Genomic DNA, 60407 nt, shown 5'->3' with positions numbered 1-60407 from the left:
AGTTAAAAGTCCATTTAAGATGGACAATGCCTGTTACAAGTTCTTATTTTTGTGTGTAAAGGCTACAGTTTTTATGTTCATGTCTATTTACTGTTGTTTGAATATATCAGTGCAGACAATTTCTTAAAGAATTAAAATGTATATTATACAAACGTGCTGTAAAGTTTGAAGACTCCTTTACAAGCATCGCCATAAAAACACTAATGTCCAGTGCAGTATTGGTTAAGTATGTTATCTCATGAATGTGTGTGGGAAAATGTTAATTATATCACCTTGTTGAATTCTGTTTTTAATTCTTGGAAATGTAGTTATATGGAATTTATTGATACTTAGCACTTTGTTAGCATGGGAGACTATCATGGGGTGAAGTTAGAAGCTAAAGCTGAAACATTTTGGATCTTGTATTGCTTGGTTAGTGTTATTCAAAGGAACAACTTACTCATCAAGTGACATGCAATATAAATTATGGATAGTTGTGAGTTAGTCGAAGTTTAAAATCATATCATAAACTGCAAAATCAAGCCTTTTGTGCTTAAATTAGTCCCATGTTTAGCAATGTATACCATTGTATCAGTAAATTAAAATGATTATGCTACATTGCATTGAAGGATGCATGGTCATTGCAATTGCATCATTACAGAATAATGGTTGGAATAATTGACAGGAAGGTTCATAAGAAATCCATTTTGCAATTAGGACACAAAGTTATGATGTCATTGAGACCACATCATGTATTAATTGTAAATAATATTTTTTTTATCACTGTATTCGTTATCATTGTCATTTTATTTACTTATATTGTTTGCAATGTTAAAATATTCAAACTTGTAAGAAGCTGCCAAATATGCCAAATAAATGCTCTGAAAATGTAATTATCAGGCATTAAATCTAAACCATATTTATGTAATACTTATTTGCTTAAGAACAATATATGAAGGAAATTAATAGGAGTGATAAATAAAACACCGGCAAATACATCACAAATAGGTTCTGTTCAATACATATTTCACAGTTTTTAAGCATAAATCAGAAACATGAAACCATAGCAATAATACATATTATGGTTTTGCTAACTTGTGTCTGTTTGATAAAATATTTTTAAATTATCATGTATTCCAATATATTTTTCTAAGGTGTTAGCATTGAGGCCATTCTGCTTTCTTAAAGCCGTTATCTTACCACTCCATGACACTGTCACTGAAGCTCCAATACATTACAGCCAACAAATAGAATTCTTAACTAACCCAATTTAAAACTGAAACATCATTCTTATTTTAGCCGAAAAAGCTAATAAAAATATATTAGTTGAGACTTAATTACTGGACAATCAATACAACATCTGCTTAAATAATCTGTTTTCTAACGTATCCGGCTGCAGGCAGACTCTTATTGTATTTGTGGAACAGTGCAGTAAAAGTTTATCTTTCTAGTTTATACATTATCAGGCATTAACTAAATTTCACACAACTGCTTCTGCTACCCGAAATTCTGCCATGCTTCTATTCAAGATAATGAAGAATTCAAGTTGATGGATCCTCTTTTATAAGTTCTTCTCCACTGCGCACTGTACAAGATAAAGAAATATACTGTTGGAAATTATATTTATTAGATGTCTTAAAATAATAACTAATGCTACAAATATAATTGACGTGAAACTGTTTGCACCAGCTCACGGTGCAGTTAGCAACTAGACTACCAGAGAGTCAGAGGAACACAGCCAACCAGAGAAAAACTGGGACACAGAGAGACCAAGTTAGCCCATGAAGATAATTTATCAATTTAAAAATTCAAAAAAAATTCAATGTTTCCCCAGAAACTATTAGTAATTGTGCAGTTATGTTTATCTCTCAATTCCTGTTCAAGCACGTTTTATATTTAGAGATTTTAGCAAACTTGTGCAGCATTGCCAATAAACTCACTCAAGGTTTCAAAACCAGTGTTATCTGCTGACCAAGGACAAAGAGAAAACATCTCTCTTATCTGTACCGTGTTATCCGTCAGTGTGTTGCTGCAATCCATGTACTTCCATGCATTATCAAATAAAGGAACAGCCAGAAAGAACGACTCTGCTGAGCTTGTCAACGGGGAATCCAGTACAAAGGAGCATGATCTTAACATTGGAGCTACGTCATTTAGGAGTGAAATTAGGAGGCAATTTTTCATCCATACAGTAGTGGAAATCTGGAACTCTCTCCCCCAAAAGGCTGTGGTTGCTGGATCCATTCACATTTTCAAGATGGAGCTAGATAAATACTTGTTAGGTCAGGGTATTAAGATATATGGGGCAAGGGCAGGTAACTGGACTTGAGGTACAGATCAGCCATGAATTTATAAAATGGCGGAACAGGCTCGAGGGGCTGAATAGCATACTCCTATTCCTATGTTTCTAATAATAAAGTATGGCCAAATAGAACCAGCCTATTCTGCTTAGCTAAAGTATGGAGCTGGGAACACAAGAGAGGAACCCAAATCACTACTATGCTTAACAACTTATTTATTACTGAACCATTTATATAGTATCACATTAACACAACAGGGAATGTTATACTTAAAGAGTACATCACCATGGTGACAATATCAAAGTTCGTAGGGAGCTAACCACGACTCTCTTGGTTTGAGAGTGTCGGCAGAGAGAGTTGAATCTACAGTACTTTAAAAGCATGGTAGTGAGTGTTGAATCGTGTGACCTTTTATACCCGAGTTGGTTCCTTTAACTCATGAAACGTGACGGTGACAATGTAGTTTCCCTAATCCCAACACCTGTGCCGAGCTTCCTAGTTTACATCCCATATTGACTTGTATTTCAACAACTTGTATTTATATAGTGCCCTACTCGCGGGGTAGCATCCCTGAGCACTTCATGGTGGCGCAGTCTGCACACACGCCAAGGGGAGAGCGAGCGGGAAGATAACCGTAAGCACGATCAAAAAAGGACTTTAGGCAGCATTTGAAGGCGGAGAGGGAGGGGGCAAGGTGGAGGGATTGAGGGAGAGAGTTCCAGAGTTTCGGGACTGAAGGCACATCCACAGATGGTGGAGCGGAGGGGTGAGGGACATTTGGGAGGCTGGAGTCAGCCGGAAATAGGAAATATATGTCCCTATTTCAGAACGTTATTTGCATATGAGCACATTTTACTTCTTTATCACATATTACATATCTTAGTCCTGTAGCTCAGTGGTTAGAGCACTCGCTTTGCAAACGAGAGACCGGAGTTCAATCCCAGGCAGAGGGCGAAACCTTGGGCAAGTTTCCTTACTCCACACGCCTAATAATAATCCCTCCAAAAACCAAAAACAATAATAAATTGGTCATTTTCAATCTACGACTGTTTGTGGGACATTGCTGTGCGCATTTGGCTGCCGCGTTCACCCACAAATATACAGCCAATTCACTTTACAGTTTGTTCTGTGAAGCGCTTTGGGACGTCCTCCCGACGTGAAAAGCGCTATATCAAATGCAAGGATCATTATTATTATTATTAGTCAAAATAGCAATGCTCCAAGCTAACAACTGCAGATAATTTGAACAGACCTTGTACCCTTATGTTCTGAACACCAACGGTTCTACTTTGCAGCAACAAGCAGATTATATTTCAACAGTCAGCAAATTATATTTGACAACAGTGAAATTAATCACATAATTGAGTATTCATGATTGAGACGTTAGTAGCAAAGTGTATCATTCCTCAGTAACAAGTTGCCTTACCCTTTGTGTCCTCAAAAATCCACATTCCTCCACTTGTCCTTATGTTAATCTTTATATATTACCTTGGGTAATTTAAAGCTACAACTTGCACAGTAAGATAGAATTTGAAGTTAAGCAACATTATTGTAACTGATTTTCTCCCAACAGTTTCACAAACTAACAAACTTTGTTAATGTACTTGAATAACTTGGGATAAATATTTATTTTCAGATGTTATAAGTCCCTATTTTTTAAATGTTACTGCAATACATTTTACAATTCAAAAATAGAAACAGAATTAATGTAATACCTTGTACATCAAAACAATTCTCAGGCCATTATAATATTAATAACACAGAGTTGTTGTTCAAACTAGACACGTTAGTATTATTCACTATAAGACATTAGCTTCATGAAAATCTTCCAGAGCTTGGAATGACTTGACTGTTCCCATGACTGTTAATTTATATTTTTCAGCTGCTTTATTATGGGAAAAAAAATCTTTACAAACTTAAATATATTTACAAATCATAACTAAGACGACTTAACTATTGTTTCCCATACTTCAAACTTATACTGACAAAAATGTAGAAGAAAGGAAAGAACTTGCATTTTGATAACAATTTGTCATTTGAAAAAGCCTCAAAGATGCAAGGTCCCACAAACAGCCATGAGGTGAATAAGCAATTAATCCGTATCTTTGTTGGCCAGAACACTGGGAATCAATGCGTGGGATTTTTAACATGCACCTGAAGGATTGGTAGACCCAATTAAGGTGTATCATCTCATCCATCCATTTTCCAATGAAATACTAATATTGAACAAATGTACATAGTCGAAGAGGAAGGTCTTCAGACGGGACTTGAAGGAAGCAAGAGGGGGTGTGAGGTGGAGGGATTGCGGGATAGAGTTCCAGATTGTAGGGGCATAGATGTTGAATACCCGACTGGCAATGGTGGGCCGGGAAGTGCGGGGGACCTGAAGCAGGCCGGTGTCTGCCGAGCAGTGGGCATGGACAGGCTGGTGTGGGGTTATGAGGTCAGAGAGGTAGCGGGGAGCAAGACAGTGGAGGGTCTTGAAGGTAAGAACAAGGGTTTTGTACACAATTCTCTGAGGAATGAGGAGCCAATAAAGCTGGACAAGAACGGGGGCGATAGGTTCCTGGAGTCTGGTGCGGGAGAGGACATGAGCAGCAGAGTTCTGAATAATCTGCAGTTTGTGGAGGGAAAAGTTGGGAAGTCCATTGAGCAGGTTGTTGTCGTAGTCAAGCCAGGACATAATGAAAGCATGGGTCAAGGTCTCGGTGGCCTGTGGTGAGAGGCAGTGGTGGTGGAGGGCAATGTTGTGGAGATGGGCAAAGGCGCAAATGTGGGGTTTGAAGGATAGCTGAGGGTCAAAAAGGACACTGAGGTTTAGGATTGGTGAGGTGGACAGTGCAGCCATGAATGGTGACAGTGTCAGCGGCTGAAGTGAGGAGACTCTGCAGGGAGCCAAGCAGGAGGGTCTCTGTCTTGCCAACATTGAGATGGAGGAAGTTTGTTCTCATCCCGACTTGATTTAAGACAGACAATTAGCCAGGACATCAATGGCCCTGGAGTCGAGGGTGGAGGTGGCGAGGTAAGAGTTGGGTGTCATCCGCATACATGTGGGAATTAACCCCATATCTGCGGATGACATCGCTGCGCGGGAGCATGTGTAGATTGAAGAGGGGACCGAGGACAGAGCCCTGAGGGACGCCACACATGACAGTGTGAGGGCTAGAAGGTAGGATTGGAATCAGGCAAGAAAAAAAACACCATTGAGAGGAAACGAGAGGCTGTGGAGAAGAAGTGTGGTCAACCGTATTGTAAGCCGCCAAGAGGTCGAGAAGGACGAGGAGACAGAGAGAGTCCTGGTCTCAAGTGGGCAAAATGTCATTTGTTACTTTGACCAGGGTTGTCTCATAATAAGACAGCATAATAAGGGTGTTTGTTTAATTCAGCAAGACTCACTATTTAATGAAGATCACCATCTCTGTCAATTTGCTTGAGGGCCACACGCTCCAGCAATGTAACACACTGTAGCATGGACAGATAGGATTTGGGTCTGTACTTGAGTTTGAGCTCCTGGTTCCTCAAAATCTCCTGCTTTCAATGATGATGTCACTGTAGCCAGTTGCAAATGCGGACTGGGCACTTTCCCATAGGAAGAAGGATTTATGGAGACATGATGGCTTTGCCTTCCAAAAGCATTAATTCTCTTGCCTATTTTGCTGGAGAGGAAGCAGTGCTTACACAGCCTGCAGGATAGAAAATATATGCCTGGTCTTGTTTTCATCCAGTTTTACACCTTAAATGATGGTATAGGAGCTTTTAGATCAGTCTGTTGTAGTCCGTGCATTGTGCCCAACCCATCAAAAAATATTGAAGTCTGATTTTGTGTGATGGAATTCATAGTAATGTATATTTAACAAGGTTTACCAGGGCAAGTGTTGGGACAAACTTCCTTAATCCACATGCTTCTGTATACCTAGCAGTAAGTAGGAACTTGGTTGTTAAGATGATTGGCAGATCACTTTTCCGGGGATAATAATCCTTAAAAAAAATTTGGTCACTCAATCCATGACTTTTTATGGAAAACTGATGTGCACAATTGGCTGCCATATTTCACCCACAAATATACAGTCAATTCATTTTACAGTAATTATATGATTAGTATGCATGAAATCTACTCTAAAGCTATATTCCTTGCATTTGATACCTCACCTTCCGTCGAGATGTCTCAAAGCACTACAGATATACTGTAAACTGGATTCACTGTATTTTGTGGGTGAAAGGCTACATTTTGTAAGGTTATTATTGTGCTTTCACTTACTATAAATAGGTATAATACAAAATCCCAGTATTTATTCAAGCTCCTGGCTTTTAAAAAATATTTTATAGATATTATTCATAGGTAGGGTCACTGTTTTACCTTGACAATATCAAATATTCCATTTGTGTTTCATGGATCCTAAAATTTATCCTGGTATTTGGGGAAATGACACAAGTTTTACCAATTCTTAAGCAGTTTTAGTTAGTCTAATATTATTGTTGTACTTTTGTTGTTTTGTCTCTCAGACAAAAATCCTTAGAATTTATTGATCCTCTCTGTGAAGCATTAATTTACAAGATTGTTAGCTTAAAAGGAAATAACATGTGACAGGGATGAAATGCCTCTACCATGGAAGCCTGGTTTTAGTACTTATCAAGGCATATGGATGGTCAAGGATGCTGTTAAAAGAACACACTAAACAATTCCTCTTTCAAACATTCAATGAAAGACTGTGTTGAAGTCTTTGGGAGTTTTCTTCATGCCCAATCATGGTGTAGGTGACCTGCTCATTGAAGTCAAATGTTTGACTGGTAGCTCTGCCCAGATCACTCAGTGGTAGAATCACCAATAAGTTGTGTTTCAAGTCAGGCATGTAGTTAGTCATCGTTTTGCTCAGGAGTTCATTTGTATGCAACATAGACATAGAAATTTCCCGATCGAGATTGCAGTTTCCTGGAGGGTTCACATCCTGCTTATCAAATTCAGGAGCTATGACTTGGAAACCCCAGTGCGCATTAAAGTACTTCTAGAATTTAACACACTAAAACTGCAAAGCTTGCCATTGAAAGCACCGTCTGGCAAGATTCCCACTGCTTATCTAACTGAGGACCCATTAGGGCCTTGCAGAGTGGGAAAAATCCCTGCCCCCAGTCTGTCCATCCAAATTGTGCCGACAACCTTCGCTGGTTAACTTAGAATATTGCAGACTCGAGGGGCTCTGGAACTAGATTACGAAGACCAGCAAAGAGGACTGACACAGTTTGCATTTTGATGGGTTTTATTAGAACTTCCATTACCACAAATTAAATTCACTTGGAAACCTTCATTGTACATTATTATGTATGCATTCATACATTTTATAGCCACTTTTGTAACTAAGTAATGTAAAAATAAGAAAAATATTTTCATTGGGACATGGAAACAGGATGTTTATTTTGAGATTGATTTTATTGTACCAAAGCAAAGCTCCAAAAATGGGACAAATTAGTATTTACAGATTTAAACAATATGAAAGACATCTGCACTCTGGAATGGTCAGTCTCATGAACTGATTGCAGCAATCAATGTTTATTCTATATATTTTCCAAGAATATCTCCATCTCTAAACAAGTAGTATTCCTAAACAAGAAAGAGGGAAAAAAAAATTAGCATGAAACCAAAATACATCAGGTTGGTTATTTCAGTCAATGTTTTGGTTTGAAAATGTGAGCTGTACCAACCTTCTCTTCCAAGATGACTTTAGTGCCTCCATATTCTGGCAGTAGAACTTTTTCACCAACTGTTACCATCATTGGCTGGATGTCACCATTCTGGAAAAAATAAGCAAGTCAAGCAAAGGAATATTTTAAATTTAGAAAATAATGTAACTTCCCAAACCCTAACATTGCAATTTTGTGGAACGTTATACAAAACCAACAAAGTATGTTTTCCACATTGAGATTTACTATACCTTCATAACAAAAAAACTCTCCCTCCCCCCATCCGTGCTACTCTTTTTGAATGTACTGACTTATGCTGAGGTACAGTTCCACAGTCACCGACTGCCCACTACTTAAGCAGTACATGTAAACTTTTTGTAGCTTTCCATCTGTAACATGTCTATTCCCCAATAAAAGGAAAAAAGACAGCAAGTTACTTTCAAGAGTTTTTTTCAGGAAAAGGACAGTATTTTGCAAACAAACTCGCTGAATTTTCTTTATATTTGTTTTAATGTTGCAGAAAAACACATATTGTCTTCTTAGGTTAGAAAGCATAAGCAGGATGCACCAGATGGGAATTTGTCAATTTATTAAATTCACAAGCATTAATGTACAATGGTACTTTTGGTGGAGGAGATTTCACTGTGCAATCAAACTGACCTTTGATCTGCCGCCAGGTCCAGTTGCTACAATGGTTGCTTGAACGACTTTTCCTTGGGACTTTTCGGGTAGCATGATTCCACCTTTTGACACCAGTTCTGCTGCATATCTTTCCACCAAAACCCGATCAAAGAGAGGCAGAAACTTCTTGAATGCCTTTCCTGCCTATGGAAATTAGGAAAGATTCATGGCATTCAGCATATGCTGAAAGGCTTCAAACACAGACTCGAGGATCAACTGAACAACCATTTCATTTAACACAGTGGTAAAAATGATCAAATCTGAGTTTTTAAAAACATAATCTTGGCCAATACAAGTAGTATAAGGGGCGGATGGGGTGGGAAGGCCTGTAAAGGCTTAGTGTCACATTTGTGATCACCTTCAACTGGTATCATTCTTAGCAACTGTCCACTTAATTTCCCGAGAGAGAGATCCTTGAAATGTAGGCATTGGACCATTGTTAGAAATAAGTGCAACTTTGGAAACGTTTAAATCGGTTTGCAATACGTACACGTTTCAAAATCCCAACACGGGAACATTACTAGTTACTAGTCTGAAAATCCTCAACACCACCTCGGGCTCGTGTGAAGCCATGTAGATTGTTGCGTGTGTCATTTTGTATATTTAAAAAAAGAAAACGATTCATGAGGGAGGTTAGCATTGCTCTGCATTTTGGGCTGACCTTGCAGACTCGGTGCCTCGGAACAAGGTCATTATCCTAATAACAGCAGCAAATTCCACTGCAACAGAACATCGAGTGATACAACGTAGCACATCTATCGTTCGTTGTGTCCCACTTCCTTCCCCGCAGCGATTGCTCGGTTTCAAAGTGGCATTTTGTCCCCAAAAAAAAAGAGACGCGAAAACGTGGGCGAGAACCACGTTGTCCCATTCATTTCTAACCGGGACCTCAATGACGTGCTGGAATGGCTGCTCCCTCCCCCCTCCCCACACCCACCCCTTCCCCCACCCCACCCCCCAAAAAAAGGACAGGAAAACCTGGGCATAAAGTCAAGTAACCCCCCCCCCACCCCACCCCGTCCTGATTGAACAGCAATTCCTTTTTAAACGTTCCTCAAACCTCCAACACCGACCACCGCATTGGTTGCATTGTGCACCAAATGTGTCTCTCTGGAGTGGGGGGGAAAGAGCTGAGGATAAAAGCACAAAAAACCAGTGCATTGCCGTAACTCACCATTTTCTTCTCTCGGCGACTGTTCGGGGGCTTTTTTTTTGGTTATATATTATATATATATAATATAAAAAAAGAAATGGTTCCTATATAAAACTGCAGGAGAGAGAGAGAGAGAGACGCCTCTGCCCGAGCACAGCCTTTGTTGCAGCGCTGAGTGGAGCGGCCGCGACCACGTGAGCGTCCGGGGCAATGCCGTCGGCCACGTGACCTGCGACGTCACGCTCACGCGGCGTCACGTTTCTCGAACTCTCTTCTCCGTCCCGTCCTCCCCGCGCGCGGGGGGGGTGGGGAGGAGGAGGAGGGGGAACACGTGGCCACGTCTGGGCGGGTTTCGCGTCCAAATCGGGCGTTTTTTGTCGGATTGCGCGCGTGAAAGAAACGGCTTTGGGCGGGTTCTTGTTCTTTTTTAATTTGAACCCGCAAAACGTGTGTAATCCCTCTCCTCTCCTTTGAAGATATTTTCTGAACACATTTCCCACCCTCCAAAGCACTTACCCGAATTAAATCAGCTCACTCCGCTGCCTATAGTAGGAGGCGACGCGTGATTATGATTGGGGCTACTTTTGGGGTTGACTTTGGGCTCTTAATTGTCGGCCCCGCGCGCCTCTCCTCTCGTCACCTCACCTCCCGCTCTCCCTCGCAAACGGTTCGATCAAAGCACCGAACCGACCTCTTGTTTTATTATCATTACTACTACCATTATAATAATAATACGTACAAATATATCATTTCAATCGACCGCCCCGCGAGGTGACCTTTAACCTCGCCTGCGCAGATTCCCTCATGGAAGCTTCTGGAAAAGGAGGCGAAGGCGGGGGGGGGGGTAGGGAACCCCTGAACGAGCATAGCAGCATTTATTTTTTCGCTGGTGGAAAGAGATTAGTGAGAGGGATTGCATCTTTTTTTTTTCTTTTCGAGGGGGCGGGGGCGAGACAGCTGGTGATTTTGCAACGGGAAGCGGGTGGGTTGGGGGAGGGAGGGAAAGTGTTTTGTTTTAGCCGGTAAGCGAGGGGCGGGTGTGAGTTATGCCGGTTGAGGGGCGGGTGTGCAGGGCCCGGCTGCGGACCCACGTGTTGAGGGGGGGCGCACGCGCTCAGGTCGTCACCGGCAGCAGAAGCACCAGCGCAGCCGCAAGACTCCCAGCGCCGTCTCCCGCCTTCCTTCTCCGCCAGCAGTAAAAGTAAGCTCGGCCGCCATTCCTTTTTTTTTGTGTGTGTGTGGGGAAATAATTTAAACCTGGGGAGGAGGGAGGGAGTTGTTAATTTTTTTTCCCCCCTCTCCCTTTTCTTTCGCACGTTTCCCTCGAACTTGTTAGCAGCGCTGCCCTTACTCCTGGGCTACTGTTCCTTGGGGTTTGAGGAGGGGGGGGATTCGTATTTAGTAATAATATTAATAATAATAATAATACTTGCACTAATACAGCGCCCGGTCCACGTCTCTCTCCCGAGACATCTCAGAGCGCTTCTTCATTCGCACTGCAAACTGAACCGACCGCTTCACGGGTTCGTGGGCGAAATTTCGGTGGGTTTTTTTTTTAAAAAAAACAGCAAATGCAAGGATTCAAAATGTTTCCCCCCCCCAACAACAAAAAAGACGCACAAAAAATAACGGGATGAAGGGGGAGGTTTGGGGGTGGGGGGTGAGGGGGTGATGGGGACCGAACATGCGCTGAAAATGAATTCACGCGCCGCGAGTTACAATGGGGGGAAAAGAAGAGAAAAAGGAGGCGATGAATGAACAGCGAGAGTCAGGGCACCGCGCGGGCTCTGTCTGGGTGGGTGGGTGTCTGGGTCTGTACTCGCACTCACACTTGACATTTAGGATTGAAATGGCTTCCCCCCCCCCCCCACCGCGTTGGTGCTGCAAAAAGTCCGGCTTTTGATTGCATTCCCCCTCTCCCTTATTATTTCCATTCCTTCTCCTTTTTCTATTTTGCAAAGGGTGGGGTGTGGGGCTGCACGGCTCGGCTCGGTTTGACCTTGTGCCTTGTGTCCCCTCCTCCACATGTGAGGAGGAGTGAGAGTGAGGCCTTGTTGCAGCAGCGCTCTGTTCTCATCACCCTCCCTGACCCCAGACTATAAACAGTACAAATCAGCACCGATTTGCTTCCACATTTTCGGGTGTGTTTTTTTTTTGTTTCTCCCCACGCAGCAGGAAAAATCCCCACCAAAATGCTCCGTTTACCAAGCGTCCTGCGAAAAGTGAGGCCTGTGTGCAGGGCGCTCGCACCGCATCTCACCAGGAGCTACGCCAAGGAAGTCAAGTTTGGAGCCGAAGCCCGGGCTATGATGCTCAAAGGTGTCGATCTTCTGGCGGACGCTGTAGCTGTTACCATGGGACCAAAGGTGATATGACGGAGTCTGGTCTTGCGAGGTCTTTGCATACACACAACAGGACTTCAATCTGGAAATTAATGCCTGAGTTTTAAGTAAACTCCTTTCGCTCATGATATACATACTTTATAGTATATCCATCCTGCAAAGCACTTTGAAACGCCCCATTGACAAAAATAAGGTGCTTTATCAAATCCAAGAATTATTATTAACTACATAACCTTAAAAAAATCTTAATTTATATACCAAGGTTTCGGAATGCAAGGGATAAAGCATATGTTTAATGTTTTTTCCCTCATCCCTTTTTCCTGTAATTTTGCAACTGCAGTGATAATTAATAATTATAATCTTTGCATTTTAAATAGTGCTTTATTACATCTTTGAGGCCTTCACACTGTAAAGTAGATTGAGTATTTTGTGGGTGAAATGTCTGAATTAGTGAAATTCAGATTTTTTTCTTGCACTGATTTTTTTTTGTTTTCAAACATATAGGGGCGAACCGTCATTATTGAACAGAGTTGGGGAAGCCCTAAAGTGACGAAGGATGGCGTGACAGTCGCAAAAGCGATAGATTTCAAGGACAAATACCAAAATATTGGCGCTAAGCTTGTGCAGGATGTTGCCAATAACACAAATGAAGAGGCTGGTGATGGAACCACCACTGCAACAATTCTTGCCAGGGCCATTGCTAAAGAAGGGTTTGAAAAAATAAGCAAAGGAGCAAATCCAGTGGAGATCAGGCGAGGTTAGCCATCAATTTAATTGTCTTTGAAATGTTTGTTCCTAGTGTTTCCAATATTTTTGAGACGGGGTGCATCTGTATATCGCACCCAACTTTCCAGTGTAAAATTACATTGGTAATAAAATATTGCTCAGTGACTTAGCTGAAAAGTTAAAACTCTTGATAGTGGAGTTTTCATGTGGTTATATTTTTGTTTAGAATAATGGCTGTTATAACAACAAAATTTGTATAGCACCATTCACATTCCAAAGAGCTAGACAATCAGTCTTTTGGACCTGATAACATAACAGTATGTAGTGCTATGAAGCTTTGTGAGATTTATTTTCTGTCAAGAAGTCTAGTCAAGGATTGGAGTCCTTGACTAGACCTTGACTCCAAAATCATTTTTCAGCTCAGCAGTACTCATTTCGTGAGTTAAAAGGTTGTTGGTTCAAGCTCCATGTCTGGACTTTGAGTTCATCGCCTAGGCTGACAGTGTGGTGCTGGAAGAGCACTGCATTGTTGGAAACACCATCTTTTGGATTAGATTTTAAATCAAGGTTCCACACTACGTCCTTAACATATTTGAAGAGAGAAGAGAGTTTCTCCTGGTATCCAGGCTAATATTGTTCTAAATTTTTTTGTAAATAACAGCCATTCACTTTAGGCTACAAATTGGTTTTGCTTATGAATACTATCAAACATAGGTTTGCTTATGAATACTGTCACTACACTTTACAGAAAGCTCTGGGAAAGGCAGTGCAAATGTAAAGATTATTTATTATATTTGCTTTGTTTTGGTTTTTGTCAGTCTAGCAGTTCAACAGTTAACCTGGAGGCACAAGGTGACAATTGCACATGTAAATTCAAGTTTTCCTCTTGTTTCCCTCTTTGCTTTTCCCTATCATCCATCTTCAGTAAAGTTGATTATGGCATGACCAAATGGGCTTTTCACTCTGTTACTTTCAATGTAATCCCTTTTGTCATTTCTTCCCCCCCCCCACCCCATTTCATGTAGGACTTTTAATATGAGGAATCTTCACAGCTTTAATTAGTGCTATCTGTATTAAGCAAGATATAATAATATAATCCTTGCATTTGATATAGCGCTTTTCACGTCTTCTAGATGTCTCAAAACGCTTCACAGAATAGACTGTAAAGTGAATTGACTATATTTCTGGGCGAAACGCGGCAGCCAATTGCGCACAACAGTGTCCCACAAACAGTCGTGGATTGAAATGACCAATTTATTGTTTTTTTTTTGAGGGATTATTATCAGGCGTGCGGAGTATGGAAACTTGCCCAAAGTTTCGCCCTGCTGGGAATCGAACCCAGATGTTTCGGGGAGAAGGTGGGGTGGGAGAGGGAGGGAGGGCGGGGTGAGGGAGATAACACAATGAGATTGCATTTTTACAGTCTATTTATTATGTGTGTCAGTCTTAGGTTCTTCTATTCCCGTGGTGAGGTGTTTAGTGTGTTATGTTTTGCAAATATGGTAAAATTTGCAGGTAATAAGCTAATTCTTATAATTAGAATTACCCATTAATTTGATTGAGCAATATCCAATGATTGGGTATCGGTGATTTTCAGGTGTAGTAAAAAAATTGTGATACCATTACAATGTCTAATAAGTCTTAAAAGAAATGATATTTTGGTTTTTGTTTAGGTAACAGAGTAGATATCATGACTATATAATAAAGGTCACCCTCTTTGCTGCAGTTAAATAACATTTGTTGTTTGGATTATTGGAACTGACAATTTTAGTTACTACCTGGAGCAGCAGTTACCAGAACCAACTTTAATCTTGGATCCTGGTGGTTTGTGTTAACCGAGTGTTCAGTGTTAAGAATGAAAAAACCCACAATGACTACTGTTTGTTTTTGGAAAGTTACGAATATTGCAGTACAACCATTCCTGCCACTAGGCGGCGCTGTGCACAATTCTCTATAGCACCATCCGGTGCTGATAATGGAATACTACAACTTGTGTCACTGCAGCAGCAGGAACAGGGCACTGAAGGAATTCAAATCAGACGAGGACACAGGAAGATTATTGTACAGATCCCCAATTAAATCTGTGTGCCTATCCTTGTCCAAAATTATCCTCTCGTTTAATATGCATCCACAAATTTGTTTACAAAAAATCAGTAGCTGCAAACTTGAGAAACTATAGTGTGAATATATAGAAATGCTGCTTAATATCAAAATCTGGCAATTTCAGGTTTGGGTCCATGTATATTTTAACAGTTCTATATGCCACTAATAATATGTAACTATCTTTCTTAATTCCTTTATAGGTGTAATGCTATCTGTGGATGTTGTTATTGCTGAGCTGAAAAAATTATCTAAACCTGTTACAACACCAGAAGAAATTGCTCAGGTATTTCTTTTCTTGTAATCTTGTTTGTAACTTGAAATTGTTTTGCTATGTCATGATCAATAGATTCATAGAATGTTACGGGCACAGAAGGAGGCCATTCGGCCCATCGAGTGTTTTGTCTTGATTGCTTCAGCAGCTGGAAGTTTAATATTCATCTGGGGACTTTGACACTGCATGAAGGTAGCAGAAATACACTGTTGTGGTGTGATACTGTATTTTGGGGGATTTATGTCATTTGTCTTTTTTAAGATTGATTGTGGGTTCAGAGCAAACTGCTGCCAAAGGAATGAGAATGCAGTAACCCAGATCTGGGTCTATGGCAACGGAAGAGTTACCAACCTGTCTTGAAGTGTGTGTAAACAATAATACAAATTTGTATCATAACCTTAGAACATTGCTGGGAATTTCTTCTTCGCTCTCTCCCCCTCCACCACCGCTACTATTTGGATATATTGATTGGTTTGTTAAACTTTCTGTAAATATCCTCTGTTGTGGAATCCCAATTTATAATCTATAGTTAAATTTGAATGTTTGAATATGTTGCCTTTCTTGACATGCAATACATTTTATGGTCAGTGATAACTTTAGTACAGCGTATTTGTTTCTTTAACCTCAGGTTTTTATACCCGCTAACTGATAATTGTTTTCTTTTCAGGTGGCAACTATCTCAGCCAATGGAGATAAAGACATTGGTAACCTTATCTCTGATGCAATGAAGAAAGTTGGGCGCAATGGTGTCATCACAGTCAAGGTAAGTGCATTTGTTTAGAACTTCTAATAATCTCTAATCAGTACTAAATATTTCTGTACTTGAGGTAATTTATTTGGGCAGAGAATTTGGAATTGCAAAGTGAACTGTAACCTTATTACACGATGGTAGTTTCCTCTCTCGGGGAATCCAAGCAAGCATTTTTTTGAACAATGGTGACACTACACTATAAGAATCAAGGTATTGTGTGTGTTTTGATGGTTTCTTCTTACATTTGATATGAACAGGATGGCAAAACACTCCATGATGAGCTTGAACTCATTGAAGGATTGAAGTTTGATCGTGGTTACATCTCTCCTTACTTCATCAACACAAATAAAGGTACTTATGAGAGCTGTGCCTCTTAGTCTCTAGGCTATTGTATCACAAATATAAATTGGGAACCTCTGGAATAGAAGAAATAAAAAATACTCTGATTAAATGTTTTGCAACAAAAAACAGGAGAATATAATGCAGTGTGTTGAAAACTAGTTCATTTGTTTTTAATTAGAAGACACGTGAATCTAAAATTGGAATCAAATACAAATCCTCTATCCTGAAAGTGGAGTTTGTTCTGGGCTATTTACTGCCTCTTCCTAGTAAATCAGCCTTGTATTGGCCTTGTAAGCAAGGCCTATTTCTGTCCTTGCCTTTTATTTGTATGATTACCAGCTGGGAAGCTGGCTAGTGAAAAGCAGTTGGAGGGTGGGGGGCTTTCTTAATGTGTCTCTCTTCGACATAGCTCAGGGACAGGTAGCTCTAAATCTGCAACATTCATTTGGTTCAGTACTGCATCAGTTTATTTATGTACCAAATCATTGGGAGAACTTGAAACATATATTTAAAATATGGCATGCAAAAATCTTATTACTAAGCAGAGTGTTAAATATTGGAACGTGGTTTCTCCTCTTCCATTCCTTTTACCATTGGTGGCATGCGAGATCAAATATAAGTTGTAGTTAAGACTTGAGCTCAATCTCTGATTATTCCCAGTATTGTAAGTGGATTATTACTGTAAATGGCTAAAATTGGCTGTTTTAACTTGTACTTTTACTTCCAACAGGTCAGAAATGTGAATTCCAAGATGCATACTTACTGCTCAGTGAAAAGAAAATATCAAACGTGCAGTCTATTGTGCCAGCCTTGGAGATCGCCAATGCACATCGGAAACCTCTGGTGATTGTTGCTGAGGATGTTGATGGAGAGGCACTTAGCACTTTGGTTTTGAATAGGTCAGTCCAGTACTCATTCAACAATTATAAGAGAAGCCTTTGGACTGGTGGTTAAAAAGATCTTATTGGGTGATGTTTAATGTTTTAAGGGTTAAAGATTATAAAATCATTGCATGGGGAACTAGGTCCTTTGCACAATGTTGGTTGTGGGTTGCCATCCATGAATACCACTAGTAGGGCACCCAATTAAGTTTTCATACCATTGTATTTTCCCCCAAATAATCACACTTTTTGTTTTTGTCAGTTCATCTGGAGTAAAACTTCATATATTGGCATTATTAGGTGAACAGGCAGAAGAACAAAATTATCAATTCCTTTTAATTTTAGGTTAAAGGTTGGCTTGCAAGTTGTAGCTGTAAAAGCCCCTGGATTTGGTGACAACAGGAAGAACCAGCTGCTGGACATGGCTATTGCCACTGGAGGCACAGTGAGTAGAATGATTCTTCTAAGTAAATAATATAGACTTGTGCAAATGCAGTTGAGTGTTTCAACTCGATTGTGTATTCAGTTAACAATATTTGGGTTAACTTTTACAATTGGAGAGAAACTATTTGTTTGATAACAAAATTTAAAATATTTCTCCGCTTTTGGAGGACTCTAGCACTCTGCAGTAAATTGCCATCAGAGGTGTTATAGTTTCTTTTTAGGATCAATGTTCAAATGCAAGTATTAAATGCTGATTTTAAATAGACTTCATTTAATCATGTGTTGCTTGTATTGGTGTCTGTTTGATGCATCATAGGTTCATCTCATATTATGTCTTTAAAACGCTAGATATCAAAGGTGCAACATGGTGAGAATAAATAGATGAGTTTTATGTTAAATTTATTATAAGGGATTCCATTGTCTGTGTTTTTATTTTTAAATGGTTAGCATTACAAAAGGTACTTGTATTTAAATTGCAGAACCTTACTATTATTGTAACCCACGTCTTAATCATTATCTTATGCTCATGGGATTCAAACAATTAGAATGCTGGTACTGAAAGAAACTGGCACAAAAAAAAGCCGGGAATTCCAGTTCCCTGGACTGAATCTCCCTTCTCTCTCTCTTCCCCCTCCCCTGCTGCTACCATTAGTCTGGCTAGACAGGGTTTTAGTGTATATAAAATGGAATGGGGGTTTTAATGCAGGGATTTCAGTTTTGGTATAACTGAAACTAACCGTTGTGTGTCCTGTTGTAGGTATTCGGAGATGAGGCACTTAATGTGAAATTGGAAGATATCCAGGCCCATGATTTTGGTAAAGTAGGAGAAGTTGTAGTAACCAAGGATGACACCATGTTGTTGAAGGGCAAAGGTGAAAAGAGTGTCATTGAAAAGCGTATTCAGGAAATTGTGGATTTGCTAGAAATCACCAGTAGTGATTATGAAAAGGAAAAGCTGAACGAAAGGCTGGCCAAACTATCGGATGGAGTGGCAGTTTTGAAGGTAAGGAAATTTTAGACCACAAGTTAATATATTGCACAATATTGGGATAAAATGAGTCAGTGTTTTTCTTCCTTATTGTTCTCCAGTATATTGTATAACAGATTAACTACGTAGCTGTTCTTTGGTTCCATGAATATGTTTTGGCCTTACTGAATTAGTAATCTTTTTATATTTTTCCACAAGTCCACCTCTGCCTCGTGGGCCCAATTTGTTAACTGTACCTGAGACTTCTGCTCAAAGTGGTGACAGGACAATGAAGTCTTCATTTTGCGTTGTGTGTTTTATTTTGGATTTAGATCGGTGGCACAAGTGACGTGGAGGTCAATGAGAAAAAAGACAGAGTAACTGACGCGCTGAACGCTACACGTGCCGCTGTGGAGGAAGGTATTGTTCTTGGTGGGGGCTGTGCTCTGCTCCGCTGTATTCCAGCATTGGATGCTCTTAAACCTGTGAATGAAGACCAAAAAGTTGGTAAGGCTTCCAAACTATTTTTCTTTCATCTGTTTAGATTCAGAGAAAGTGGCAGCTCTGATGTATATTGTGGCAGGAGCTAAGGATGTCCCAAGCTGCTGTTCACTTTATTTAGTTGTCATTGCAATACCTTTTATTTTTGGCTGAATCTCAATACATTAACAGAGTTTGTAATGGCAGTATTTTGGATCCAGATTGGTGTGTGTAAAATGGCTCTGGAGTTGATGATTTATCATCATGTATATTTCTATAAATGAGTATGATTTTAAAACTCCAAACCTAAACGATTTTCAGAAGTCATTATACCCACTTATCTCAAACTTGTTTATTGACATTGTATGTCAACAAAAATTTGAAGTCCCAGGCCCTTCCTCATGAGAATATGTTAAACGTGTCTTTTGTATCAATGAAAAATGTGTTGATGTAAGCATGCCAAACGTCCCTAAGTACATTGTGTTCTCAACACTGCTTTTGATGGGCAGGTTGTTTTAACTCTTGCCTCCCTGCACTGTACCTGGCACCAAAATGTCCCACTTGAGCTTTGGGGAGTGTGTGTCTCTCCAGTCCCTCTGGAGTCAAGAGCACAGCACTCAGTGTGTGGCTGGAATACAACTCCTGGCACACATCTTTGTGCATTTATGTCAAAATCTGCTCAGAATCCTGTGATGTTGGCATAAATGGGTAGGATTGTATATAGATCATTCATGATGAAATCTGTTTTTCACCTCTGATCTTGCTTTCTTTGAACAGGAATTGAAATTGTTAAGAAAGCTCTAAAAATTCCTGCCATAACAATTGTCAAAAATGCTGGAGTTGAAGGATCCCTAATTGTGGAGAAAATCTTGCAGAGCCCACCAGATATTGGCTATGATGCAATGGCTGGGGAGTTTGTGAAGATGGTGGAAAAGGGAATTATTGATCCCACAAAGGTACATTCTTAATGGAGTTTTCCCAGATTGTTAAAGTCACCATTTGACAAAATCCTGCCAACTTTTTCTGTAGCTCCACTTTTACTTAAGTCGGTAGTTGTAACGTAAGAAAACCAACTGGATGTTGCATATGGTTAAATGGCTTCCTTTCCATCCAGCTTCACTGCTGGAAAATAAGATTTTACAGATGCAAAATTGCCTTGTTTGCTTTCAAAGTGACAGCCTGGCTCAGTGGAGATTGCACCAACATTTAGTTTAAAGGCTGTGACTGGACTCATGTAAGGACTCTGGATTTACATGATCCTGGTAGACAGTCCCCTCTGTACAAAGCTATTGACACAGCCAGCCTCAGGCAGAGCACTTTGCACAAATAAATATTTTCTTTGATAGTAGCCTCCAAAACTACAATTTTTTGAGAATGAGTATAACGATAATACACATTGAGATTAACCCAGTAAATATGTTAATTTGTAGGTGGTGAGGACCGCATTGATGGATGCAGCTGGAGTTGCCTCCCTCCTATCAACAGCAGAGGCTGTAGTTACAGAACTACCAAAGGATGAGAAGCCACAAGGAATGGGGGGTATGGGTGGTATGGGTGGCCCAGGTATGGGTGACATGTTTTAATTTCCCTGAAATATGCAGATTTTTGTATGAACTGAAATAACTGACGCAATGTATCTGTTAACATTGTCTGAATTGAACAGCTGCTTCCACAATGAAGACTACAAGATGACTATGAAAGGTTTTTTTTTGGAAAACAGCTCTCCATCATTGGGATACTTGTAATTAAGTTAATAGAGCTCAGTTGAACTGTTCCAGGTCTTGAACGAGTGACTTGTTTACTGCCCTCATTGTCAGTGCTGAGAAATTGTAATTTATTTTGTATTCTGAATAAAATCAACATTTGTACATTCCTTAAAATACTGGATGTGTGAAGCACATACTTAAATCATCATTAGTTTATTGTAACAGTAATCCACTACTGTACAGACATAATACTGTTTTTTTAAAAAGATGTGTAGGCAACAAGTTATACAAGGCAGGTTCTCTGTGCAAAACAAGACGGTGATGAGATCCGTACACCCATCCAGTACAGCAAAACAAGATATCATGTAACATTGCCTTAAATAAAAGCAGATGGCTATCATCCCTCTTTGTGATTTTATTTGTGGAGAAAATTTTACACTTTACCTGTTAAACCAAGATGGGAGTTGACATTTTGATGTGTTCTCAATCCACTTATAAAATGGAACCACTGGGGTGTGAAATGAGGACTGTCTTCAAAGGTGGGAACCCAATTGTTCCAATTAATATAGGAGCCATTAGCATTGTCCTGACATCTACCTTTCAGTTCAAGTGTAAATCTTTTGTAGAAAGATGGGGAAAAAACATGAGGCACCATTTAAAAAAATTAATTGATTTGTTGAAACCTTAAGTGCATGATGATTAGAATAATTTCACTAATTGGATTAAAGCAGTCATCTGCAGAATGGCCATTCATGGTTTGGGCAAATATTGTTTCTTTCTAACCAATGCAATGAGATCAGGATCACCTGTACCCTAGTGACATGAAAGTGATAAGATTTCTTTTGTCTCCCTGCGAAAGTCTAGAGTTTAAATTTTAACTGGATATCATCATTTGCTGTATTTGCTTAAAAATTATTAAGCAAACTGGTCTCGTACAACAGTAGACATTTGGGCTCTTTCAGGCTGCAATGATTGTTGCCTCTCAACAAGGACCCAAGGAAAACTCAACATTTGAGCATTAAGATTAGCACATAATTCAGTGTCTTATCACTGTAATTGTACTCAAACTATAAATACTAACATCTAAATATGGATGTGGTTTAAATGTACAAGACAGTACTTGAATTGCAGTCCTTATTTTTATTATCATTAGCTTTTCAATTGACACTGGTCAATTATTTTGCTGCAACAAGCAGGACATAAATCATGGCCAGCAGCAAGATCCATATAGAGCAGGTTCACAGCAGGAGGCAATGGACAATTGCAGAATATTCAGAATCAAAGAACAATCAACTTCCAACCCACAAGTTCAACTTGATACTTTACAGTTATGATCGATGAAGATTTTTCTTTCCTCCCCTTTGTGATGAGCCTCGATTGCACAAGTGCCAGAAGCCCTGTAGTACCTCACTCACATTTTCTCATCTTTGAGCCTAGACAGCAACATATACAGCAACAATTTTAGGCAGATTCCTTTGATACATCTGTCAAAAATTAAGACAAGCAAGGTTGCTAGATAGTGGAGGGGAGAGGAATTTTAACTGAATCTATTCCTGATCCTGACCCCTTAATGGAGGTCACCTTTGTTGGCTTTAATCATCAGCACAGCAAACTGGAGGAAGGAAGAGTTTACACCTATTTACAAACAAACGCTACCAGTTTTAGGGACTAAAAAACAGTCCAAGAAAAGGAATTAACTAAACAATGGATGTTTGGATTCACAATCCACTGCTGTAGAAATATGATCTACAACTATGCCAGTTCTGTTACTGTAAATCCTGAACTGTGTACAGTAGCACCAGAACTAAAAAGTTATATTACCATAAGTCAACAGATTAGTAATGGAGCCTTTAATTTAAAATGCTGTTACTTTGGTTGTAGGTATTGAAGGGTAGGACTAATATGAAAATAGTTCCAAAATCTACAGCAAAGTACATTGTATGAAAAATATCTGCAATCTCAAGACCACACATCACTAGACATCTCAGTATTAGTGTTTGATACTAACATCACATGCTCATTGCTCAAAATTGTCTTTTTCCCCAAACCTTGAACATAAATACAAGCTTGTTTGCTCATTTCTATCCTTGGACAGATTGAACCTCAGTAGCCAGTCCAGATTAACAATGCACCACAATAGGTGAAAATTGCACTTAGTTACACCTTAAATAATTTGCACTTTATGTACATATAGCCTTGCAATTGTATATAACATTTTTTGCCAAAGCTTTTCCTATAACATTTTTACAGCTACATAATACATATTGTAAAACCAAGTGATACATATAGGTAAAGATAATCACTCCCACACATGGAAGTTGAACTGCATCACACCAATAAATAAAACTATACAACATTAAGAAGGGGACCTACAACGGTTCCTTCCTATTTTTAATCTACGTCTGATGCACCTCATGAAGCATAAGTTCTCGTGGGATATTGGTTTCTGGACCGTACAACTTTCCTGCTCTTCTTTCAAACGCTGCCACCATCTGCTTCACAACTTCATCAAAAAACACTGTGGCAAGCTGAGAGTGCAGCAATGAACGGAATTCAAAGGAAATCTGCAGGTTAACAAAAAAAAATTACTTTCTAAACCAAGAATAGTAAAGAAGATAACTTATTAAGAATTACAAAATTGATTTCTAAACAAGAATAATCCACAGCTTGTGGAGGGAAGATTTGGGAATTCCAGCGAGCAGGCAGTTGGCAGAGAAAGATCCATTGGTGAATAAGGAGCAGGTATGGATGATCTGTGTCTTGCAGAAACTGCAGCAGGCAAGATATATGCTATAAACTTCTGTTGATCTGTGCAAGGAAAATACATATCTAACTTAAAATAACCTTACAATTGAGATATGCGATCCTTAGAGTTGCTTGAGCTCATATATCGACAAGGAACACCTTCATAGTTATGCTGGTGATATATATTTATTGGAGGTTTTACAGATCAGTCATAGGTAGTGCTGGTTAGAGGGTCACCTTAAGGTTGTTCGTCAAGTACATCAAGTCCAATTTATCTGCACCCCTGGAATTCCTGCGTGCCTAACTTACGTGGAAGGTAATGGAGAAGTTAGCGTATTTCTAAGGTGTGCCCCTTAAGGTTTAATGCGCCATAATATCTAGAAGAGTCAAATGTATTACTGACACTTGTATCAAACAGAACAGCTCCATAGCTTAGACCACGTCAAGATTGCACTTGATATCAGTACAGGTTTCTTCATTGACCTTATTGTATGCCTTCTGAATCAGCATTCAGAACATTTCAGACATTTGGAAGCTGTGGAACGCTGGGTCCCGAGGTTGTATTTGGAAGATATCCCATTTGGAGAAAAGTCAGATTTGCTTTTCAACTGCAACACGTGACATTTCCAGAATGGGTTTCTATTTCTGGAGTGCTGCAAATGCTATTCTAAAACTAACTCTCTTTCATCAAAGGATACTTATCACAAGGTGCTTCACTGGGTGAGGGAGAAAGCAATCCTGATTGAAATGGAACTTGAATTATCATTCCCCATTTCACAGATTACCTCTCTGTCTGCCTGTACTCATCAATGCTCATTTCTATTGTAGATTGTCTGCTGGTTTGGAAAGAGCCTTTTACTTCCATTGGCCTTATTCTGATTTCTCCAAGGAGCTAATTAATAGCCTATGAGTCATGTCATATGACACACAAGATTAGGTCCAGATTGAATAGTAGGATTCTGCATTCTGATGACAGGTGACTGAAGTTACCTCTGCAACCAGATATTAGTTGAAAAAAAATCCAGAAGACTTGGAAAATCCCTTTATAACAGCTTGAAGATTTCAGGCAAGTCACTTTTTTATGTTCCATGTAATTTTTTTAAAAAGNAAAATACAGGATATTTAGCATTCAACAATAGGGGGAAAGACAGGTTCTCGGGTAGGAACGTTTCTCTCCACCACACAGAGCATTGTATAGGTTGTATTGGAATGATCTACAAAAAAATATTTTTGTGCTAAAACTTTGGATTAATTGTGAAGATCTAAGATGTCTGGCTAGAGATTGTCTTGAAGACATGAAGACTAGTTTGGTTTATTAGAGACAATAGTAATAATAAAACTAGAATAGTAAAATAGTAAAACCAGAGGACATGGCCTCCGATTGAAGGGGAAATCAGAACGCAAACACTATTTCAGTGAGCGAATCGTGCACCTGTGGAACAGGCTCCCTATGAAACCGGTTGAAGCAGGAAGTGTTGATTCTTTCAAACGCAGATTAAATAGTTTCCTTTTAGGAAACATTATGGGATATATAGTACATGGGTATTTCGGGGCATATGTGCATAATATTGCCAGGAAGGAGAACTAGATGGACCTTGGTCTATTTGCTAACATATTCCTTATGTTCTTACAATCTTCTGATAATAATACAAGTTCCTAAATGTACCTGTACCATTGGAGAACATTATAAATAGCCTTTGGTGGAACATATTATTTATACTATTTGAATAAAAAAATGTGCAGAATAAATCACTTAAAATGCATTAATTCCTTCCAGGTTTCTGATTTTTCTTTGTCCAGACACATGCGAAAACCAATCCCATGCTTAAGAGTATCCAAACCAAGTTGAGATTTCCATGCATCCCACCTACACATGGAAATCCCAGAGATAGGCTGTTGGAATGGAATGTGTACTCTCTCCCTGGAGGGATTGTAGAACAAACTGGGTTCGTACTGCAGACAAATCAAAACAAACTTTTAATCTCGTGTATAGTTCAAGAGTTTGTCAAAAAAATAATAATCTTCGCATTTGATAGAGCCTTATCACGTCTTTGAGACGTCTCAAAGCGCTTCAATGTTACAGTGAAGTGAGTTGATTGTATATTTTGTGGGCAAAATGAAAGCATGTGATGAAATCCAAGTGTATAAGAAAGTGAACTGTACCAAAAGCTATGAGCACAGCTAAAATTGAGGCTGAATAGCTGGAAAAAAGTCATACAACATCTGGATGGTTATAATTTAATGCAGCCTCCAGAAAGGGTAAGAGCTACTGAACTTCATGCTGGCTGCTGCCAATTAAGAAAAAGAATTAACATGAATAATGCTTTGAGATGTCTCAACAATGTGATAAGGCGCAATATCAAATAAAATGCCACATCAAATGCAAGGATTATTATTACTATTATTTATTAGATAATGAAGCAAAGGGTGGGGGGAAAAAAACCTTTTTTTTTGAGTATTATGCACTGAAAATGCTGAGCTGAAAAGTAGGAACTATTCACTAATCGTGAAGCTGAAGCAACTGAGAGCTATTCCCACTGGCACCATAACAATCTGGGACTGTTTTTGACAAAACAATAAAAACTAATGTGCTGCAATTAACACATCATGGGAGTGGACTGGGATTATTTCTGCAAGAATAAAAACTGCCTGTCCTTTTTTTGCTGACAACTAGCTTTGCTAATGCATGTGGAGTACAAACAAATTAGATAGAATGACCACTTTGGCATTGAGCACATCCAGACCAGCTGTTCTAAATATCAATGGGACGAGGTTAGAGTTGATCTATCTGTATTAATCAGTTTCACATAGACAAGTTTCACAAGCCTTACCGAAAAGTCAACAGTGCAAGTTCTTGGGTATCCAGGAACTCCTGGGCTGAAACGCCAATTTGTCTCCAAGTGATTAAAAAGTCTCCCATCTGTGCAGGAGGCCTAAAAGGAATATTTTCATGAAGAGTGTTAACTTGGGGGGGGGAGGAAAGAAGCAACATTATTCAAAAGGTTTGTTTTACTAATGAGTACTTTTCTCATTTTAAAAAAAATATATGTATTTTATCCAATCCTCCAATTGGATAAAACTGGTTAACATGAATAAAATATTGTAATAAAAAATTACACATGTATATTATACAACAAATACTGCATTCTTTAACAGGGATTATCAGTATGTTTCAGTAAAATGATTAATTCCTCATGTGATTAAACTATACATTTAATATAAAAGCTCTTGCAAGATGTATATTACATTTGAATTGCATTTAAAAATCATAAGCTAGTCTTATTTCAGTGAAGTGTAATTATTGAAAGCTTACCTTTACTAAATGCGGCCGTACCAGAGTAACAACTGAGGTGTATTTTTCAACAATCGGTGGAAATCCTATTTCAAGTTGAGCTTTAGCATACCCTGAGCGTTTAGAGATAACGTCGGATTTTTTGCACCACGGCACAAAATGTTTGTAGTCAGCAACACCAGACACTACGGTATACATTTCCAGCATGGAATACCTAGAACGAAGAAATTAAATTCAATTTTACTATCAGCAAAACTAACACTGAAATTCTTAGATCAAACAGACAACATTAAAACTACAAACCCAATGACTCGTCTCTCTGAATATTCCTTCTTCTTATTTATGAATGGCCCTGCAAGGTTGAATAAGGTTCTTTGCTGGGTGAGGCAATTTCTTAGTATCTTGAGTGTGGGGGTTCTGTTCATTAGAATACCACAGGAAGGCAGATGCCTACAGTAACAGAGACAGAAAGTATTACAGATAGTTATAAATATACAGATTTTAATACAAGACCATATTGTACTTGTTGTGTTGCATGCAGAATAATAATTATGCTTAATTTGGGGAGAGCGCATAAAACATATATAGCACAAGTGCTCTTTTGGGTATCAATTACACCAGATGAAACCTCATTAATCAGGCTGACATATACATTACTCTGTGATTCCATTTTGAACCTTCAATTGACAATGACTCCACCACCAGTATTTTATAACATTATAAAGCAAGATCTTGTATACTTACTGGTGTTGCCAGTCAACTTGTTACCCAGCCTTATAATTGCAAACTTATACATCTTTTAAAAAAATCGCTTACATTTTAAAAAATTACTTTTAAGTATAATCTTTTGAATTACTTAACATTTCAAATATTAATCTACAGACATTTTGTGATGAAAGAGTAAAGTAGACTCCAGCTAATTCATGGCAGATGAATTTCAACGTGGAGAAATGCGAGTAATGCATTTTGGTAGAAAGATTGAGGGGAGGCAATATAGGCTGGTAATACAATCTTAAGGGGGGTGAAAGAACAGGGAGACCTGGGGGTTCAGGTAAATGAATCCTTGCAGGACAGGTAGATAAAGCTGTAAAAAGGGCATATGGGATACAAGGCTTTATAAATAGGGGCATAGAGTACAAGAGTCAGGAGATTATGATTAACCTGTATAAAACACTGGTTAGGCCTCAGTTAGAATACTGCGCCCAGTTCTGGGCACCACACTATAGGAAGGATGTTATTGCATTGGAAAGGGTGCAGAGGAGATTTCCAAGAACGGTACCAGGAATGAGGACCGTTGATTATGAGGAAAGGCTAGAGAGGCTGGGATTATTCTCATTGGAGCAGAGAAGGTTACGAGGAGACCTAATAGAGGTCTTCAAAATCGTGAGGGGATTTGATAGATTAGAAAGGGAAAAACTGTTTCCACTGGTGGATGTGTCGGTGCCTCGAGGTCACAGATTTAAAATAGTCTCTAAAAGAAGCAGAGGGGAGGTGAGAAGAAATATTTTCACACAGCGAGTTGTTCGAATCTGGAACTCATTGCCTGAAAGGGTGATCGAGGGCGATTCGATAACAACTTTTAAAAACGCGGTGGACGGGTATTTGAGGAGGACGGGTCTGCAAGGTTACGGGGAAAGAAAGGGCTGTGGAGTGGGATTGACATTACTTTGTTCTTTTCAAAGAGCCGGCATAGACTCATTGGGCCGAATGGCCTCTTTTTGTGCTGTACGATTCTGTGATTAATTCTAACGTTGTCATTCCCTTGTCAACAAAGTCTTTTACTGCATCACACTTCTGTGATGGAAGTAAAACTAAAATCTGACAAACCCTTAAATCTACAGACGTACGCTCTAAATCACAAGACACAAACTGCATTTAAGCAATCGAGAGGAAAGGAAGTGTTTAACTACAATAACATTAATTCAACTTGTCAATGCCAAATAAAACACTGGTGAAGGTTAAAGTAATCATTTTGGCCACTACTGACTGACCAAACGGTACATTGCTCAACATTCTCACAATGGAACACCAGATAAATCTTTCTCTGACGTCAATGGATTTTGATATTGAGACATATAGGTCAAATAAACCAAAGCTAATCTCTACTTCAATAGAAAGCTCACAATTATAGGACATGAAACAATTAAAATATTGTACAGTGCATCTGTCCTTTTCTTACATCTGTTAATGCAGTGTCAATGATATAGAGAATGTCTCTTTAGTGTGAGAGGAGAATTTAAGATTGCGATGCAATTATTTTTTTCTTCTCTTGTTAATGACTGACTAAAGTTTATCAATAGGAGCAAATTATTTGTCTCTGTGCAGAATCCTCCAGGGATTTCCAAAATCAGTGTACATTGAATATTTAAATAAGATGGTGTGCAATGGGTGGAAAAAAACAGATTTGATATCCAGGGACCTCTGCTGGAAAGTGCAAATGAGTGTCATCTTAGAACAGCGTTTTAAACCTGATGCAATCAAAAAGAAACTCAGTGTTGAGGATGATTCGTGTGGAGAGGGCAGAAATTTGGGTAATGGGAAATAATGCTGCTGATTTGTATTGCTAGCACAAATAGATAGGACTGACACCATGGAGGTATAGCAAATGTGGATGTGGAATTATGTCCACATTTTTCCAATTGATAAATTCCATCCTCAGATTTAGGATTATACTTTATTTAGCTTCATTCATTTTGTTATACAAATATAATTTTATTGTTGCTTTGAGTAGTTTGCTTTTCAACAGTATTAGGGTGTTGAATGTGGTTGAGTGAGGCAATTAAATGTACAGGTCACACCACATTACTCCTGCATTTAAAACTAGTATTACTAATCTGGCAGCACCACCATTAAAATCATTACCATAGTTTAATACGAAAACCAAGTAAAATTTACAAAGATTGACATGAAAGATCATACTGCACAGAAAGAAGGCCACTCGGCCTAACAAATCTTTACCAGTATTCATACTCCATATGAGTCTCCACTCATGCAGATGCAAGAACATAATTTTTTTTAATGTATGATTGCTTTAAAAAGTGCAGATTACTCTCTTAAAAAAGGGTTAATACACTTCACAGCAATTGCATAAAATATTTGATATAGATGTTATATGATGCTATAAATATGCAAGTTATTTATTTCTTATGTTAGATTTAGTAAATTCTTAATATAATTGCAAATATTGATAAATTACTATACTACATAACCAACCAGATACACTGTATCTTTAATGAATTTATAATCTCTATGCAGTGGCCTCCACTAATGACCAGAAATAGGACATTCCAACATATAGCAATAAATTCCCAATCATCAAATTCTATTCAGTTTTATTCATCACATGAGATGTTCACAGCTTCTCAACAGTTACATGGATTTGATTTTGGTCATAATTACCATTCTGAAGAGCTTAATCATGCAATGCAAAACCATGCAACCTCCAGTAAAATTACTGTAATTTATAACAATAGAGAACACAATTTAACAAGAATAAAGTATAAAAGATTGCAAAACAGAAACAGAAGTCACTGGGAACACTCAGCAGGTCAGGCAGCATCTATGGAGAAAGGAAAGTGAGTTAATGTTTCGGGTCCACGACCCTTCGTCAGAAGGTGGACCCGAAACTTTGACTCACTTTCTTTTCTCCATAGATGCTGCCTGACCTGTTGAGTGTTCCCAGCGACTTCTGTTTTTGTTTTCAGATTTCCAGCATCTGCAGTATTTTATGTTTTGTTTTTATAAAAGATTGCATCTTATCTTACATAAGGGAAAGTCTGATGACAAAATCAGCTGTTAATCCATTGAAGCAAGACGTGGTATTTCAAAAACTAGCAACAACAATCAAGCTAGGGTAAAGACAGTTTTTAATTAAAATTGGTTATAACTTAGCCTACATGTTAACTTCACTTTTAATATGATGCAGGAAGCCACTTCAGGCAAGAATAAGCCATAGTCAATCTCGCCAACTGAACAATCAAATAACGTTGTATCCAGATGAAAGCCACCAAATGTCTCATAAGTGGAAGTAAACAGGAAATCATCTAGTAAACTGAACTGGAGCTTTGAACTGTGTTTTTTTTCTATGTTATTCCAAGGACAGTCTTCACAAAATATTAAACTTCCCTAAGAAACTCAGTTTCAGGAAGATTACAGGCTTGTACTTTTCACCACTTACCTCTAGCTTTCATCCCTGGATGCAAGTCCTGTCTGTCACTGCAAGAACCTCTGAATAGTGCTATGAATGTGTGAACCGTAAATTAATGAATTGTTAAAATATGTACCTTGGCAGAAGAAACCCAAATCATTAACACAGTGCTTCTAGAATCACCTACTTTTCAAACTTTTAAAAACAATTGCTATGTGCCACTGTACAACACAAATCTTGGGCCGTTTTTGATGATGAAGAAATAAATATTCCCGATGATCTTTTCACTCTCACTTGTCACTAATTCTATTTTAATTTAATTGGTTATTACTTGTTCAGCAAGTTAAGTTCACTTTTAGCATAATGTAAGAAATGTATTAGTCCATCTCGCCTACTCAATCAACTTCTCTAAAGAATCCTTCCAAGCATCAGTTGCCTAACAAACCAAAATCCTTTTAATGTTCAACAACTTGTCCAGTTACGTCTTGGTTAAAAAGTGCCTTTTAGTGCATACCGAAACCAGATAGTCAGCAAACCACATTCCAAAACGTTTCACTCCAACTACAGTGTCTCAAAATCCAAGGCATTTTCCCTGCTGGCAGTATTTTCTAATAGCAATACTTGCATTTGATACAGTGCCTTATCGTACTGTTGAGACGTCTCAAAATGCTTCACAGGGTATACTGAAAGTGGACCGACTGTGTATTTTGTGGGCAAAACACGGCAACGAGTCCTACACAGCAACATCCCACAAGCTGTTATGGAGCGAGTGGACCAATATTATTTGGGGGAATGTTGGTCGGGACACCAGGATGGAGAACTTCCCGTCTCTTTTCGAACAGCGCAAGGGATCTTTAGCATCCACCTGAATAGGCAGGTGGGACCGCGGTTTCACATCTCACCCGAAGGAGACAGCGCCTCCGACCACCCAACACAGCACACCCCGGCGCTGCATCGGAGTGTCATCCTAAGACTATGCGATTCCAAGTCCCTTTCTTTTTTTTTGCCGTGAGAACCTGCAACCTTCCGGCTCCGCGGCGAGGGCGGTGCCAACCTGTGCCAGGCTGGCAGACCCTTCACACCGTCAAAACATAACAAGACAAACACGAGGACTTGCCTTCTCACTTGGCAATAAAACAGCAGAACTACTACTGCTGCTGCTGAGGATGATGATGATGATGAAGGACCCAATGCTCAGCCACAGGTTGCAGTCGGGGGGACGGTGAGTTGGTTTGAAAGGTGCGCGCGCAGACAGACCGAGGAGGAACCTGGTCTCAGCTCGGGAGGGGGGGGAGGGAGGCCGACCGGCCCGGCGGGAGGGCGGGAGGGCACAACCCACCCGGCCCGACCCGACCCGCCGCCAACTCTCTCCCTCTCTCCAACTCCCCTCGGCCTTTGTCCCGGGGCAGCAGCACTGCAAACAGCCGAACCCGAGCTCCGGGTGGACCCCGGCGGCTCCTTTTAAGTTTACAAGGTCGAGTGGAAATGGAGGAGGAGTTCCGTGCGAAGCCGGAGAGAGAGAGAGAGAGAGAGAGGGGGGGAGGGAGGGAGGGAGAGAGCCGCCGGGGGGGGGTGGGGGAGGGGACCGACTACTGACGGCCTTACCTGACGGTGTGTTGGCTGCTTCTCTCGCGGCAGATGTAGGCCGGGAAATCGAGCACCTGGGAAATGGCTCTTCTCAGAGGCCTCGCGGTTCTCGCCATTTCGCCCTTTTCGCCGAGGCCGATCCGCCCTGACGTCAAAAGCGACGATCGCACAAACTTCACTGCGGCTTCTTCCCTCCACCCCCCGCCCCCCCCCCGCGCTCCTCAGTCTGCGCGCTCAACCTAACCTGCTGGCTCTTCCGCCACGCTCCCCGCCTTCTGATTGGCCGGCGCCGTCCACGTGACGGCAGTGAGGGTGGGGAGGGAGAGGAGGTCCTCCTTCCAGCACCGTTACCCCAGGCAACCGCAGCACGTCAGTCTCCCCTTGACGTCACACTGTTCCCTCGCCCAGGTTATGTAAAGGTTGGTGTCACGAGTTGCGGCGGCGGCGGTGCCAGCGGCGGGGGGGAGGGAGGGCAGCTCCAGCCAGCACTGACTTATATGGGAACAACTCCTACAGAGAGAGAGAGAGAGACGGTCAGACAGAAAGAGAAAGAGAGAAAGAAACCCACACGGAGTGGTTTAAATTTGTCCCACGAATTAAGGGGATTAAATAATTCACAAGTGTCACTGAGGCCTTCTGACCCGCCCAACCGTCAGTCACGAGCCCGCGCTCTCTCTCTCTCTCACACACACACCCCATCCTCCCTCACCCCTTTTTGCACACACGGCGCAACATTTTTTTCCCACCCCCCCAGACTTATTCCCTTTTTTATATACTCGCAAACAATTTATAAAAATCATTGAGTTGGAATGCAAATGTCACTCAGGTCAGTTCTAACCGCCATCCCCCCCCCCCCCCCACACAAAAAAAGAGAATTTTTTTTTTTTGACACGTGTATTGCAAATCTCATTTCCCATTATTGCATTTGATTGACCTGACAAGTTTTAACTCACAAGTTTGATAATGGTTTAAAAAAATAATGCCCCTGCAACAACTTGCGTTTACGTAGCGCCCTTCACGTGGAGTGGCGTCCTGGAGCGCTCGACAGTGGTGGAGTCTGACCCCGAGCCGGGGCGGGGCGGGGGGGGGAGAGAGAGCAGGGGGGGGGTGGAGGTGAGCGTAAGCACGGTCAAAAAAGAAGGGATTCGAAAGTGGGGTGGGAGGGAGTTCTGGAGCTTCGGGGAGTAGTGGCTGAAAGCACGGCCGCCGATGGCGGAGCGGAGGGGGTGAGGGACGAACAGGAGGCTGGAGCCAGCCGAGCGGAAGCAGCGGATGGGGTGGGGTAAGCAAATCAGATAGGTAGGGAAGTGCGAGGGCATGAAGGGATTTGAAAACTAGTGAGAGGATCTTGATGTCGATCCGTTTGGTAATTGGGAACCAGTGCAGCCTGCAAGGACTGGTGTGATGAGGGCCTGCAATTTTGTGCAGGTTAGTATCTGCCTTGGATAATGGATAATAATTATAAAAATAGTAATAATCCTTGAATTGTTGCTGCACAGGTGAACCTTCCACGTTTCAGATTCAGATCTAGCTGTTGAGATAGATATTAAAGATTCCATAATACTATTTGAATAATACTCACCAACCAGCGCCTCTCCTCGACTGGCACCAGCCTCCTGCTTGTCCCTTGAAACCCTCTGTTCCACCATTGGAGGTCACGCTTTCAGCCATTATGCCTGGAAACTGGAACACTTTCCCTCAATCCCTCCACCTTGCCCTCTCTCCTTTTTGAAGTCCCGCCCGAAAACTTTCCTTTTTGACCGTGCATACGCTCACCTCCCCCACCACCCGACTCGGAGTCAAGCAATCCGAGACGCTGTCCATGGTGACGGGCACTATATAAATGCAAGATGTTGTTGTTGTACATCAAGTGTTTTATATAACCATTTGAATTCTATTACTGAACAATATTTGGATTAAACTTTTTTAAAGATGGAGTTTATGAGTTTTTTAATAATCAAAGGAATAGTGAAGATTAAGCCTGTACTGGATAATTGACCAAGAAATATCATTCCTATCTATGTTGTCTGGCCTCAACTTGGTTTGATTGGTAGCGCTCTCACCTCTGGTTTGGAAGGTTGAGCCCGCAGCTATGACTGACATTCAGGTGTATAACTGAGATTCCTTTGCATTTCAAGCAGTGAACACTGCACCTCAGGCTCTGGCAGTATCAACCTTCATGGTTGCACACTTCAACTCACCAAGCCAGTCAATAACCTAGGTGTCTTGTTCAACCCTCAACTGTCTTTTTTTCCCACATCCAAGCCATGACCCGCTCTGCCTTCCCTCACCTCCGTAACATTGCCCGACTCTGCCACTACCGCAACCCTCAGGCCGCTGAAACTCTTGTTCATGCCTTAATCACCTCCAGGCTCGACTATGCAAACATTCTGCTTGTCGGCCTTCCCAACTCCTCCCTCCACAAGCTGCAGATAATCCAGAACTCTGCAGCCCATGTCCTCTCCCGCACCAAACTCTGTGACCCCCATCTCCGCCATTCTCGCCCGACTCCATTGGCTCCCCACCTTCAGAGGATCCAGTTCAAAATCCTGGTCCTCACCGATAAAGCCCTCAATGGTCTCGCCCCACCCTATCTCTGTAACCTCCTAACCCCCTACCAACCCGCCCGTTCCCTCCGCTCAGCCAGCTCCGGCCTGCTCCACGTCCCCCACCATTAATAATAATAATAATCCTTGCATATAGCACTTTTCACGTCGGGAGGACGTCCCAAAGCGCTTCACAGAACACACTGTAAAGTGAATTGACTATATTTGTGGGCGACCACGGCAGCCAATTGCGCACAGCAATGTCCCACAAACAGTCGTAGATTGAAAATGACCAATTTATTATTGTTTTTGGTTTTGGAGGGATTATTATTAGACGTGTGGAGTAAGGAAACTTGCCCAAGGTTTCGTCCTCTGGCTGGAATTGAACTCCGGTCTCTCACTTGCAAAGCGAGTGCTCTAACCACTGAGCTACAGGACTCCCATTGGTGGGAGAGCCTTCAGCCACTCTGCCCCCAACCTCTGGAACTCCATCCCCCAATCACTCCGCCTTGACCCTTCCTTAGCCTCCTTCAAGTCCCGCCTCAAAACCCTCCTTTTCGACCATGCCATTTGGTCAGCCCCCCCCTTCCCCTACCCCCCTTTCTCCCCCCTGGCCCCAGCTCGGGTCTGAAATGCTGTACACTGTTCAGTGCCTTGGGACGTCCGAAAGACTGGCCACACACGATGAGTGAAGCGTGGGGCGAAAACTGCAGGCAACTCAAACCAACTTGCAGGCGCAATTGGCTGCCGCGTTTCGCCCGCAAAACACGCAGTCAATTCACTTCACGGTATACCCCGGGAAGCATTGTGAGATGTCTCGAAGACGTGAAAAGGCGCTCTATACTTATTATTATATTATTATTGCTATTCGCTGTTTTTGAAAATATGCACTAACACCCCCCCCCCCCATCACAAGGAGGACCACAGGCACTGGAGCAGACTGACGCATGCGCGTGTTGAGCGCTCTTTTTAAAAAAACAGGCAGCGGAAATACGTCATCACCTCGTTTCCGTTCTTGATCTTTGGACAAAATGGCGAAGATCGCGAAGACCCACGAAGGTAACGGAGGAGAAAAAATGGCTTTTGTGTGTGTTTTTTTTGAATATAAAAACAAATGTGCGCGCGGGTCTGCAGAACCCAAACTCCCAGCGTGTCCGCTTCGCTGTCGCGAAGCTGCGCGGGGGTGGGGAGGCGGAACCGAGGGAGTCCCGCGCTCGCCGCCGCCACCGCGGCGAGACGGGAAATGGCGTCCGAGTCAGTGAGTGAGAGAGAGAGAGGGTGTACAGCGCCCCGGGCCGCGAGGCGTCCCCCCTCCCACCAGCCTCCTCGCTCTCAACCCCCTCCTCCTCCTCCCACTGCTGTCTCCCGGAGAACCTCGTACGGAAGAGATTTCCCCCACACCCCGAGCGCGACTTATGGCCGAGTTTGTTCCCCGTTGGGTGATGCGCAGTTGGTTTTGTGGCCTTGTCAACAGCAAAAGCCACTGGACGCCTCTCACCACCGTCGAGCTGCTGTTGGCAGATTTACTTCCTCTCGCTCTCTCTCCCTCTTTTTCTGCACCGTTGCAGCAATTCATCTGTGACATTATATTGTAATCTTTCCGTTTGATATGGAGCCCTTATCGCGTCAACGTGCCTCAAAGTGCTTCAGAATTTTTTTTCTTTCAAAAGTGTAGTCATTTACCAAGGTGGACGATTTCCTTAAACAGTATCACCACCACTCATACCTGGTTACAAAAACGTAATATTGGCGTTTGCATGTTTTATCAATTAAATTTCTGCACGGGTTTGTAAAAAAATATTATGTGTTTTGCCCGGAAAATTTTACAATTCAATTTTGTTTCCTATTGCTAATTTCTTTATAAACAATTCCAAGCCATAATTACAATAAACTCAGCAAATTGTCTTTGGGAATGCCTTTATTGATCTTGGAAAATGACTTACATTTGATAATAAGCATCGTTTCTGAAAGTTGAACTGCTGGATTACTTTCATCGTGTTACAAATGTACACTTTACAAATATATTTTAATTTTGGCGCTTTGGTCAAAGATATACACACTGAGTGCTTGGAATCATGATTTGAAATTCTCCAAGGTTGATATGATTGAAGATTATTGAAAAAAATATACTATTCTTACCCCCTTAAGTTTGGTGTCTCGTAGTCTGAAGTACAGCAAGTTCCCTGCTTGCATTTGTCACCAACGTGCTGCTGCCTGGATGATGTCAGATGTTATGTCTGCAATCCACTGCTCTCTTGAAGGATACTGTAGTGTTTGTACAGTGCAAACAATTTTTATCACGGATGATAATTTTTATTAAAGAACATCTTCAAAAATGATGATTATAATTCAAGTAGACGAGCAAAATGTGGCAATTCACAGTTAATTGAAGAATCATTTATAGAATCATTATTTCACAAATATCACAAACGTGTCTGCACGGATTATTTAAGGCAAAAACATTATCAGATGACCTCTGAAGCTTAATGATTTATAAAATCATTGCAAAAAATCTATAACTCAGGTTTGAAACCCCATATAAAATCATCTAGTGATTCGTAGAAAGTCAATATTGGCTCCTTGTTACATTATCGTCACTGCTCTTGCGATCATTATTTTCATTGTTAATTGAAGTTTGAGGAAAAACCTAGCTTTAACAAATGCTTTCTTTACATTTGTTTCATGTACATGGAATAGCAGAACACAGAGCAGAAACAGGCTATTCGGCTCAACTAGTCTGTCTTGGTGTTGATACTCCCATGAACCTCCACCTCACCCCTAATCCCTTCTCTAATATTACCCTTTCCCCTCTAATTTTTAATTTCCAAACATTATCTTTGGACCGAATAGATTGCTTTTCAAAGAGTCATCACAGATACAATGAGCCAGCCTCCTTCTGTGCCATGCCCTGCTTGAATGCTAAGTTTGCTTATACACTATTACTGAGAAAATCTGTATATGTTGATCAAGCTCTTCTAGAAAAATAGCCAGAGCTGTCCACTTAGTTGTAGGTATTTATGAAAAGTCTGTATTTATGTATGATTGTTTTCTTTCCTTCACAAGATATTGAGGCACAAATTCGAGAAATTCAGAACAAGAAAGCGGCACTTGTTGTCGAGGGTGATTCAGATGGAGTTGGTCTTGATTCAACTGGTTACTATGATCAGGAGATCTATGGCGGAAGTGACAGCAGATTTGCAGGATATATGACATCCATCCCTGCAAATGAGCAGGAAGAGGTAAATATCATTTCAAGCAACTATATGATCATTATTGTTAAATAATATCTTTTGTTTCTACAGATACAGTATTTGTGAAATCTTTCCTGTGCAAAATTAGATACAGGTAGAGAAGAAGTGTTAACTTAATTGTTATCCTGAACCTTTGGCATGAAAATAATTCTGGTGATGTAATACAATAATTTATTGCATCACAGAATCAAAAAAGATCATACACATGTGGATTCTTAGCTGGGTTGCATTGGCGGTAATGTACGGAGTGTGGTTAGCTTGCACAACAGCCGTGTTGATATAATGCTAGACTACAGTCACCTGACCAGAACTTGTCAATGTACAACATCTCTAGTAGCTTGTTAGTGTTGTGAACAAATATTTTAAATTTGCTATTAACCACTACATTTTATTTGTAGCTTATCTTCATCAAATCTACTGTAATTTAATATTTGGGATCTTATTGATGAACTTTCCTGATGTTTAGACAGCTCTTGGATGGAATTAGGATGCTGAAGGAATGATAGCCAATTGTGCTTAACATCTAATTTGAAAAAAGATGCTCATACAAACAAATTCTGTCATACAGAAGCTTTGCCTTAAGAGGTTGAACTAGTGAAAATAGTTTCAAAACCAGAAAGGGAGTGTTTTATAAATAATAATCCTTGTATTTCATTTAAGTGCATTCTATATAATTCATAGAATCGGGAGAGAATGCAATTATATGGAGTATACAATTACCCCAAATTCTACTGACATTAGTTCATAACTATATAACAAACAAACAGTATATATTTATTATTTCAGGACTACGTAAAGCATAAAGCAATATAAATCAACAGAACATACTTTATTACTTCAGGACTACTAAAGTACACTGAACCACTCCGACTAGCTGGAAATTCTGGCGAAATGCAATTACAATGCTGGTACCAGCATTTACTAGCTTCTTTTTAGTGCCAACAAATACCAGAATCAGCATTGTAATTGTTTGAATCCTGCAAACGGAGGATAGTGAATAAGCTATCTTCTGCTTGCAGGATTCGAACTGAGTCCAAGTTGATATCCCTGCCCACTGAAGACTAGCAAGCATGGTGAGGCAGGGGTACGAGGTAGGAGAGTGAACCGGCAGGAAGCTATGCGTAAGTTGTGGATTTTTTTTAAAAAAAATCACTGTCCCAGTCTGGCTGGATCCAAATTCTAGTTACCCGGAGTCCATCCGGTAAGCCACAGGTTTACTGTAATTATCCAATGTGCAGTTAAGTGGATCTAGATGTCTTAAAACAATGCAGTGAGTTTGCTAAAAGTGTAGTGACTATATTTCGTAGGTGAACTTAAATTGTGATCATTTCCTTTTACTTTCCTAGGATGATGATGACTATTCTTCCCCGAGTTTGCTTGGGCAGAAGAAGCCTGGATACCATGCACCAGTAGCGCTGCTGAATGATATACCACAGTCAAATGAACAGGTATGGTTCTGTTTTTGTTGGACATTAGCTTACTGGATGTTTATTGTTTCTTACGAAAATGCTTCTCCTAATTTATCAGCAAAGTTAATAGATACTCCTATCAGAACCCTAAAATGTCTGACCTTTCTAAACTGTAAAGATACATTCAGCAGGGTTCAATATAAGTGTTATTAAGCCTAGACTTTCCAAATCCTTAGAACTGTTAATATAAATCTATCGTTCTTTAACAATGTGGTTTGGGGTAAAACTGGATCAGAACATTTTGTGAAAACTATTTTTATAGCTTTAAAGGACGGTTAAAATAGAGAAGGTACAGTTTCAAAAAAGATTAACGGAATAATTTTGCAAAGCAATTTTTAAATGTAGTTATTTGATTTAATCCGACTCCATCGTCCTCCTCGACCACTCCGGGGCTTTCGACACTGTGGATCATTCAATCCTCCTCCACCGCCTCTCCTCCCACCTCAACCTCCAAGGTTCTGATCTTGACTGGTTCAGGTCCTATCTTTCACACCGCCTCCACTTCGCCTTAGCTAACAGCTTCTCCTCCAGCCCCCGCACCATCTTGTGCGGCGTTCCTCGGGGTTCTGTCCTCGGTCCCTCCTCTTCACCCTCTACATGCCCCCCCTTGGTGACATCATCCGCAGACCTGGAGTAAATTTCCACATGTATGCGGATGACACCCAAGTCTATTTCTCTGCCTCCACCCTCAACTCCAGGACCACTGGCCTACTGACCGATTGCCTGTCTGACATCAAGTCCTGAACGAGGGACAACTTTCTCCAGCTGAACTTCAACAAGACCGAGGTCCTCCTGATTGGCTCGCTCCAGCGCCTCCGCACCTCAGGCACTGGCAGCATCAGCCTCCACGGCTGCACACTCAACACTAAGCCATTCAGGAACCTGGGTGTCTTGTTTGACCCTGAGCTGAACTTTCTATCCCACCTCCGCGCCATGACTCGCACTGTCTACCACCACCTCTGCAACATTGCCGGACTCACCACTCAGGCTGCCGAACCCCTCACCCGCGCATTCGTCACATCAAGGCTTGATTATGGAAATTCCCTCCTCATCGGCCTTCCCAACTTTTTCCTTTGCAAGTTGCAGATCATCCAAAACTCTGCAGCTCGTATACTCTCGCGCACCAGGCTCTGTGACCCCATCACTCCCCACCCTTGCCCGACTCCATTGGCTCCCCACCCCTCAGAGGATCGAATTCAAGATCCTCGTTCTCACTTTCAAGGCCCTCCATGGCCCTGCCCTCTCTGACCTGCTGACTCCCTACCATCCTGCCCGATCTCTCCGTTCATCGGGCTCCGGCCTGCTCCGTGTCTCCCGCCCTATCATCAGTAGCCGAGCTTTCAGCCTCTCTGCCCCCACACTCTGGAACTCTATCCCACGGTCCCTTCGCCTCACTTCCTCCCTTGCATTCTTCAAGGCCGGTCTCAAGACACTCCTCTTTGATCGTGCCTTCGGTCGCCCGCCCACCTCTCTGCCTTCCCTCACCTCTACCCCACCCCTCCCCAATACTCGGGTCCTGACCCCTGACTGTCCAGCGCCTTGGGACATCCTCCCGACGTGAAAGGCGCTCTATAAATATAATTTTGTTGTTAATAGTCCGTCGCTCCCGACGTGGAAGGCACTATACAAATGTAATTTTGTTATTGTTTGATTACAGTATGATCCATTTGCGGAACACCGTCCGCAACGAATTGCGGAACGAGAAGATGAGTACAAAGCACGTAGGAGGCAGATGATTATTTCTCCTGAGCGTCATGATCCCTTTGCAGATGGTAATTTTTTCAAATCATGTTTTCCTCTCTTATGGGGTGACATATAAAAAGACCTTGAGCTTGTTTACGGTGTTCATTTCACAGCTTGCACTGGTTAATTTTAAAAAAACTTGTTAAAATGAAATTTGCAGGAGACTTCATATGTTGCATATTAGTTGTTATAAATATGCAACTTTTGTAGTCAGTTTCATCTGTCTTAACTATGCAGCAAGCTGTTGAAACTATTTTATTTTTATAGTACAGTTAAAAGGTTATATGTTTAAAAATGGGAATGAATGTGCTCCATTGCCTTCTACGTCAAATTGGTAAGGAGGAAAAAGTATCTTTTAAATGAGACCTTTGGCTGTATAACAAAATTGCTAATCCTATTTATGCATAGACAGACTGAAAGGGTTACTCACCAGGGATTAGTGATTGCCAAGCAGCTTTTGGCAGGGGGGAAAGCTCTACGTTTATAATAAAAAAAAACTAAAAATTGATCAATCATGTGGAAGGCTTTGATGTACATACATAATTAATTGCAATACATTGTAAAAAATATATTTTGGCCATTCCAAATCGAATACGGAGGTTTTCTAGACTACCAAATTAAGCTTCTTTTCATGCACACACACACACATACACACAGAGCAGTTTCTGAGAGTAATTTTAATAAACTGAATGCGATTCATTTATCAGATGACTAATACAATGAATGTTTTAAAATAGTTTCTACCAATATTCTATTTAGCATGTTCTGTTCTTCATGTAATAATTTCCAATCTACTACATTTAGTATGATTGTAGTAGTTTTGAGAAGCCCGACATCTCATTTTTAATTGCTAATTTAAATCTTAAATCATATTGAAGATTACCATAAATGTTAAATTGGTCTACTGTTGTGAAATAATTTCGGAGCATAGCTGTGAAAAACAAACTGGGTAATTTATTTGTAGGTTAGTACTTTTTAACTAAAATTTATGAATTGTGGACTGCACAAAAAAAATTGCACAAGGCATCTCAAAACATGCCACAAGAAGATAATTATTTTAAATAGACCAGAAACATTTAAGAAACATTTTTCATTACTCAAATGCAGTATTTCAGTTTTTATGAATGGGTAACACATTTACCCTGCAATAGTATTTCTATTTAAATATTTTCAGAATTAAAGATCATTAAAGATAATACAAACTACTGAGTTTACAAAGCTTAAGGTCTCCCCTTCCAGTCGTTTACTCAAACCTATCATTACTGCTTCGCTCCACCATTCACATGGGCAGGTTGTTTGACTTTATTTAAAAGGACATTATCTATTGCACAATATCAGTGGCAAAAAATAAGCAATACCACTTCGTGTGAAAGTGTGCCATTCTGTTATTTCTAAGCATTTTCTTTAAGAAAGTGATACTGTCATCCACACTCTGCAGTGAAGACTTTAATGTTCATTGCAAATTTATGTTGGAGCTTGAAATCCTCTGAATTAATTTGGAATGGCCTTTTAGAAACTGTTTTGAGAATAGTCAGTTAGATGCTAGTGATTTGGACAATACTGGGAGGCTCAGTGGGCCAGATGGAAGTTTTTTTTCAGGTAAGTGAGTTTACTTTTAGCGACGAGCTAGGAAGTTGTACTATATATCTAGTTTTTCAGTTTAATTAGTATTGCAGGTTTATTTGAGAGGTATCAAATCTGCAGTATATATGTTTTGTCAGATAGATTCTGACATATTCTGAAACTGTAATTGCTCTAAAAATGTCTGCCGGAATTCCACGGGCCCATACTAACTGTCCTTAATTTCTTTCCTACAGCAGTACTGCTATGCCAGTCCTGTCTGCATTCTTAAGGGTGCAGTGCAACAGATCGTGTGTAGGTTATGCTGAAAAAGTAAACCAAAAGGAAGTCCAGTGAAAGTGGCAGTATCATACTGCCAGTGTAGCATGTTTTTAGACAAACCCAAATAGCATAATCCCAAATAAAAGTATCCTGTTGAAGTAACTTTTTATGCTTAAATAGTTGCATTTACGATTATTTTTTAATATGGTTAATATTAAGCAGGTAAAATTTATTTTCTCCTACATTTGTTAGTACACATATCAAGTGAGAATTTAAAAACTAACACAAGGTGTGTGATGTTTTGAATTTTAAAACCTTTTCCAAAGTGTTACTAATGGTAAAGAGATAATTTTCTAGGCTTCTGTTCTGCTGCTTGAAGTCAGAACTGCTGATGGACACGCAGGCCGCCAGTGTACGTATTCCGGAACATCAACGAAGGACCAACAATAATGGACAGTGTTAATGTGTTTTGATGTCTTGCATATGATTTGCTTCTAAGTGCACTTAGGCATTTATTATTAGACCGTTGTAATTATTCCTGTTTGTATTCAAGCAGGTTAAATTGGCCATCAGGTTGCTTCTCTGTAAGTTGCTGTGATTTAAATGAATATGAAGATTGAAAAGTCAGAAATTTTAATTTAAAAAAATGCCAAAAAAACCCTGTAGAATATTAATGCAAAACGATCTAAGATCATAACTAGAAACACAAAACTGATTTTCTTTTGGGTCCGCACTAAATTTTTTTCTGTCTGTTTTCACTATTATTCTCTCTCAGGTGGAAAGACACCAGATCCTAAGGTCCATGCCAGAAGTTACATCGATGTTATGCGTGAACAACATTTAACTAAGGAAGAGGTAATCACAGAATTCTTTTTCTTGTTGGAAATATTAACTTTGTATTTGGACAATGTTAACAACCAATTTCTGTTTATAAATGTGATTGATCACTGAATTTGTTCATTTCAGAGGGAAATAAGGCAGCAACTGGCAGAGAAAGCTAAGGCTGGAGAACTTAAAGCAGTCAATGGATCAGCTCAACAACCTCTTAAACGCAAGCGACGTTGGGATCAGACTGCAGATCAAACTCCTAGTACAACACCCAAAAAGTTGTCCAGCTGGGACCAAGCAGAGGTGAGTGGGAAAAGGTTGCTTATTGAAGAAAAACCCTAGATTTTTCCTCTCCTGATTTTCTCTCTCTTCTGAAGGAATTGGTGTTCTGGGATGATGGTTCATGATTCTTTATATCTAAATACACATTTTTATTTATATTTAAATACACGGTCACTGCACTTTACAGTAAATCCTGAGAAGCGCTTTGAGACGTCTCGACGACGTGATAAGGCACTATATCAAATGCAAGGATTATTATTATCATTATTATTATCATTTATTTAGGCAATCATTCTTAATGGATGAGTTCTTGTTTGTCCATTTGACCACAAAATCCAGCACTACATAACCTGCCAGCATATGTACTTGCTGCTTCAGCAATGGTCAATGATAGTAATTAATGCAAGACGTATCATAGACGTCAGGAGCCCCATCTGAATTTATGTACTCTTGTTTTCACCCCCCCAAAAAAATCACAAATATTGAAGCCAATAATGTTGCCTGCATTGCCACCCCAGCTGAAATGAGATAACTCGGCATATAAAGTTCAAACCTGACTTCCTCCTGATCTGCATGGTTCAGTGATGCGATGCTGTATAATTACTGATTGAGCATCAGGGGTGGTAGAAGAGGCTCTTTTAAACACTGCTTCATGGTTTAATTATCTTGAGCTATTCAACTCGATGACAGAGTTATTTCTAACTTAGTTTTTTTCTTCCTTCCACCCTCAAATTTTCTTTTGACTCCCATCATTCAGCTGGTTCCAGGGGTTAAACGAACAGGTAAGTGTTGCAGGGGTGCTTTCAGTGTCTTTTATTTTCCTAGACATTTGTAAAGACTCTTACCTGATGAGAGAGTTTTTAATTTCCTCTCTTCCCTTGAGATCCATTACTTGGGGTTCCCTGAACTTGGCAAGAAGGCCAATTGGCCGACATTAGCTACAGGATCTGCCAACAAGTAGCATCCTTTCTGATTAGAATGCTGATTGGAAATGGAAGCCATCCACCTCATTCTAGGTTAATTCACACTGAACACCTCTCTTGCCTGATGGGAATTGTTAAAAGCTATTTTCAAATTTTACATAGGATGACATTGCAAATACTCTTCACCGTATCTTCAATAAGATCCTGCAAATTTGTAATAATAGATAATAATTATTGAGTTTGATGTCCGTGCCTTTCATGTCAGGAGCATGTCTCAAAACACTTTACAGGATTTAGTGTAAATTAATGTGACTATTTTGTCACCAAACTCAACAGCAGCCAATTTCCACACAGCAAAGTCTCACAAACAGCCATGTAATGAACAACCAATTTTATTTGGAAAATTTTTGGCAGTGATACTGGGAGAAATTCCCTTCTCTTTCCAAAACGTGCCACCTGAACAGGCAGATCAGACCTTGGTTTAATGTCTCATCCAAAGGACGACGCCTCCCAACATTGCAGCACTGCATTGAAGTGTCAGCCTAAATTATACAACGTCAAAGTTCTGTTGAAGACTCCGAAGAAAGATTGTTATCAACGAAGTTAGGCTGACATTATAAATAAAAGAATAATTGAATTCCAGCAATGAAAAGGATTGATTACTAAACTAAATCTAATATTAAGTGGAAGACGTGCGTTTCATTTATTCTTCTCATCTCAAGTGGAGCAAAGGAGCAGCCATTTGAGTCAGATATTCTACCCAGCAGTTTGCCAGAGAACTGATTAAATGTTTTGTTTTTCTCTCTTCCCCTTCTTTCCTATCTCTCCACTCACCTCCCTCCACTCACCTCATTCCAGCCTTTACTTGGATTTAATTTGCAACCATGATTCCGCAAATTCAATATTGTGTACCTTCTGTGTTGGTAATCCAAAGACATTAAAGTGTAATGTGTTTGCTATCCAGTAAGGATTCATTTCATAGCAGTTAGGGGGAAATAGAAGAGTAGAGAAAGTACTTTTTCTTCAAACTACACATAAAGTTAACATTTTTACATCAAAATTGAGTTTTAACCTGTATTCTGAAAGCTTTTAATAATGCTCTAATGTTTGTGCATATGTCGTTCCTGTGACTTAATTCCATGAAGGAGCCAGAGGAGCTTTCTTGAGTTTAATAATGGTTTTGGGGGGGGGGGGGACTTTCAACTTGGCGAACAGTTGATCTCACAGAAGTTCGGCAGCATCAACTGGACAATATCCATCTAAAGTGAGACATCTATAGAGCAACTCTCAGCTGGTCCAAAGATTCCACCTGCCAAATGATCTGCTCTGACTGTTCCCTGTAATACCAGTCCCAGGAGTTTTCACACAAAGAACTGAGTCCTAGTAATTTTTACTCTGTAGCTTTCCAGATTCCTCTTCACTTGTGATAAATATTAATTTAAAGTTTTAATTTTGCTTTGGCAGACTCCGGGACATACCCCAGGGCACACACCCGGACATACCCCAGGGCACACACCCGGACATACGCCAGGTCACACCCCTGGTAACACTCCCTCTCAAAGTCGCTGGGATGAAACACCTGGCCGTTCAAAGGGTAGTGAGACTCCGGGTGCAACACCAAGCTCAAGGATGTGGGAAGCCACTCCCAGTCACACCCCAGCAGGAGCTGCCACACCAGGCCGTGATACACCTGGGCATGCAACACCTGGCCACGGAGGTGCAACATCTAGTGTGCGTAAAAACAGATGGGATGAAACACCAAAGACTGACAGAGGTAAGCTTAAAGTTCAGCTATGAAAATTCATATTTGCCACCATTGCGGTGCACACACAGTAAATATAATCCAAGAAAATATGGAGGGGGAAATTCTATTTATTGCATTTTTTGCAATAAATAGTCCTGGGAATCCAAGTAAGATTAAACGTTTGTTATAACTGGCAGCAAACAGCATCAAAATTTGATATGCTCTTGATTTCTTTCCCCGACACCTTTCAAAGAACCAATTGTATAAAAATGTAATCTGTTTTTCTCTGCAACTCCTGTGGTTCTAGGGTTTCTGAACACAGTTGTGTATTAATTGCAACATGCTTCAAAGGTCACACAATTGGCAATATTGTGCTATTGAGTAAGATATACTGTCATCAGTAATAGATTGTGTTTCAAGCACCATAAAAACCTTGCACAGATTCAAACCAAAATGATATTTGTCACAAATTAGCTCAGGTCACTTTGTTGTTTCTGCTAAACTTTTCAATAAAAATGGGCATTTTGCTCAAAGTGCAGTTATTCACTGTATGTATGTATCTTTTTAGAAACTCCGGGACATGGCAGTGGCTGGGCTGAGACCCCACGTACAGATCGTGGAGGTGATTCTATCGGGGAAACTCCGACCCCTGGTGCTAGCAAGCGAAAATCTCGTTGGGATGAAACACCAGCAAGCCAGATGGGCGGCAATACTCCATTGCTTACTCCAAGTGGAATTACACCCAAAGGCACACCAGCAATGGCTATGGCAACCCCGACACCTGGTAAGTGGAGTTGATAGGCAGAGGATGCTGAAACTGGACTAGATTTTTTTTAAGGTAATTTGTGTGAAAAATATTTTGATTCAATGCCCTCTTTGTATAAGGCATATGCACCTGTGTCAGTAATTTTATTCAGTAGAAATGTTTGTTTCACCAACTCTAGTCAACTCCTGCTTTGAATTTTGTAGGTCACCTGATGAGTATGACACCTGAACAACTTCAGGCTTGGAGATGGGAGCGTGAAATTGATGAAAGAAATCGCCCACTTACAGATGAGGAATTGGATGCTATGTTCCCTGAGGGTTATAAGGTAATTCATTATACGTTTAATTGGGCAGTGCACTTATTGTATGGTTGGACTTTCCATTTGTCCCAGTATCTTTTCTGGTGATGATATTCAGAGAAACGGCTCCATTTTGAGCCTTGCTTAAACCAACATCCACCCACAACTTAGTATTCTATTGATCCACAGAGAGAGGACCAAAAATCAAGAGATTCAAATGAAAAGATCTAATCTTTAAAAAAATTGCTGAATTTAATTTCCCTCCTTTCTCATTTTGTTGCATTTGGAGTTGTAATATAATTTGTGAATTGGGCATTCATTGGTTGATTTCATCCGCTCACAGGTTCTTCCACCACCAGCTGGTTATGTCCCAATTCGGACACCGGCCCGTAAACTGACAGCAACTCCAACACCAATCGGGGGCTTAACCGGTTTCCACATGCAGTCTGAGGACCGCTCTGCGAAGAGTATGAATGATCAGCCTTCTGGAAACCTTCCATTCCTGAAACCTGATGATATCCAATACTTTGACAAATTGCTGGTAAGTTTACTTGAACATTTTATAGCTATCTGTACTTTTTCTGACCAGTCATTTTTTTTAGTAAAATGGACTGTTTATATAGAGGATAAAAATTGGGAACTATATCGCATGAGGAAAGAAAACATAACTCATAATTAATGTTTACAGGGTTATGTAAATGGAATACATAGACCATAACCCAAAATCTATACCCTTGAGCTGCATTGGCTTACTGCTTGCAAATGTGACAGACAGCTGGGTGAGGTGTTTTAATGTCTAGAAGAAGCTCTCGACGCTTAACTAAAAATTTAGAAGAGCAAAAAGAAAAGGAGAGATTGAAGTAAGTGTAAAAGAGGAACTAAAAAGCATGCAGATTTTTTTTAATAAAAGCCAAGGTGCAAGTAAAAGTGTTCCACATATAAGGGAAAAAAAGAAAGGAAATGTGTCTGGTAGCAACAAGTCATAATGTTTTGTAAAGTCTTATTTCAGATCCCTCCATCATTCAATTTGGACACGGGAGACCATGATTTATGTATTTTTATCCACGTTGGAAGATGAGAAACAAAATGTTCATTTTCTGTATTGTATTCTTTTGATTGATGTTTGTTTGACCAGTTATTTCTAATAAGTTTCAAAGTTTACAGATTGTGATATTTGTACTCACTAGGTTGAAGTTGATGAATCGACCCTGAGTCCAGAAGAACAGAAGGAAAGAAAGATCATGAAGTTGCTTCTGAAAATAAAGAACGGTACTCCACCAATGAGAAAGGCAAGTGTGGTTTTGTAGCAAGTTGTCACGTGGAGTTATGTATGCTTATAACTTGTTGCATATCAAGCTTAAGTGAATATTCATTTTCGTTTTTAAAGTGATTTAGTGGATATTCATGTGAGTTTTTCTTTTTAAGGCTGCGTTGCGTCAAATAACTGACAAAGCTAGAGAATTCGGTGCTGGCCCCCTGTTCAACCAGATTCTACCACTGCTGATGTCCCCAACTCTTGAAGACCAGGAACGTCACTTGTTGGTTAAAGTTATTGACAGAATCCTGTACAAATTAGATGATTTGGTTCGACCTTATGTACACAAGGTATCTTTATGCTTGTTTGATTATGGTTTTGCTGTATCGTTGATGGGCGTTTTAAGATCAATAAATCGTTTTGTATTGCGCACTAAAAAGTCTTACTTTTAACATAACCCATCTTGGAATGGGGAAAACTAATCTCATAAAGTTGTATGTTTGTTTAGAGCAGTTTCCTTTGGTCTAGGGTCTGTTTCCAGGCTGAATGAAATAATTTGTTCAGATTTTAAGGTTGCGTGAATTCTATATTGAAGGCACAATTTTAAAATATTGAGCTCTCAAATTTTTTATTGGTGGGCTGAAGGTGGAAGGCAGGTGTATTAATATTGGTCAGTCTGATATGCATGTCATTTGCCTGCACACAATCGCTTATTAACAATCTCAGGATGTTGCAATGTGTTGCCCCGTTAGAATGATAGGGCATACCTCCTAAAACCAATGTGAGGAGGTTGTCAATGAGATAAGCAGGGGCATGGAAATAAGTGATGTCATGATAGATATCTGTATCAAATTGGATGCATGGTTTTTGGAGAGTAAATGCCGAAATTAATTGGCTGAATGACCTAATGATCTAAGAATTAATAACTGATGGAGCAAGTTCCATGGCTGAATGGCCTCTTCCTGTTCTTATGGATGTAGAGCAGTTACATACCACAGTGATTTGTTTATTAATGAAAATGCATTGCTTTGTTTACAGATTCTTGTCGTTATTGAACCATTGTTGATTGATGAAGATTACTATGCTAGAGTGGAAGGCAGAGAAATCATCTCCAATTTGGCAAAGGTATATATATGCATTTCTACATTTTCTGGTGCATATAGCATGAAATCAAACAATTGTGGTGTTTGTTCTGATTTGTTTTCTGTGTATTTGTAGGCTGCTGGTTTGGCCACGATGATTTCCACCATGCGTCCTGATATTGATAACATGGATGAGTATGTCCGTAACACAACAGCTCGAGCCTTTGCTGTGGTAGCTTCGGCTCTGGGGATTCCATCGCTGTTACCTTTCCTCAAAGCAGTGTGTAAGAGCAAGAAATCATGGCAGGCCAGACATACAGGAATCAAGATTGTGCAACAGATTGCAATCCTCATGGGTTGTGCTATCTTGCCTCATCTTAGAAGCTTGGTTGAAATTATTGAACATGGTACGTAATAACAAAATTGCAATAAAGTGTCCACAGACTTGTAAAATCTACTACTAGTAAGCTTTAAAGTAGGCTGATTTAAAAATGTGCATTAAGTGAGATTTCTCATTTATCATTTTAACAACAACAGTAAAATTACATTTATAGAGCGCCTTTCCGTCGGGAGGACGTCCCAAAGCGCTGAACAGTCAGGTGTTGGGGCCCGAGCATGGAGGAGGGGTGGGGTAGGGGTGAGGGAAGGCAGAGAGGTGGGAGGGAGACCAAAGGCACAGTAGAAGAGAAGGATCTTGAGACCAGCCTTGAAGGGGGCAAGGGAGGAAGTGAGGCGAAGGGAACCGTGGGATGGAGTTCCAAAGTGTGGGGGCAGAGAGGCTGAAAGGCCGGCCACCAATGGTAGGGCGGGTTGGGCGGGTGACATGGAGCAGGCTGGAGCTCGCTAAACGGAGGGAGTGGGCAGGTTGGTAGGGAGTCAGCAGGTCAGAGAGGTAGTAGGGGGAAAGGCCATGGATGGCCTTAAAGGTGAGGACAAGGATCTGGGGGATGGGGAGCCAGTGGAGTCAGGCGAGGGTGGGAGTGATGGGGTCATGTAGCCTGGTGTGTGAAAGTACACGAGCTGCAGAGGTTTGGATGATCTGCAGCTTGTGAAGGGAAGAGTTGGGAAGGCCGATGAAGAGAGAGTTCTCGTAATCAAGCCTTGAGGTGACGAATGCATGGGTGAGGGTTTCAGCAGCCTGAGAGGTTAGGCAGTGGCGGAGTCTCTTATGTTTTTCTGAATATGTTAATTGTTATTCTGGTTATTAGTTATTGAATATTGAAGTTTGTACAAAAACAAATGTGATGTGTATTGATTTTTTTTATACGCCTATTTCCATAGGTCTGGTTGATGAGCAACAGAAAGTTCGAACTATCAGTGCTCTGGCTATTGCTGCTTTGGCTGAGGCTGCAACCCCGTACGGCATTGAATCATTTGACTCTGTTCTGAAACCACTGTGGAAGGGCATTCGCCAACACAGAGGCAAAGTAAGTCTGACTTAATTTCACAAACTGTTTCTGTGCTTGTAAACATTGACAGTGTTAGTTTTGAATACAATATTTCTACTGATTTGTCCTAATTCTGTATTAGATCAGTTAGCCAAAAAATACAATCTTCAAAGTATGTGTGCAGTTCACAAGAGTTATCAACAACTTGGGAGAAAATTGTTTCTGTTTTCTTGCCCTCCTCCTTTTTCTTCTATCCCTCCCCCCACCTCCAATTCTCTGGCCAAGAGAACAGACAGCAACCTATTACAGGCATCCCAGGTTGACCACTTCTTCATTATAAATGAGCTACTTTGATTTTTCCCTTCTCTCCAGGCCTCCCTTCTGTATCCATCCTGATGGTGCAACAAGATTTGGAATTTACCATTCGCCAAATTGAGATTCAAATTTGCAACCCGATCCTCCATGAATTTTACGATATTGCATTTTCATATTTCTAGATGTCTAATACAGATGCTCATCTTTTGTAGGGTTTGGCTGCCTTCTTGAAAGCTATTGGTTACCTGATTCCTCTTATGGATGCTGAATACGCAAACTACTACACTCGTGAAGTGATGTTGATCCTTATCCGAGAGTTCCAGTCTCCTGATGAAGAAATGAAAAAGATTGTGCTGAAGGCAAGTTCAGAAGCATGAAACATTTTGGATATTTATTGGACATACCTTATAATCACTTAAATTGAAAACAAAAAGTTCGATATGATGCTAGCCTTTTGATTGTAGTGCATTCCATTTATTTTTAAGTTATGAAACTAGATTTGAACATTTGTATCAATCTAATTTTTGAAAAATGCATTGACATATCTTTGCTGATATTGTTTTTTTTGTGTAGTTTCTTCAAATTCAACATATGCATCACACTGAGCATATGAAGTATTTTATACAGTCACTTATTAATGTGCTTTGAATTGACTTAAAGGTGATTTGATTACTGGTTTAAAGCCTTTTTACAGCTAAAGCTGAGATCTGTTTAGATATAGAGGTATGTGATGCACATGGAATGATTTTACTATTTATTGTAATGAATGCAGCTATATTTGTGCTTCATTACATTCAGTACTTATTTGGGATTTAGTTTCTGCAGTTTGATATCACAAGGTTGATCTTTAAAATAGGGCTTTTTTTAAACTTGCTTTTTAAAGCATTCTATCGGGATTATTGACTGTAGCACTGTGTATGTTGGAATGTGTGTCATGCTGTAATTATCTATTTTATCACCTTAATTTGAGAAACCTAGTTTACATGTCCATTGTGCACAGTACCCATGAGGATATAAAACTTAACGCATTAAATTTTAAATACAAATATTTTTGGCAAATGTTTCTCTTTAACTCTCCGTTGGTTTAAATAATTGTATAGAACTGTTGTAAAGTCTTACAATCTGTATTTGTAGGTGGTGAAACAGTGTTGTGGCACAGATGGTGTGGAAGCAAACTACATCAAAACCGAAATCCTTCCACCATTCTTCAAACACTTCTGGCAACATCGAATGGCATTGGACAGAAGGAACTACAGACAGGTATGAAAAATTTATTGATACAACTAAAATGATATAAACTGAAAAGCCAGTTTTTGAGCTGTGCCTGTCCACTTGACATAACTTTTAAATTGACCACATTTTGTGCATCACACACTGGAGTTTTGCTGGCTGAGGTAGAATGTGTGGTAGTGTGATTTGTGAACAGTTATGAGAGAAGAAATAAATTTACGCAAGGTTTATTTCATAATATACTGAGTTTGGTAACATCTCAAATTAAACTGCTTCAAAATAGAAGCATAGGTATTGTTGGCACAAAAGGTCCATCGTGCCTCTCTCTTTAGTTCGTTTCCTCTGGCTGTTCCACTTTTAGATTTTATTTAGAAAAGTATTGAAATGCAAGAGTTATTCGAGTGACTGTTTTTCTGCCCTTTACAGTTAGTAGACACCACAGTGGAACTTGCAAACAAAGTTGGAGCAGCTGAGATCATCTCCAGGATAGTTGATGACTTGAAGGATGAAGCTGAGCAGTACAGAAAAATGGTGATGGAAACCATTGAAAAGATCATGGGTAATCTCGGAGCAGCAGATATTGACCACAAGCTGGAAGAACAACTTATTGATGGCATCCTATATGCGTTCCAGGAACAGACTACCGAGGTAGAATAAGCATCACTGAATTTTCAGTGTTACATGGCATTATAAGAACTGAATAATTATTTTGAACGTGCAGTCACCATTTGGTGCTTGTGTTTATGTTTGGGGCTCCAACATTGTCTTTCTTTTCCAGGACTCTGTGATGTTGAATGGTTTCGGTACAGTGGTAAATGCTCTGGGAAAACGAGTAAAACCATACCTGCCCCAGATCTGTGGTACAGTCTTGTGGCGTCTAAACAACAAATCGGCCAAAGTGCGACAGCAAGCCGCAGATCTGATCTCCCGGATTGCAGTCGTCATGAAGACATGTCAAGAGGTACGTGCCTTTTTCATGGTGATAATCTCATGTTTTTGAACATCGTTTCACTACATTGTGGGTCCTGTAGCTCAGTGGTTAGAGCACTCGCCTTGCAAGCGAGACACCTGGGTTCAATTTCCAGGCAGGGCGAAACCTTGGGCAAGTTTCCTTACTCCACACACCTAATAATAATCTCTCCAAAACAAAACAATAATAAATTGGTCATTTTCAATCCACGACTATTTGTGGGACACTGCTGTGCGCAATTGGCTGCCGCGTTTTGCCCACAAATATACGGTCAATTCACTTTACAGCATATTCTGTGCAGCACTTTGAGACATCTAGAAGACGTGAAAAGCACTATATCAAAATGCAAATGCAAGGGTGATTATTATGTGGCCAGTCTTTAGCTGGGTTATGTATATTCAGGTGTATATTGAAATAATTGCCTTTTGTAGGAAAAACTGATGGGCCACTTGGGTGTTGTGCTGTATGAGTATCTTGGAGAAGAGTACCCAGAGGTTCTGGGCAGCATTTTGGGAGCATTGAAAGCTATTGTCAACGTTATAGGTAAGTGTCTTTCTTTGTGCAGTTTTAAATTTCTACCACAGTGGACTTTTCTAAAATAGAATGCAACGCATTTTTGACAATTTTAAAATATTTAATATTTATACTTGACTTTTGATATATAGGTATGCACAAGATGACCCCACCTATAAAGGACCTGCTGCCAAGACTCACTCCAATCCTGAAGAACAGGCATGAGAAGGTTCAGGAGAATTGCATTGATCTAGTTGGACGAATTGCAGACAGGTATGTTAACTAAACAGTTATTTTCTATATTTTTGCTTTATCAAGGAATGCACCATTCACTTCACAAAGGTTAGATAAGTAGCAGAAAAATGTGAGATGTGGTCATTCATGACAGAAAATATTAATGTCAAAAAATGGACAGTCTTTCATGTTAAGTAATACACATAAAATGAAAACTCCTTATGATGTATAACACCTTAATAACTCTGGGAAATGGATTACTGTTTCATAAACCTTTATTATTATTTTGAGAAGTGTAAAATGAAGGAAAACAATGGATTTGAAGCTGTAATTGAAGCACTGATCAGAAATGGCACCGTTGTCTCGCTTCATAGTTTCTAAAGATCAATTGTCTTTTATGCAGAGGTGCAGAATATGTGTCTGCTCGTGAATGGATGAGGATCTGCTTTGAATTACTGGAGCTTTTGAAGGCTCACAAAAAAGCCATCCGAAGAGCAACTGTGAATACGTTTGGCTACATTGCAAAAGCTATTGGGTAAGTGATGGGTGAGGATGTCACAGCATCATGGGGTTCCTAATCGGTTTCCAGTTTCTTTTCGAACAAAGTGTGGTATAGCTACTGTTTGTGTTCATTCATACAGTGGAAAAATTATTCCTCAACATAAAAGCAGAATATAGTTCCAACAGGTAAACTGAATAATGTATTTAAAAAAACGCAAAATACTGCAGATGCTGGAAATCTAAAACAAAAACAGAAGTCACTGGGAACACTTAGCAGGTCAGGCAGCATCTATGGAGAAAGGAAATTGAGACTGACGAAGGGTCGTGGAACTGAAACGTTGACTCACTTTCCTTTCTCCATAGATGCTGCCTGACTGCTGAGTGTTCCCAGCGACTTCTGTTTTTGTTTCAAACTGGATAATATTACTATTGATATTATATCATGTTCCAGTAACTAATACTGTGCAGATTATACCAATATCAATTAAATTCCATCTGATACTTACATTCCGTGTTGAAATATTTGATGAACAGAATGAAACTAGCTACTTTTGATTATAACTTACCATCTGTCTAAATAGTATCTCCAATGTGTGATCTGTCAACTCACTGTTTGATTTTTTTTCTTCCCCCCCCCCCCCCTCCCAGGCCCCATGATGTGTTGGCCACACTACTGAACAATCTGAAAGTTCAGGAACGTCAGAACAGAGTGTGCACCACAGTAGCAATTGCTATTGTGGCAGAAACGTGTTCTCCATTCACAGTGCTGCCTGCTTTGATGAACGAGTACAGGGTTCCAGAACTGAATGTACAGAATGGTGTGCTGAAATCTCTTTCATTCTTATTTGAGTACATTGGAGAAATGGGAAAGGATTATATTTATGCTGTTACACCACTTCTTGAAGATGCTTTAATGGATAGGTGAGTTCAGTTCTAACAAAAATTATGCTGTTGGCATATGTTTTAATGCAAAGGGATCACTCAACACCCACATGCACAAAGCAAACCTTCCAGGTGCATTTGTGATTGTTTTATTTATGCCTCTGGGGAAGAAACGGCACTTGATTTGAAGGACAATTGAATATTATTAATTCTGGTGCAATATGGAAAATCAGCAAGGCCTTTGGGAATCCCTTGTTAATTCTGTGTTTAAAAATGAAATTCCTTTCTATTCAATAAACTTTTAAGCGAAGAGTTTTGCCAAGATCCTCTTCCTTCCATCCAATCAAAAAAGTTACTAATAGAAAGAAGTAATGTGCAAACAAGAAAAATCCCAATGTAGAATAACAAATAATATCTTTGATATTTTGATCCCTCTGTTAAAATCCACATGTCGTGAAAGCCTGAATGAATTAGTGTTGTACGTACTAACCAGATTGTTTTCTTTCCCCTCCTCGCTTGCAGAGACCTGGTTCACAGACAGACAGCTAGTGCGGTTGTTCAGCACATGTCACTGGGAGTATATGGATTTGGCTGTGAAGATGCCCTTAATCACTTGTTAAACTATGTATGGCCCAATGTTTTTGAGACATCACCACATGTTATTCAGGCTGTTATGGGGGCATTGGAGGGCCTAAGGGTTGCATTAGGCCCTTGCAGAATGCTGCAGTATTGTCTGCAGGTAAGTTCATTACTCTTTTTACAACCATGTATGTTTTTGTTGCAATATAATCCTTGCATTTGATATAGCACCTTATCACATTGACCAGACTCATTGAAGCACTATTTGAGAAAGGCCTGTGGGTCTCATCCAAAGTGGTCTAATTAGGGAAGTTCCTTTGCCAGCCTTCTCCTAGCTTCAATTGGACATTCATGTGTGGACAATTGTAGCAATTAACATTTCTCGTGCTTTTTGACACACTATGTTGATATGCCACCACACTGTTGCCTTTTTTAAAAAAAATCAGATCATAAGAGAGGTTCAGATGAAGTTTTTTGGCCCAGTTTGGACGGTCTCCTGCTGGAATACCAACCATGCCATTTTCCTATTACAGTTCCAGGTCGTTTCTTAAATGAGTCAAATGACCAAGCCTCAACCATTATTTTTGGTAATCCATTTCAAGTGTTCATTAGCTTCTATAAAGAAAATAATTGCTTTATTCCCCCTCCCTTTCCAGCTTGGTGTCAAACCAAACCACTGTTAAGCAATCAGGTGCTACTCACATGAAGGTGCTCTGTCAATGCAAGTTGTTGTAATTGTGGCTCAAAAATTACCCTTTAAAGCTGTTCCTCTTGTTCTACTGTTTTGGAATGAAACACTCTGGGACGCTACCTTGCATGAATGGTGCTATATAAATGCAAAATGTTGTTGGAATATTAAAGTACTTTTCTTTACTCCTGATTTCAAGGCTGTGTAATTTCTAAGTTTCAAGGACTTTTTTCAGTCCTGAAACTTCTATTGGTCTCTTAAAAAATAGTCTTTTTCTTCTTTTTTGATAGGGCTTGTTCCACCCAGCCAGAAAAGTGCGTGATGTGTACTGGAAGATCTACAACTCCATTTACATCGGTTCACAGGATGCCTTAATTGCACATTATCCAAGGATCTTCAATGATGAAAAGAATACACATATCCGTTATGAACTTGATTACATCTTATAAAATGGGGTTAACATTCTTTGCGTTGTCTTTGTTGTCTATTTTGCTGCGTTGTATTTGCACTGGTTATTGAACCTTGTGCTGTGCTTCGAATGTGAACTATGAGAGTTTGAATTTAAAATCTGATCATCTTGTTGGAGCAGACTCGACAGTAGAAAGTGGCTAGGGCGAGTAGCACGATTTTACTTTTAATGGGACTTCCAAGTCTGTAAATCTGTCTCATTACTTGTTCTTGATGTTAAGTAACTAATTCTAGTGACCAACAGGACAATGAATACTCGTTCATTTGAATTTGTCTTTATTGAGATTTAGGTTTCATTCCTTGTGTTGAGGGGTTGTTTCTTATTAAAAAAATAAACGCTTATATAAAAAAATCTAAATCCAGTTTATATTTCTCATGTTATTTTTTGAGGGAGGTACATGTTAAAAAAAAAACTGGTTTTCAAACAGGTGTGGCAGTTTAATTTCCCCACAAATCATTACATTATCAAATTTACCTTTTCTACTTTTAAAGAAATATGATTCACTTTGCATGTTTTTTTTACGCTAACATAATGTAAGTAGAATGTTGTACAGAAAGCTCTATTGAGGTTGTTTCTAGTTTGAAAGATCTTCATAATCAACCTGCAAGCCAAATTTCTGTGAGATTCTTCATTTCGTGAGAAAGATCTCAATCAGGGCCTGTAGAACAATCTGGAGCAGAAATCAGCTCTCAGCAGTAAAATTAACTCAAAACTGAGATCAATATCCCAAACTGACTTGGATCAGTTTCTGAAACCTTTTGAGATGTTTAGCTGGCCAAATGTTAAGTGTAGTGTGCTGAGTCATGTGATTACTTTCACAAGACTGTTAATGGCATTTTAATAAAAATGTTGTATAATAGTTTCTGGTCTTTGGAGCTGCGGCATAAAGTGCCATGGGGGAGGGGGAGCGGGGAAGGGGGAGCAGGAGAGAATGGGTAGGTCATAAACCTTCTCAAAAACAAAAACTGAATCGAGCACATGGTTACCAACTATGTATGGTACAGTAAAGTCCATTTAAGATTAAATCTTTTTCAACATCTTCAGACCAAGCTTATAGTGCAGGTGTTTTAAGATTGGCTTTCTTTCCCACTCTCCTTTATTAGAATGCAATAGGCTACATATTAAGTGTTCAATAATTCCTTCAGCTGAATGGAGGTGAGTTCATAAAGTAGTATTTTGCTGGCACTAAGTCTTAAGCTTGTGTTGTCAATATTCTATAGTTTCTACTTCTAAATCCATTGGCTGCATACAACAACAACAACAAAGCAGTGCTGTGAACTTTTCCTTTGGGTCAGGTCTAATGGTCAGCCTTTAGTGTAATCAAATTAGTCTGAGGAGGGCTTGGCTATGTGTTTTCTACCACTTGTGAATCTGACCAGCATAACAAACTTGTTGCTCGTTGAAATACAAAGCAAGGTTCCCTTGTGATATTAAAATCCTATTCCATAGCTGGTGACCATATATCCTCTACTTGTTCAGTTTTGAGAATTAACTGTAGGTAAAATTGATGTTTTAATAAACATGACTGTCTCCGTCAGTGCGTCCTTGTGCTTTTTTTTTAAAATGTAAGGCATCTCATCTTCATTGATGGAAATGTATAAAATATTTTTGAAAAAAAAACTTAACCATTTTATCAACATTTGCCAGGTTTCCAGTCCATTCTCAGAATAAGTGGGGAAAAAGAGGACAACATATAGGTTGGGTGGTTACCAAATTTTGTACAAAAAAAATGAATCTCCTCTATAGCTCATTGTTTTTCTTCTACTGATAAATCTTCCCCCAGCTCGAATAATCTACTGATAACTCACTTCATTTATAAATGAAGAATGGGAGTTGAACAAAATACTACAGAGCTGACTGCACTTGTGAAACTATTACTCCTTGGGTAAGAGTCAAGACTTCAAAAGAAGAGGGCAAAATGTTCAATTATTATAGTAAAACTCCCATTAATTGTATCAGTCAGGACTAACATTTAGTATAACTTACACAAAGTTTTGAGTTCCAGGCAAACTATGTCATGAAATCTGATTCATTCA

The 60407-nt window shown here is 40.0% G+C and overlaps 4 protein-coding genes across 7 annotated transcripts; 2 read left to right on the top strand and 2 right to left on the bottom strand.

The window, feature by feature from the left end:
• Positions 1 to 7670: 7670 nt before the first annotated feature.
• hspe1 (heat shock 10 protein 1) lies at positions 7671 to 9959 on the bottom strand. Its single transcript, NM_001292260.1, is given in 4 exon segments — positions 7671 to 7875; positions 7977 to 8066; positions 8616 to 8780; positions 9811 to 9959. Coding segments are annotated over 4 exon segments (309 nt in total). The 5' UTR covers positions 9814 to 9959; the 3' UTR covers positions 7671 to 7824.
• A 957-nt stretch (positions 9960 to 10916) lies between these two features.
• Positions 10917 to 21202, top strand: hspd1 (heat shock 60 protein 1). Of its 2 annotated transcripts, none has more exons than XM_007900060.2 (12): positions 10917 to 10990; positions 11962 to 12155; positions 12636 to 12888; positions 15161 to 15243; positions 15899 to 15994; positions 16240 to 16333; positions 17055 to 17223; positions 17551 to 17650; positions 18407 to 18652; positions 18949 to 19123; positions 19874 to 20052; positions 20527 to 21202. In XM_007900060.2, exons 2-12 carry the CDS (start codon positions 11982 to 11984, stop codon positions 20677 to 20679), a joined length of 1722 nt encoding a protein of 573 aa, XP_007898251.1. In that variant the 5' UTR covers positions 10917 to 10990; positions 11962 to 11981; the 3' UTR covers positions 20680 to 21202. The 2 variants fall into 2 exon arrangements, with proteins under 2 accessions (XP_007898251.1, XP_007898252.1); XM_007900061.2 differs by having other exon boundaries at positions 10925 to 10990; positions 11965 to 12155.
• A 720-nt stretch (positions 21203 to 21922) lies between these two features.
• Positions 21923 to 32785, bottom strand: coq10b (coenzyme Q10B). Its single transcript, XM_007900062.2, has 5 exons — positions 32592 to 32785; positions 27143 to 27289; positions 26861 to 27053; positions 26379 to 26480; positions 21923 to 23366 (listed from the first exon to the last, which is right to left on the bottom strand). Exons 1-5 carry the CDS (start codon positions 32687 to 32689, stop codon positions 23199 to 23201), a joined length of 708 nt encoding a protein of 235 aa, XP_007898253.1. The 5' UTR covers positions 32690 to 32785; the 3' UTR covers positions 21923 to 23198.
• A 3250-nt stretch (positions 32786 to 36035) lies between these two features.
• On the top strand, positions 36036 to 59908 carry sf3b1 (splicing factor 3b, subunit 1). 3 transcript variants are annotated; one of them, XM_007900058.2, is made up of 25 exons: positions 36038 to 36178; positions 38183 to 38358; positions 39717 to 39818; positions 41497 to 41611; positions 44200 to 44279; positions 44391 to 44555; positions 46922 to 47231; positions 47770 to 47985; positions 48171 to 48292; positions 48609 to 48806; positions 49453 to 49554; positions 49691 to 49870; positions 50559 to 50645; positions 50739 to 51009; positions 51884 to 52029; positions 52518 to 52664; positions 53440 to 53565; positions 53962 to 54183; positions 54314 to 54496; positions 54937 to 55048; positions 55171 to 55291; positions 55656 to 55787; positions 56402 to 56674; positions 57158 to 57374; positions 58193 to 59908. In XM_007900058.2, the coding sequence occupies exons 1-25, from the start codon at positions 36151 to 36153 to the stop codon at positions 58349 to 58351; spliced, it is 3990 nt and encodes a 1329-aa protein (XP_007898249.1). In that variant the 5' UTR covers positions 36038 to 36150; the 3' UTR covers positions 58352 to 59908. The 3 variants fall into 3 exon arrangements, with proteins under 3 accessions (XP_042192011.1, XP_007898249.1, XP_007898250.2); XM_007900059.2 differs by lacking the exons at positions 36038 to 36178; positions 38183 to 38358; positions 39717 to 39818 and adding an exon at positions 43782 to 43836 and having other exon boundaries at positions 41530 to 41611; XM_042336077.1 differs by lacking the exons at positions 44391 to 44555; positions 46922 to 47231; positions 47770 to 47985; ... (15 more) ...; positions 57158 to 57374; positions 58193 to 59908 and having other exon boundaries at positions 36036 to 36178; positions 43782 to 44234.
• Positions 59909 to 60407: the final 499 nt, after the last annotated feature.

The sequence above is a fragment of the Callorhinchus milii genome, unplaced genomic scaffold (genome assembly GCF_018977255.1).
Source record: "Callorhinchus milii isolate IMCB2004 unplaced genomic scaffold, IMCB_Cmil_1.0 Scaffold6, whole genome shotgun sequence".
NCBI classification, from domain to species: Eukaryota; Metazoa; Chordata; class Chondrichthyes; order Chimaeriformes; family Callorhinchidae; genus Callorhinchus; species Callorhinchus milii.
This window is presented reverse-complemented; position numbering and strand designations above follow the sequence as displayed.

Excerpts from the sequence above, each read along its gene's own strand:
- sf3b1 (XM_007900058.2), top strand. The coding sequence starts at position 36,151 with ATGGCGAAGATCGCGAAGACCCACGAAG. Across the intron at positions 48,807-49,452 it reads AATACTTTGACAAATTGCTG|GTTGAAGTTGATGAATCGAC; the intron begins GTAAGTTTACTT and ends TGTACTCACTAG. Across the intron at positions 52,665-53,439 it reads TGAAAAAGATTGTGCTGAAG|GTGGTGAAACAGTGTTGTGG; the intron begins GCAAGTTCAGAA and ends CTGTATTTGTAG.
- coq10b (XM_007900062.2), bottom strand. The coding sequence starts at position 32,689 with ATGGCGAGAACCGCGAGGCCTCTGAGAAGAGCCATTTCCCAGGTGCTC. Across the intron at positions 27,054-27,142 it reads TCAGAGAGACGAGTCATTGG|GTATTCCATGCTGGAAATGT; the intron begins GTTTGTAGTTTT and ends TCTTCGTTCTAG. Across the intron at positions 23,367-26,378 it reads CTTGCACTGTTGACTTTTCG|ATTTCCTTTGAATTCCGTTC; the intron begins GTAAGGCTTGTG and ends GTTAACCTGCAG.
- hspd1 (XM_007900060.2), top strand. The coding sequence starts at position 11,982 with ATGCTCCGTTTACCAAGCGTCCTGCGAAAAGTGAGGCCTGTGTGCAGG. Across the intron at positions 12,889-15,160 it reads TCCAGTGGAGATCAGGCGAG|GTGTAATGCTATCTGTGGAT; the intron begins GTTAGCCATCAA and ends ATTCCTTTATAG. Across the intron at positions 17,224-17,550 it reads AGCACTTTGGTTTTGAATAG|GTTAAAGGTTGGCTTGCAAG; the intron begins GTCAGTCCAGTA and ends TTTTAATTTTAG.